The following is a 72,089-nucleotide window of genomic DNA, read 5'->3' on the forward strand; positions in this document are numbered from 1 at the left end:
AGTGTATGGTGGGCCCCATCTATCATTCTCCAGAGTATAGTGCTCCCCAAAAAATGCTGTCCCAACATTGAAAACAATCAAATAAGTCTCCTCGCTAGGGAATCCCTGTACTTGTCTGGACTCCTCGTCGTCCCCATCTTCCATCTCACTGCACAGTATTTCAACTTTGCAAGTGCTGTGATCCTGGGCAAGCAGGGGGGGCCCACTCGTTGGCGACGGCACTGGCACAGGGCCCCTGATAGTACGGTGGTGTGTCTGATGGCGGGTGGGCCGAACCTGCACTTTCATCTGCAGCTTCCTCTTTGTCACCGTGTAAGATGGAACTGTATATGGGAAGGGTAACCTGAGTTTCATCAGGGTCAGATTCAGGTCGTGTAGCGTGCGAGGGGAATGTAGTGGTCTGGGTCAATGTACCAGCAGATTCATCGAGCAGTGGCTGGGCATCAGTGCACTTGTGTCGCCCCCAGGAGTACGGTCGCCACAGTGGCATTACCTTCTTCCTAGGGAGTGTGATGTCATGCTTGGGAGCAACGAAGGATCTCTCTAGCAGGTTAACTGATTGGGCGGCGTTATTCCCACGAGTCATGACCCTCCAAACAGCGTTCATGAAGGCAAAGTGTTTGTTTTACGTGGGCAGTATGGTTGCAAAGCTGAACCTTAAAGGAATGTCCAGAAGGGCACCACCAGGAGTGGAGCCTACGGTTAAATTCGACTCCACCTGGGAAACCTCAACCATGCCAGCTACAGAACAGATGCACACATTGCAAGCTTAATTCCGTTAACGAACGAGACTCCGTCATGCCCCGCGGTCCGAGTCCGGCTTACTAGAGGGACACGTGAGGCTCTGGCACATGAGATTGGCCAATAACTGGTGTTTCATGCCCTTACATGTCCGTGGCTGCATGTGCGCTACACTGAAAAGGCCAGCGTTTGTCGCTTACAGGTGCAGATAACCCGCTGAACAAGGTTAGTGATGGGGATCACTGATTACAATTATTACCCGCGAACAATGATTTCCCAGTAAGTGCAGGTCAACCGCAGTTCCGGAATTAGGCCTAACCGTCATTCCTGAAAAAATGAAAAACTTACGTGTGCAAACCACAGGTGCTGTAGCTTGCTTAACAGCTCGCCAGCCGTTCTCACGCCCAGTATGGATTACACGTGATTGCACAAAGGTGAGAAAGGGTACCGTATCCCCAGATAACATGTATGGATAGCGTACACATTCAAAATATATGTCTATACATCAGGAGGCAGGCTCAGACGGTGTTAGGCCCAGTATGGAATGCACGTGATTGCACAAAGGTTAGAAAGGGTACCGTATCCCCAGATAACATGTATGGATAGCGTACACATTCAAAATATATGTCTATACATCAGGAGGCAGGCTCAGACGGTGTTAGGCCCAGTATGGATTGCACGTGATTGCACAAAGGTTAGAAAGGGTACCGTTTCCCCGGATAACATGTATGGATAGCGTACACATTCAAAATATATGTCTATACATCAGGAGGCAGGCTCAGACGGTGTCAGGCACAGTATGGATTTGACGGCCCAGATTACACAGCGGAGGAGCAGGGAGAGGTAAAGATTGCAAATGCTGGGGCCCTGCCCAAGCAAGGGGGGCCCACTCGTGGGCGTCGGTACTGGCACTGGGCCCCTCATAGTACAGCGGTGTGTCTGACGGCGGGTGTGCACCACCACCGTCAGAGACACTTGATTGCACTATGAGGGACCCTGTGCCAGTGCCCGCGCCCAAGAGTCGGCCTACCCACCTGTCCAGGGCAACGGCACTCGCACGGTGTCGTGCGCTAGGTGGTGACCCCGGCCATGGGGGGGGAGGCAGCACAGTTAGGGAGTTTTAGAAAGTGGCATATGTTGATGCTGGACATTCAGCTGATGCAAAATCCTTGGAAACCCATGCATGGTTCATTTTAATGAAGGTTAGATCATCCACATTTTGGGTTGACAGACGGGTCCTTTTTTCTGTCAGGATTGATCCAGCTGCACTGAAGACTCTTTCCGATAGCACACTTGCAGCTGGGCAAGCGAGCTCCTGTAAGGCATATTGGACCAATTCAGGCCAGGTGTCCAGTTTAGCGGCCCAATAGTCAAAGGGGAATGACCTGTGTGGGAGAACATCGATATGGGAGGAAAAGTAGTTTGTAACCATAGTTGACAACTGCTGTCTCCTGTCACTTTCCATCGATGCAGTATTACCAGTTGTGTGAGCGGTATTTGAAAAATCAGTCCACAACATTGTCATGAAACCCCTGTCTCCAACGCCACTTCTGCTGTGTGCACCACGAACACCTCTGCCAAGCTGCCCACGGCCCGTACGGCTCGTGTGAGAACCATCACCGCTGCTGTGTGCTGGGAATGCCTCAAGCAACCGATTTACCAGAGTTGCTTGTTTATTAGTCAATATTAGGTCAAGGTTCTCCTGTGGCATGATGTTTTGTAATTTGCCTTTATAGCGTGGATCCAGGATGCTGGCCAAACAGTAGTCGTCATCGTTCATCATTTTGGCAATGCGGGGGTCCCTTTTTAGGATCTGCAAGGCATAATCTGACATGTGGGCCAATGTTCCCGGTGTCAATGATGCACTGCGAGTGCTGGGTGGAGGAGCACTTTCTGGCAAATCCACATCCCTCCAGTCACGCACAAACCCTGTACCAGACCTTGCCATGCCAACATTTTCACTTGCCCCACGAGATGCATCCTCCTCCCCTAAGTAATCATCCCCATCATCATCCTCCTCCTCCTCTTCTTCCTCCACCTCGTCCAGGAGAGGTCCCTGAGCAGACAATGGCTGAATGTCATCAAGGATTCCCTCCTCCTCTTCCTCCTCATCAACATTGGCTGCAGACGCCTGCTCCTTAAGGTGCGTCAAAGTTTGCATGAGCAGACGCATAAGTGGGATGCTCATGCTTAGGATGGCGTCGTCTGCGCTTACCAGCCGTGTGCATTCCTCAAAACACTGAAGGACTTTACAGAGGTCTTTCAGCTTCGACCACTGCACACCTGTCAACTCCATGTCTGCTCTCAAAGTGCCTGGGCGTGTATCCTCCCACAAATGCATTATGGCCTGCCTCTGCTCGCACAGCCGCTCCACCATGTGCAGGGTGGAGTTCCACCTTGTTGCAATGTCGATAATGAGGCGGTGGTTGGGAAGGAGGAGCAATCACTGCAGCTTCTGCATACGAACGGAGTGTACAGGCGACCGGCGGATGTGCGCGCACAGTCTTCGCACCTTCTGGAGCAGGGCTGTTAACTCCGGATCATTTTTGAGGAAGCACTGCACCACCAGGTTCAAGGTGTGAGCCAAGCAAGGTATGTGGCTGAGTTTTGAAAGGGCTATGGCTGCCACAAAATTACGGCCGTTATCACTAACTACCTTGCCTGCCTCAAGATGTACACTGCCCAGCCATGACTCAGTTTGTCGCTTCAAGTACTCGGCCAGCACCTCGGCGGTGTGTCTGTCGCCCAAACACATCATCTGCAACACAGCCTGCTGATGCTTTCCACTAGCTGCTCGATAGGGGGACACCTCATGTGCAACAGTGGCAGCTGCAGATGGAGTGCTCGTACGACTGCGCTCTGTGGACGAGCTTTCGCTTCTGGAGGAGGAGGAGGGTCGAACGCCTACAGCCAACTGTTTCCTATACCGTGGGCTAGGCAGCACTGTCCCACCACCGCTGTCCCCTGTGGACCCTGCATCCACCACATTAACCCAGTGCGCAGTGATGCCATGCCGACTGGACCATGCATCAGTTGTGAGGTGCACCTTTCCGCTCACTGACTGCTTGAGTGCATGGACAATGCGGTCTTTCTCATGATGGTGGAGGGCTGGGATGGCTTTGCAAGAGAAGAAGTGGCGACTGGGTAGGTCATAGCGTGGTACTGCATAGGCCATGAGTTCGCGGAAAGCTGTGCTTTCCACCAACCGAAAGGGCATCATCTCAAACGAGATTAGTTTGGCAATGTGGGCGTTCAAACCCAGTGTACGCGGATGAGAGACTGAGTACTTTCTTGACCTACTCATAGTGTCTGGGAGTGTGAGCTGGACTTGAGAGCTGCATATGGTGGAAGTAGCGGTGGACAGGGCGGACTGAGAGAGGGTTGATGATGGTGATGGAGTTGGTGTTCTTTCTGATGGCCTAGAATCAGTCTTTCGTTGATATAACAGTGGGATTCCCTGACTGCTGTGGCCTTGCAACGACACCTCAACATTTGCTGCTGTGCTAACCGGTGGGCTTACAGTGGGGGAAACAATGTAGCGTTGCAGACTACCTTCGTTGTGATCAGTTGCACATGTGGCACTTGAGGTTTGGTGTTGTGTCCACGCTTGCAAGTGCATGCTGGTTAAATGTCTAAGCATGCAACTGGTATTCAAATTTTTCAGATTTTTCCCTCGGCTAAAGGTCTTTGCGCACTTCTTACAGATAACCTTGGCCTGATCATGAGGATTTTGTTCAAAAAAGTGCCTCACTGCACTCTTCCTACTTTGGCAGACATTTTGCGGCCTAGCACGCTGTGATCTTTTGACCCTCCGGACAAGCTGTCCAGCAACTCTTTTGATGTTTGGAACCTGTCTTTGGAGTGCTCCGGGCCTGCCAGATAACAGCTGTTGCGATGTCGATGTCTGCTGTGGATGCTCCTCATCTGAGCTATTGGAAGCAGCACCCTCTTCCCCCAATGGATGCCAATCTGGGTCAACAACTGGGTCATCCATCACCTCCTCTTCTATGTCATGTGTACCTTCCTCTGTGTCACCGTGTATGGTGGTATAGTGTGCGGGAAGGGGCACCTGAGTCTCATCAGGGTCAGAATTTGGCTCTGTACACTGCGAGGACAATGTAGTGCTCTGAGTCAATGTACCAGCAGAATCATCCATCAGCGGCTGTGCATCAGTGCACTCCATGTCAGATTCATCTTGGCCTGGGTAATTCACCATTTCACTTGATAATCCAGGCATGGTATGTGAAAACAGCTCCATGGAGTAATCAGTAGTATGGCCTGCGTCATCCTTCAATCTTGGTTGGGGTGAAGGACACAAGGAAAGGAGTGGTTCATGAACATGAGCCTCCAATGACGACTCAGTGCTTTTACTTTTTACAACTGAAGAAGAGGAGGCGATAGAGCTGGAGGCTGAGTCAGCAATGTAAGACAAAACTTTTTCCTGATGCTCTGCCTTTAAAAGCGGTTTGCCAACTCCTAGAAAACTAAGCGTTCGAGGCCTTATGTAGCCAGACGATGACGCAGGCTCAACACCTCCTGCATTCGGTCCTATTTTGCTCTTGCCACTACCATCAGATCCACCACCAACACCATCATTACCAGCTGCCAACCCCCGCCCAATTCCACGGCCTCTTCCACCAGCCTTCCTCATTTTTGGTAGAAATGTAGACAAAATCCAACAAACTATATAGTAATGTAAAACAAGGTACAAGGTGTCTATAGGACAGGGGAGATTTTGAATTTCTGCAGACACTTGTGAACACTGGACACTTTTGGATTGTGTGAGGCCCACTGATATCTGAGCGCTATGTCACAGGCTCGATGGCACAGCTGTGACCAAAGTGACTAGAGGATAAGGGAGATTTAGAATCTCTGCACACACTTTTGGACACTGGACACTTTTGGATTGTGTGAGGCCCAATGAATATCTGAGCGCTATGTGACAGGCTCGATGGCACAGCTGTGACCAAAGTGACTAGAGGATAAGGGAGATTTTGAATCTCTGCACACACTTTTGGACACTGGACACTTTTGGATTGTGTGAGGCCCAATGAATATCTGAGCGCTATGTGACAGGCTCGATGGCACAGCTGTGACCAAAGTGACTAGAGGATAAGGGAGATTTTGAATCTCTGCACACAGTTTTAGACACTGGACACTTTTGGATTGTGTGAGGCCCAATGAATATCTGAGCGCTATGTGACAGGCTCGATGGCACAGCTGTGACCAAAGTGACTAGAGGATAAGGGAGATTTTGAAACTCTGCACACACTTTTAGACACTGGACACTTTTGGATTGTGTGAGGCCCAATGAATATCTGAGCGCTATGTGACAGGCTCGATGGCACAGCTGTGACCAAAGTGACTAGAGGATAAGGGAGATTTTGAATCTCTGCACACACTTTTAGACACTGGACACTTTTGGATTGTGTGAGGCCCAATGAATATCTGAGCGCTATGTGACAGGCTCGATGGCACAGCTGTGACCAAAGTGACTAGAGGATAAGGGAGATTTTGAATCTCTGCACACACTTTTAGACACTGGACACTTTTGGATTGTGTGAGGCCCAATGAATATCTGAGCGCTATGTGACAGGCTCGATGGCACAGCTGTGACCAAAGTGACTAGAGGATAAGGGAGATTTTGAATCTCTGCACACACTTTTAGACACTGGACACTTTTGGATTGTGTGAGGCCCAATGAATATCTGAGCGCTATGTGACAGGCTCGATGGCACAGCTGTGACCAAAGTGACTAGAGGATAAGGGAGATTTTGAATCTCTGCACACACTTTTAGACACTGGACACTTTTGGATTGTGTGAGGCCCAATGAATATCTGAGCGCTATGTGACAAGCTCGATGGCACAGCTGTGACCAAAGTGACTAGATGATAAGGGAGATTTTGAATCTCTGCACACACTTTTGGACACTGGACACTTTTGGATTGTGTGAGGCCCAATGAATATCTGAGCGCTATGTGACAGGCTCAATGGCACAGCTGTGACCAAAGTGACTAGAGGATAAGGGAGATTTTGAATCTCTGCACACACTTTTAGACACTGGACACTTTTGGATTGTGTGAGGCCCAATGAATATCTGAGCGCTATGTGACAGGCTCGATGGCACAGCTGTGACCAAAGTGACTAGAGGATAAGGGAGATTTTGAATCTCTGCACACACTTTTAGACACTGGACACTTTTGGATTGTGTGAGGCCCAATGAATATCTGAGCACTATGTGACAGACTCGATGGCACAGCTGTGACCAAAGTGACTAGAGGATAAGGGAGATTTTGAATCTCTGCACACACTTTTAGACACTGGACACTTTTGGATTGTGTGAGGCCCAATGAATATCTGAGCGCTATGTGACAGGCTCGATGGCACAGCTGTGACCAAAGTGACTAGAGGATAAGGGAGATTTTGAATCTCTGCAAACACTTTTAGACACTGGACACTTTTGGATTGTGTGAGGCCCAATGAATATCTGAGCGCTATGTGACAGGCTCGATGGCACAGCTGTGACCAAAGTGACTAGAGGATAAGGGAGATTTTGAATCTCTGCACACACTTTTGGACACTGGACACTTTTGGATTGTGTGAGGCCCAATGAATATCTGAGCGCTATGTGACAGGCTCGATGGCACAGCTGTGACCAAAGTGACTAGAGGATAAGGGAGATTTTGAATCTCTGCACACACTTTTAGACACTGGACACTTTTGGATTGTGTGAGGCCCAATGAATATCTGAGCGCTATGTGACAGGCTCGATGGCACAGCTGTGACCAAAGTGACTAGAGGATAAGGGAGATTTTGAATCTCTGCACACACTTTTAGACACTGGACACTTTTGGATTGTGTGAGGCCCAATGAATATCTGAGCGCTATGTGACAGGCTCGATGGCACAGCTGTGACCAAAGTGACTAGAGGATAAGGGAGATTTTGAATCTCTGCACACACTTTTGGACACTGGACACTTTTGGATTGTGTGAGGCCCAATGAATATCTGAGCGCTATGTGACAGGCTCGATGGCACAGCTGTGACCAAAGTGACTAGAGGATAAGGGAGATTTTGAATCTCTGCACACACTTTTAGACACTGGACACTTTTGGATTGTGTGAGGCCCAATGAATATCTGAGCGCTATGTGACAGGCTCGATGGCACAGCTGTGACCAAAGTGACTAGAGGATGAGGGAGATTTTGAATCTCTGCACACACTTTTAGACACTGGACACTTTTGGATTGTGTGAGGCCCAATGAATATCTGAGCGCTATGTGACAGGCTCGATGGCACAGCTGTGACCAAAGTGACTAGAGGATAAGGGAGATTTTGAATCTCTGCACACACTTTTAGACACTGGACACTTTTGGATTGTGTGAGGCCCAATGAATATCTGAGCGCTATGTCACAGGCTCGATGGCCCAGCTGTGACCAAAGTGACTAGAGGATAAGGGAGATTTTGAATCTCTGCACACACTTTTGGACACTGGACACTTTTGGATTGTGTGAGGCCCAATGAATATCTGAGCGCTATGTGACAGGCTCGATGGCACAGCTGTGACCAAAGTGACTAGAGGATAAGGGAGATTTTGAATCTCTGCACACACTTTTGGACACTGGACACTTTTGGATTGTGTGAGGCCCAATGAATATCTGAGCGCTATGTGACAGGCTCGATGGCACAGCTGTGACCAAAGTGACTAGAGGATAAGGGAGATTTTGAATCTCTGCACACACTTTTAGACACTGGACACTTTTGGATTGTGTGAGGCCCAATGAATATCTGAGCGCTATGTCACAGGCTCGATGGCACAGCTGTGACCAAAGTGACTAGAGGATAAGGGAGATTTTGAATCTCTGCACACACTTTTAGACACTGGACACTTTTGGATTGTGTGAGGCCCAATGAATATCTGAGCGCTATGTGACAGGCTCGATGGCACAGCTGTGACCAAAGTGACTAGAGGATAAGGGAGATTTTGAATCTCTGCACACACTTTTGGACACTGGACACTTTTGGATTGTGTGAGGCCCAATGAATATCTGAGCGCTATGTGACAGGCTCGATGGCACAGCTGTGACCAAAGTGACTAGAGGATAAGGGAGATTTTGAATCTCTGCACACACTTTTGGACACTGGACACTTTTGGATTGTGTGAGGCCCAATGAATATCTGAGCGCTATGTGACAGGCTCGATGGCACAGCTGTGACAAAAGTGACTAGAGGATAAGGGAGATTGGATTGGTTTTAAAAAAGCAGTTTGCGGAGCAGTGGGTAAACAGCAATGCCAGCCTGTCAGGAAGCCTTGAAAGGCAGCCCAACAACCAACACCACTGATACACCACAATATAGCCTCCCCTTGCACTGCACACACAGTGACTGGTGTGTTGTGCAGGCCAAATTGCTAGCAGCAGAAGCATTTTTTTTTTCTTCTCAGCAGGACAAAAAAAAAAAATTGGGATTGCTTTTAAAAAAGCAGTTTGCGGAGCAGTGGGTAAACAGCAATGCAGGAGTGTCAGGAAGCCTTAGAAGGCATCCCAACAGCCAACACCACTGATACACCACTATATAGCCTCCCCTTGCACTGCACACACAGTGACTGGTGTGTTGTGCAGGCCAAATCGCTAGCAGCAGAAGCAGTTTTTTTGTCTTCTTCCCTGCCTAACGCTCTCCCTACAGAATCAGCAGCAACCTCTCCCTATACTGAGATCGGCAGAAGTAAGATGGCGGTCGGCGTGCACGCCCTTTTATACCCCCTGTGACGCCCACCAAAGCAAGCCAATCACTTGCATGCCCTTCTGAAAGATGGTGGTGACCCCTGCCTATGTCATCACATTGCCCACAGTGTCCGTGGATCCTGATTGGCTGAAAAAGAGCGCAAAACAAACTTTTGAAACGCGACTTTGGCGCGTAAGTCGCCAACCTCGTGGCCGACCTCATACTAGGGTCGGGTTTCGTTTCATGAAACCCGACTTTGCCAAAAGTCGGCGACTTTTGAAATTTTTCGACCCGTTTCGCTCAACTCTAGTCTCTATAATAAAGTGTCATATAAAGGCACACATAAGTGCAACCACAAGATCTCCATGTACCTTCAATACAGTCTCCATGCACACTGACCTAAAGTTTTAAGTTATGTACCTTTGAGAGCAAACAAAAGCAGATGTTAACTCCAGATTTCTTTGTGGTAGGGAACTCATAATTTTGATTCCGAGTCATATTAAAGGATCAACCTGTCAGTATAAACCTGTAGAAAGAACTAACAGAATATGTAACTTAAAGAGGTTGCCTATTACTTTAACATTGATGACCTATCGTACGGATAGGTCATCAGTGTCTGATCGGTGGGGGTACAACACCCGGCACCCCTGCCAATCAGCTGTTCTTGATGCCGGACAGAATTGGTCAGTTACTGAGCTGCTCCGTTTACTGATAGTGGCTGGGTAATGCACATCCGCTCCAAATTGAATCAATATCGGTAGAAAGAGTAGCCCCGTAACTGAGCAGTTTCGGCAGCCCCTGGCTAAATCATCAATGTTAAAGTAGTGGATAACCTCTTTAAAGTGTGTTTATTCTTTAGAATTATTCCCTATCCACAGGATAGTTGATAACTTGCTGATCAGTGGTCTGACCACTGGGACCCTCACCGATCTGAACAACTGGGCTCTGAAATGCTACATCTGAATGAAGCCATGACCAGATATGTGTGTCTCCACTCCTTTGATTCTCTATAAGACTGTCTGAAATAGAGGACAGGGCTTGGCTTGTTCTGGGAGCCCAATAGAGAATGAATATACATGATGGTGCACATGTCCGACCACCGATACTTTCAAAGCCCCTGAAGAACCCTGTTCTTGGGATGAGTGTAGGTCACTGCAGTCCAGATCAGCAAATTCTATCCTATGGATAGGTAACAACTTCTAAACATAGTGATAACCCTTTTATTTATCATTTTGCATCTTTTCTGCATTATTGCTTTTTTGCATAATTTTATGCATAAAGTCATTCCTCTGTTATTCTTTACCAGAAATTTATGAATAAATTGTTAGATATGTGGTTACCTGTTGGGGTCTGGCCCCACCTATTCTAACACCGTGACACTGTATAGCAGGGCCGGACTGGACATCTGGCAATTCTGGCAAATGCCAGAAGGGCCTGTCTGGTCGTGGGCCACCTTGTCTACTACATTGTTAACAGAATCATTGATCTCAAGACACCCATACAGTTAAGAGTTGTGATGGAGCACACAGTCGCTGACTCCGTCACTTACCTCAGCAGGCCACGGGAGTCATTAGAAATATTGATCTTGTAGTAAATCTTGCTTTCCACCATCCAAGGTAATATTATTAATATATCTCATCTGGTTCTTGGGGACTGGGACACCATGGGCCTGTGTGATTTCAAATACCAGAGCTGAATTCCAACCCCAGTCCGTGCCTGCTGTCTAGTAATTGATTAAAATGCGAGACTCTGCAAGGACACACCTCTGTGACAAGGGAAATTGTAGCATGCAATTAGAGGATATTTTGCAATTCAAATTCTCTGACTTAGCCAAATTTTCATAAAACATTTGTTTTGCAGCAAATAAATTTGTGCAAATCTCAATACTGTTAAGCTTGTAATTGCTTAGAAAATACACATGGGGAGAGAAGAGAGAGAAAGAACCCTATTTTACAGGAGAATGAGGACCTCACTGATTATGAGAGTTTAACACTCTACAGGGGAGAGGGAAAGAGGGGAAAAGAGGGAAAGAACCGCACTGGTCTTAAGAACTTACACATTACACGAAAAGAGAGAGACTTACCCAGTGACTCTGGAGATAGAAAACAACTCTGCCGTGCAAACTGTGCTTTACCGGGAACCACTGATCTGTGATGGCCCCGGTACTGATCACCACTGCACAAGTTATGATAATCCGCTAAATGTTATACCTGCAAAGCATTATGGGGAAACCTGTGCAGCAATGCAAAATTAAATTAGCCTGCTCTCTAATTTTTCAGCAGTGTTGGAATTGGTATCAGGCAATTTTTTTTTGCAAACAATGAATTAGATCTCAAAATACTCAAATTTGCATGAAACAGCAAATTTCAGGAAATTTAACTCAATCTTGAGCCTCTGTGGGTCAATCAGCTCGTCATCGCTACACCCAATATTCAATCTATTCATAAATATAAGGAACTGTATAATATAGAGTTTTAAGAACAGACGCTCTAAAAACATTTAATTTTTGCTTTTTCTGAGTTTTAGTATCTTTTTATTAACATTTTTGGGGTTTTCCTAATTGTAGGGTACAAATTGCTCCTTCTGAATAGATCATCAATGTCCCTTCTCAATCTTGTTGCAGCTTTGTGCAAAAATGCAGGACTTGGGGGTAATGCCCTAAATATTCATAAATTTGCAATGAAGCTTAGTATTAACTTGAGTACTAAAACATATTGAGATAAAAAAGGAGAGTCCTTCATTCAAAACCTCTAAGGGTCCGTGACCACGATCAGGAATAGCAGCATTATGGATACAGTGTATTTGCGCTGCTTTCAAAACACTGCATTGCACAGTAGAAGCACAGTGGATGGGATTTATAGAAATCCCATGCCCACTGTCAGGGCTGCCACTAGGAATTTCAGTGCCCCATACTGGCAAAATTTTTGGGGCCCCCTTGAGACTCCGCCCAGGCTCCACCCAGCCCCGACTCCACCCATCGAACTATCCACAGTCCCACCGCCCTCTCGTGGAAAAACTCCACTTCTCACCTATCACACATTAACAGTTCCCATCACCAGATCACACATATAGCCGGCAGCTTTTGCTTTCGCCAAAAGATTTTTTTAAGCCGCCACCATAACAGGGTAGACACTTTTGGCTAGGCCGTACTCTAACTCACCAGTGATGTCTCTAAGTGAAGTCCTTCATCCTTGCTTTTCATCTTTCATCCAGCACAGATTGCCATCACGTCTTCCAGCCATGGCTCGTCTCTGCAGGAAATAACACAGTTATCTACAGCTCCGCTTGCAGAACACATTACTTATTTTTTCCCAACTTCTACATCACACCGCATGAAGAAAAAAAGGCGACATAGTATTGCTCTGCACAGTAACAGGACCACCCCCCCATTGAACAGTATACTCAAAAAATTAAATACATCACTGCAGTAATAATATCCCTTAATTAGCCCCTATGGTAATAACATCCCCCATCCTGACCCCCGTGTGTCTCATTCCTGGCTTCAGCCATATGTTTTCCCATCCCACCCTCATGAGTATCCATTCTGCCCCATATGATCTCCCCATCCAGCCCCATCTGTCTCCATCATATCCATCCTGCCCCATGATCCTGTGTGATCTGTCTCCAACCCTGTCCCATCTGTCTCCAATCATGCCCCGTGTCTCGCATTCTGCCCCATGTCTCACATTCTGCCCCCTCCTGTGTCTTACTGTCACATTCTGCCCCCATGTCCTGCATTCTGCCCCAGTGTCCAGCATTCAGCTCCAGTGTCCAGCATTCTACTCCTGTGTCTGCATTCTGCCCCAGCATCCAGCATTCTGCCCCAGTGTCCAACATTCTGCCCCCTTGTCTGCATTCTGCCCCAGTGTCTTGCATTCTGCTCCAGTGTCCAGCATTCTACCCCAGTATCCAGCATTCTGCCCCATGTCCAGCATTCTGCCCCAGTGTTCAGCATTCTGCCTCAGCGTCCAGCATTCTGCACCGTCTCACAGTCTGCCCCAGGTCCCCCGGATCGCTGCTCTCAAAAAAATAAATAAATAAAAAGAACAAGTTCTTCTTACCTGGCCGCGTCCGCTCCGTCCCTCCATGCAGCAGAAGCACGCACTCAAATGCAACTGACAGTGACGTCAGATGCCGGCAGAGTGTGTGCTGTGGCTGACGTCAGCTGCCAGCCTCTGATTGGCTGGCGGCTGTTAACTATTGATGAGCCCGCATGTCAATAGCATTTAGCTGTGGCAAGGCACAGCTCTGGCCAAGGTTAAAAAACAATTTCATTTCTGCAGTTCTCAAGGTTCCTAAGAGCACAGTGGCCTCCATAATCCTTAAATGGAAGAAGTTTGGGTCCATCAGAAGTCTTCCTAGACGTGGCTGTCCAGCCAAACTGAGCATTCATGGGAGAAGAGCTTTGGTGACAGAGATAAAGAAGAACCCCAAGATCACTGTGGCTGAGCTCCACAGATGCAGTAGGGAGATGGGAGAAAGTTCCACAAAATTATCACTGCAGCCCTCCACCAGTTGGGCCTTTATGGCAGAGTGGCCCGACGGAAGCCTCTCCTCAGTGCCAGACATATGTAAGCCCACATATAGTTTGCTAAAAAACACATGAAGGACTCCCAGACTATGAGAAATAAGATTCTCTGGTCTGATGAGACGAAGATAGAACTTTTCGGTGATAATTCTAAGTGGTATGTATGGAGAAAATGAGGCACTGCTCATCACCTGCCCAGTACAATCCCAACAGTGAAACATGGTGGTGGCAGCATCATGGTATGGGGGTGTTTTTCAGCTGCAGGGACAGGACAACTGGTTGCAATTGAAGGCAACAAGAATGTGGCCAAGTGTCATGGTTAGGACTTAGGACATGGTTAATGTCCTTTTCTTACCGGGTTAACTTTTGCTGGCCTCTCTTTGGATTTGGGAGGGGTTTTTATACTCACTCCAGACTAGGATTCCCTGTCAGCTATACTGTTATTCTGGCTGCGTGTCTGACCCCCCTGGTGTGTGTGGTTACTGCATTGCTTGTTTGATTCCCGTGTATGACCCGGTCTGTTCCTTCACTCTGAACTCCGTCTCTCATTTTGGTACTATTGTCTTCTCCGGGTCTGACCTCCTGGCTTGGCTATTGTTACTCCGTTACAGTTTGTCCCTATTGTACCGTCCATTGCCCGTTCTGGTTTTCTGATCTATTGCTACGTCCTGACTATTCGCTCTGTCTAACCCTTTGGTACTGTCCTGCTATCTCATGCTTTGACCCTGGCTTGATCTGGTTTCTGTCTCTGTCTATGCCCCTTGGCAACATTGTCCTGTAGTTACCTTTCTAGGAGTTTTCCTCAGCTCCTAGCTCTCTGGAGTTTAGACCACGCCCTTAGCAGTCACATGCTTCAGGTTCTGTGAGCCTGGAGCATGCATCGTCACCACTGCTGCCCCATTCCACATGTATCTTGGTGCACTGTTTTGTACTCAGGACACGCATACTGGCTCAGTGAGCAGGTGCAGTGCGGTGTTCCTGACATTATAGCTGACCATTTCAGTTTTTTTTCTTCTGAAGGGAAAAAAACAAGTGTGTTAGCCTCATGGATCCCATACAAGCTTTGGCTGATTAGGTCAAGCACCTGACCCAAATGTTCCACAAACTTAATGTGGAACAGCGCACGATGGCCCATACTCAGCAACTGTTGGTGGATACTGTGCAGGGGGCTGTCGCTGCAGGGGCTCCTAGTGCTGGGGATAGAGACATGTCATTGGCATCCTCCAAATCTCCGGTCAAATTGCTAGACCCTTTCTCAGGGGATTAAAGGGAGTTCGGGTCATTCAGAGAAGGATGCAAGCTTTTTTTTTCTCTGAAGCCTCGCTCCTCCGGGGATGAGTTCCAGAGGGTGGGGGTCATCATTTCCCTACTTCGGGGGGCTCCACAGGCATGGGCTTTCTCTCTCTTCCTCTGCTCCTGAACATTTGTCTGTGAATTTGTTCTTTGAGGCTCTGGGGCACATTTATGATGAGCCTGATAGAGTGCGTCTGGCAGAGGATATGGTGATGACTGTGACACAGGGGAGGCACTCTGCTGAATGGTTCTGCTCAGAGTTTAGACGTTGGACGACTGAAGTATCAGGGAACGACGCCGCCCTGAGGGGGTTGTTCCACATGGGCCTGTCCGACCGTCTGCAGGATGCTCTGGCATTACAGTCTCCTCCTGATACCCTGGAGGACGCCATGATGCAGGTGGTCCGTATGGACCGGAGACTCCGCGCTAGAGGAATGATGCAACAAGAGTCTCCCTTGTACCCCAAATTGTGTAACACTGCACTTGTGTCTGAGCCCATGGAGGTTTGGTCAGTCTCGGTTAAAGAGAAAGAGATAAGGCACCATAGAGATAACCTACTATGCTTTTACTGTGGAGCATCTGGACATTGGAAAAGGAATTGCCCCTCCTGCCCTTCTTCAGAGAAACGACTGAGTCTGGGCAACAATCGAGGAGGTTGTCCAGACTCCCAGGTACATTTTTTCTCATGTACAAAAATGGTGCTCCAGGTTGAATTGGAACTTGCTGGCGGTCCTGTAATGACCACGACCTTTGTTGACTGTGGTTCCTCCATTAATCTGATTGATGCCCAAGTGGTGACTCTTAATAAGATAGGGACAGTCAGGTTAAAAGACCCTGTTAAAATTGTGGCTGTGGATTCATCCCCTCTTACCCGGGATGGAATTTGTTTTATTTCTGACGTTTTTTCTATGAAAGTGGGTTCCACTATATGGAAAAGTTAAGTTGTTTCATTATGAATAATCTGCCTGCAGGACTGGTATTGGGAATGCCCTTTTTGCAACGCCACAATCCTCTTATTGACTGGGTGTAGGGGGAGATCACCCGATGGGGATGTAATGATCATGGTCTGTGTTGTAACCTGGTTCCTTTTGTCAATCCGATAAAATCTGTATCTGTGTCATCTGTCGGTCTGGAGGGTATTCTGGAGTACCTGAGAGACTTTGAAGATGTGTTTTCCGAAAGCGAGGCTGAGGCGCTCCCACCACATAGACCATATGATTGTGCTATCGATTTAGTACTGGAGCCAAATTACCCAAGGCTCGTTTGTTTCATTTGTCCGGGCCTGAGCGCCAAGCTATGAAAGAGTACATCAAAGCAAGCCTTCGCAAGGGGCATATTCGGCCCTCGGTCTCACCAGTGGCAGCAAGGTTTTTCTTTGTAAAGAAAAAAGATGGTGGGTTGCGACCGTGCCTAGACTTTTAGGAACTGAACAAAATTACTGTTAAGAACACGTACCCTCTTCTGTTGATTCCTGATCTATGCAACCAACTCACGGGGGCCAAATGGTTTTCTAAGCTCGATCTACGAGCGGCTTATAACCTTATAAGGATCCGGGAGGGGGACGAATGGAAAACAGCGTTCCTGACAACTGAGGGACTGTTTGAAAACCTGGTCATGCCCTTCGGCCTCACTAACGCTCCTGCTGTTTTTCAGAACTTTATTAATGTTGTTTTTTCTGACTTGATTGGGCGTTATGTAGTCATTTACCTGGATTATATCTTGATTTACTCTGAAGACAGTCAGTCACACTTACACCATCTACGTACGGTTCTTATGAGACTCCGGGAGAACCATTTGTATGCTAAGCTGGAGAAGTGCTCATTTTTTATGCAAGAACTATCTTTTCTGGGTGTAATTGTATCCAGGGAGGGATTCCGCATGGATCCAGGGAAGGTTCAGGCCATTACAGATTGGGTGCAGCCTCATGACCTGAAAGGGTTGCAGCTATTTCTGGGCTTCGCTAATTATTATAGGAAGTTCATTAAAAGGTTCTCGCAGGTGGTGAAACCCTTGATGGACCTCACTCTTAAAGGGGCAGATGTAAAAAATTGGTCCGTGGCCGCAAAAAATCCCTTCCTTACATTAAAGAAGTGTTTTACTACAGCCCCTGTGTTAGTACAACCCGATTCGTCACGACCTTTTATCGTCGAGGTCGAAACTTCGGAGGTGGGGGTGGGGGCAGTATTGTCACAGGGCCCCCCTACCCTGACTAACCTCAAACCCTGTGCCTTTTTCTCTAAGAAGTTCTCTTCGGCCCTTTCGGTAACAGGTAATTGTTAGCAGTTAAACTGGCCTTCGAAGAATGGAGGCATTTTTTGGAGGGGCCGCTCATCCCATTACGGTCATCACTAATCATAAAAACCTGGCCTATATCGAGTCTGCTAAGAGGTTGACCCCCAGACAGGCTCGGTGGGCACTTTTTTTTTTCTCGATTTCATTTTACCATCACATTCCGACCAGGGTCTAAAAATGTAAAGGCGGATGCCTTATCCCGAAGTTTTGATTCTGTTTCCCCTCCAGAACCTCCTTCCTCCATTCTTCAACCAGGAGTGGTTGTAGCTGAAATCTCCTCTGAGCTACAGAGAGAGATTCTGGAAGTACAAGCACAAGCTCCCAGGAATAAACCCCCAGGTAAATTGTTTGTACCTGAACAATTCCATCTCACACTCCTTCAAGAATTTCATGATTCTGTGTTAAGTGCACACCCTGGTATTGCAGCTACCCGGGGGGCAGTAGCTAGGGGTTTTTGGTGGCCCTCTATGGGTACTGATATAAAAAGGTTTGTGAATACTTGTGGGGTGTGCGCTCGCTCTAAAAGCTCTCAGGTCCAGCCGGGGAATTGGTGCCTTTGCCATTTCCGGATAAACCATGGACACACCTGTCCATGGATTTTATCACTAATCTTCCATCTTCCAAGGGCAACTCAGTGGTATGGGTAGTGGTTGATAGATTTTCTAAGCAAGCCCACTTTGTGCCATTACCTGCATTACCATCTGCTGAAACCTTGGCCCGCTTGTTTATACAGCACATTGTTCGGCTGCACTGAGTGCCTGTGAACGTGGTTTCGGACAGGGGTGTGCAATTTGTGGCCTGGTTTTGGAGAGCGTTTTGTATGAAGTTGGGGGTCACGTTGTCATTCTCCTCTGCCAATCACCCGGAATCCAACGGGCAAACTGAACGCACCAACCAGTCATTGGAGCAGATTCTGAGATGCCTGGCCTCCTCCAGACAGGAAGACTGGTGTGAGGTATTACCCATGGCCGAATTTGCATTCAACTGTTGGATTAATCAGTCTACCGGAAAGTCTCCCTTTCAGGTCAATTATGGGTTTGTTCCGCAGTTTGGGGAATTTTCCCGTATGGATTCGGATTGTCCTGGTGCCGAGGGGATGGTACAACAGTTAAAAACCCTCTGGATGGAGGTGCAGGGTTGCCCATCTCCTTCAAAATCTCTAACGTCTTCCACAGGACCCTATTAAAACCTGTGGGGACAGTTAGAGAAGATCCCTCATCCGTGACTCCACCAATGTTGGTAGAGGGTCAACTGGAGTATGAGGTAGGGCACATTGTTGATTCACGGTGGGTGCGCCGGAGACTTCAGTACCTTTTTCATTGGAAGGGGTATTCCGTTGAGGATTGGTCATGGGTTCCGGCCAGTTTGGTGCACGCTGATCTACTGGTGCGGACTTTTCATGCAAGATACCCTGAGAAACCTGGGGGTCCAGTGGCCCCCCATTAAGAGGGGGGTACTGTCATGGTTAGGACATGGTTAATGTCCTGTTCTCACAGGGTTAACTTTTGCCGGCCTCTCTTTGGATCTGGGAGGGGTATTTATACTCACTCCAGACTAGGATTCCCTGTCAGCTATACTGTTATTCTGGCTGTGTGTCTGACCCCCCTGGTGTGCGTGGATACTGCATTGCTTGTTTGATTCCCGTGTATGACCCGGTCTGTTCCCTCACTCTGAACTCCATCTCTCGTTTTGGTATTATTGTCTTCTCCGGTTCTGACCTCCTGGCTTGGCTATTGCTACTCCGTGACAGCTTGTCCCTATTGTACCATCCATTGCCCTTTCTGGTTTTCTGAAATATTGCTACTTCCTGACTATTCACTCTGTCTAACCCTTTAGTACTGTCCTGCTATCTCGTGCTTTGACCCTGGCTTTATCTGGTTTCTGTCTCTGTCTATGCCCCTTGGCAACATTGTCCTGTAGTTACCTTTCTAGGAGTTTTCCTCAGCTCCTAGCTCTCTGGAGTTTAGACCACGCCCTTAGCAGTCACATGCTTCAGGTCCTGTGAGCCTGGAGCATGCATCGTCACCACTGCTGCCCCATTCCACAGGTATCTTTGTGCACAGTTTTGTACTCAGGACACACGTACTGGCTCAGTGAGCAGGTACAGAATGGGGTTCCTCACACGAAGTACAGGGATATCCTGGGTGAAAACCTCTTCCAGGATACCTTCACCAAGTCTGGACCTCAGACATGGTTGATGGTTCACCTTTCAACAAGACAATGACCCTAAGCACGCAGCTAAAATAACAAAGGAGTGGCTTCAGAACAACTCTGTGACCATTCTTGACTGGACCAGCCAGAGCCCTGACCTAAACCCAATTAGGCATCTCTGGAGAGATCTGAAAATGTCTGTCCACCAACATTCACCATCAAACCTGACGGAACTGGAGAGGATCTGCAAGGAAGAATAGCAGAGAATCCCCAAATCAAGGTGTGAAAAACTTGTTGCATCATTCCCAAGAAGACTCATGGCTGTACTAGCTCAAAAGGGTGCTTATACTCAATACTGAGCAAAGGGTCTGAATACTTATGACCATGTGATATTTCAGTTATTCTTTTTTAATAAATATGCAAAAATTTCTAAATTTCTGTTTTTTTCAGTCAAGAAAATGAACTTTTTTGAATTTACCAAATGGCTGCAATGAAACAAAGAGTGAAAATTTTAAAGGGGTCTGAATACTTTCCGTACCTACTGTATTGGAGGCAGTAAATATGCATTGTACAGTGAACACATGCAGATTTACCTGCATGATTAGAACGCAGTGCTTTGGACGCAGCAAAAACACTCTTCGTCCAAAGCGCTGCTACTTGCTGATTGTGGTAACGTAGCCTAACGGTTAGTTATAGTGGAGAGCAGTCCCCTTAACCTCTTCCCGACCAGTGACACAACATATGCGTCATGAAAGTCGGTGCCAATCCGACCAATGACGCATACGCTGTGCCATGACTTTAAAGCCCCCCTGCGTGTCGTGTGACCGGGGTCAATGAAAGGTCACCAAACCTGCAGAAACAGGGGGCTTTGTACTTCACCACAGGGGGCGTGGCTTTGCCCCCACGTGGCTACGATCGCTCTGATTGGCTGTTAAAAGTGAAACAGCCAATCAGAGCGATAGTAGTATTTCATCAATGAAAATTAATGAAATATTACAAACCAGCCATAGCCGATGCTGCAGTAGCATCCGACATGGCTGGAGACTGTTATCTGACCCCACACATGCCGGCTGGCGGGGGCGATCGGCCCCCGCCACTGAATGACAGCGGCGATGTGCCACCGCTGCCATCATCTGCTCCCCCCACCTTCCCTCCGCTTCCCCTCCAGCTTCCGATTACCCCCCGCCACCCCCCCGGTACCTGCCGAGTGCTGCTGTCACTCCCGGTGTCCCGCAGTCCCGGATCATGAGCGCCGCCATCTTGGAAAATGGCGGGCACATGCGCAGTGCGCCCGCCGCTGGAGATTCCATTCATTCATTTTGATCACTGTGATAAACTCTCACAGTGATCAAAATGAAATAAAAAGTAAATAAACCCCTCCTCTATCACCCCCCATAGGTAGGCACAAATAATAAAATAAAGAAAATATTTTTATTTTTCCATTAGGGTTAGGGCTAGGGTTAGGGTTGGGGCTAGGGCTAGGGTTGGGGCTAGGGCTAGGGCTAGGGTTAGGGTTAGGATTAGGGCTAGGGTTAGAATTAGGGTTAGGGTTGGAATTAGGGTTTGGGTGAAATTAGGGTTAGGGTTGGAATTAGGGTTAGGGTGGAACAGGGTTAGGGTGGAATTAGGGTTAGGGTTGGAATTAGGGTTAGGGTTAGGGTGGAAATAGGGTTAGGGTTAGAATTAGGGTTAGGGTTGGAATTAGGGTTAGGCTTGTGGTTAGGGTTATGGTTAGGGATGGGATAAGGGTTAGAGGTGTGTTGGCGTTAGGGTTGTGGTTAGGGGTGTGTTGAGATTAGGGTTGGAGTTAGAATTGGGGGTTTCCACTCTTTAGGCACATCAGGGGGTCTCCAAATGTGACATGGTGCCACCATTGATTCCAGCCAATTTTGCGTTCAAAAAGTCAAACGGTGCTCCCACCCTTCCAATCCCCACCGTGTGCCCAAACAGTGGTTTACCCCAACATATGGGGTATCAGGGTACTTAGGACAAATTGCACAACAACTTTGTGGGTCTAATTTCTCCTGTTACTCCTGTTATAACGACTCTGCGTTATAAACTTCTGTGAAGCACTTGGGGGTTCAAAGTGCTCACCAGACATCTAGATAAGTTCTGGAATAAAAAAGTAAAAAAATATAGCTTCTACATTATTTTGATCAAAATTATGTTAACTAAATACCCTTATTATTACTATTCTTACTACCTTCATGCAATTTTTGCAATATATATATATTTTTTTTTACTTTTTTATTCCAGGATATTTGTTTTGTGTTTTGTTTTTGTTTTTCTCTGTGTAAAGGTCATGTGTTCATATGCAATTACATTTTGCATGCACATTAATTTACTTTTTCTGCTCAGACCCAGTTTCTCAATTGTTTCATTGTGCATTCTGTGCATATAAGGGTGTGACCGCCCTGTTTCTGAGTTGGAAAATCCATCCTGTCTGGCCTATACTATTACTGGTGGCTCAGTCCCTCTGTCCTTGTTCACATTTACGTCACTTGACAAGTGGAAAGGTTTTAAATACAAGAGTTAGGACTGTCCCACAAGGGTTGCCGTGACATGGCGGGATGGCTTCTACATTATTTTGATCAAAATTATGTTAACTAAATACCCTTATTATTACTATTCTTACTACCTTCATGCAATTTTTGCAATATATATATATATTTTTTTTTTTACTTTTTTATTCCAGGATATTTGTTTTGTGTTTTGTTTTTGTTTTTCTCTGTGTAAAGGTCATGTGTTCATATGCAATTACATTTTGCATGCACATTAATTTACTTTTTCTGCTCAGACCCAGTTTCTCATCTAGATAAGTTCCTTGGAAGGTCTAATTTCCAAAATGGGGTAACTTGTGGTGGGTTTCTTCTGTTTAGGCACATCAGGGGCTCTGCAAACTTAAAGACGACTGCAGACCATTCCATCAAAGTCTGCATTTCAAAATGTCACTACTTCCATTCCGAGCCCTGACCTGTGCCCAAACAGTGGTTTCCCCCCACATATGGGGTACCATTGTACTCAGGACAAACTGGAAAACAACTTTTGGGGTCCAATTTATCCTGTTACCCTTGTGGAAAAAAATTGCAGGCTAAAAATCATTTTTTGGAGGAAAAAAATAATTTTTTATTTTCACGGCTCTGCGTTATAAACTTCTGTGAAGCACTTGGGGGCTCAAGGTGCTCACCACACATCTAGATAAGTTCCTTGGGGGGTCTACTTTCCAAAATGAGGTCACTTGTGGGGGTTTTCCACAGTTTAGTCACATCAGGGGCTCTGCAAAGGCAACAGGACGACGGCAGACCATTCCATCAAGTCGGCATTTCAAAACCTCACTACTTCCCTTCCAAGCCCCGACGTGTGCCCAAACAGTGGTCCTCCCCCACATATGGAGTACCAGCGTACTCAGGACAAACTGGACAACAACTTTTAGGGTCCAATTTATCCTGTTACCCTTGTGGAAAAAAAAATCTTCTACAGATGACGTCCTCATTCTTACTTCTGTTGCGCCTCTTGCACAGGCATACTTTCTCTGCCCTGTTGAGGGCAGAGTAAAGTACTGCAGTGCACAGGCGCTGGACCTCTCTGACCTTTCCCGGCGCCTACACACTGCAGTACTTTACTCTGCCCTCAACAGGGCAGAGAAAGTATGCCTGCGCAGGAGCCACGGCAGAAGTAAGAAGGAGAACGTCATCTCTAGAAGATGTGAAGCGCCGGACCAGACCGCGACACGCACCGCACCCGCCCCCCGGTGAGTATAGTCTAACTTGTTTTTCTTCTCTTTCAGGCCGAAAATGGGGTGACAGATTTCCTTTAAATGGAACGTCTCAGCTGGTCTAAACTACTTGAACCGTAAACCATGATTCAGTCTATCTGTGTAATTACAGCCTTGTAAGTTTTACTCTTAAACACTGAGGAACAGGACTTGAACTTTAGTGGCACCTATTGGGGATAGTAATCCTAAAAGTCAATATCAACCCTTTAACGAGACTTGCCACATGACTTAGGATCTGGTAGATCTGAAGACGCCACCAGGTACAAGTCTTGGACTAGTTTTCCAAGATTCATTGCCCTTGGTAGGCTTTTCAAAGTATTTTTTTCTAAAATTATGCAGTGTTTCAGAGTAAAACATAAATAGCTACAATAATGCAGTTGATGTCTGATTCATGCTGCCGGTGCTTTGGGTAGCATGATTGTTGACAAGTTCTTTTTTACTTGGCATGGTTCTTTCAAAGTTTTTGAATTTTATCATAAGAAGATAAATATGCAAATTTTCTCTTAAGAGAGGAAGAGGACTAGAATTCTAGTGCCACAGATTGGAAGTAGTGTTCATAAAAGTCAATATCGACCCTTTAATGAGCCTTGCCACATGAATTTGGATAAAAGCCAAACCATAATCTAAATTTGTAGACACGGTGTTTCGGGGTGCTTCCCCTCGTCAGTGTATAATGTGAGATCTGAGTTGGCTGGATGAGAGGTATCTGACCGTGATCCAAGGGGTAACATTTCTCCTTACTGAGAGCGACATGTCAAGGATATCAGTTTGACATACGTTCCCAGTATTTACAGTAGATAAGAAAACGCATTCCAGAATCAGTTAATTAGTCGAAACCTGCTCTACAATTATAGTGTTGAATAAAAATATGTCAAAGGAACTTCAGAGCCTTTTAAATAGACCATTGAATTTTAACCATGGCGGTAACAAGCGTGACAAAGGTTTTTATGTAACCGAATTGCAACATCTTTAGTATTTAATTAAAATAATTTTGCGGCGCAGTAAAATCATTCTACTGCTCATCGAATTTAATTAAAGATACAATTTTGGAATCCTTTATGCCGCGAAGGCCTGAAACTTCTTGTGCGTTACGTCAGGGCCCGCGAATCTAAACAAGACCGAGGTGAAGAGGAAAATCCCCTTTATGCCAATTTAATATGGCTCCCCTCATGTGACCACTTAACTCCTTGTCTCCATCCGTGCCCCCTATCCCTCTATTCAATATTTTGTTTCAAATTCTTCAAAAGAGCAGAATAAACAGAATTATTTATGCTCATCAAAATGTTGCTTCATTACCCATGCAGCGATGTTTGCTTGTATTCTGAGCTCCTTCTACCACCCACCGGCAGACGTTAAACAGCTGTTAAAAGCTAGCTTTAGTCTTTCCTGTTTGAAATTAGCACACTTGAGCTTTGAAAAAACTTTGTTTCCAATTTACATATGCATAGAGACTGATATTTAGAATCACCATATGATATGTCCCTCAAGAGCTTTTCTTATTGCCTACATCCTCAGGTCTCAGCCCAGAGACTGTAAATCTAGCAGGTGATTAATTCTATACCCTTGAGAAAGTAGCAATTAGCACTAGATACCAGTAAAAAAAAAAAAAGCCATTTCCTTGCCTGTTTATAATCCGTATGTATTGTCTGTGAGCTCAGAGCTAACACTACGAAAATGAATCTAGCAATAGATGCGTATTACAAGCCTTAAACAAATTGGTATAGGAATAATACATTTATCTCATCATTATTTTTAATAATTTGATCATATACTTTTTTAGTTATTTTTTTTACTAGCATTACAATTTTTTTTTCCATCATTAAATTTATTGCTATGATTGTTTTATTTTTCTCTTTTTTTCTTTGACTTTTTTTAGTCTTTTTTTATTGTCATTACAATATCCTTTATCATTATATTTTTTGCCGTGATTGTTTTCTCTATCTCTTTTTTATCTTTGCCTTCTTGGGTATTTATATATATATATATATATATATAGTCATTACAATATTTTTTATCATTATACTTTTTGCCGTGAATGTTTTCTTTTTCTCTTTTATTTTCTTTGCCTTCTTGGGTTGAGATATATATATATATATATATATATTGTCATTACAATTTTTTTATGATACTTCTTGCTGTGCTGTCTTTTTCTCATTTTTTATGACTTTTTTCTTTAATTTTAAAATTTTTTTAGCGTTATTGTCCCTGCAATTTTTTCTTTTATCATTATATTCATCGCTTCCTGTGATTGTTTTCTTTTTCTCTTCTTTTCTTAGACTTTTTTTTGTAGGGTTAGGGTGGAATTTTTTTTTTGTTATATTTTTTAGTTATTTTTATTGTCATTGCAAATTTTTATAATATTTATTGTTGCCATTGTTTTCTGTTTATCATTTTTTTTTACTTCTCTAACTTATTAGACTCTTTTAGTCATTCATCATTACTTAGTTTATTAAGTTTAATCGCTTCATTAAACGTTCCAAAAATATTTAATAATTGGACTTTTCTGATAATAGTCAAAAGCGCAAACGGCATGAAAATTGTGCCTCCTATTTAATGCTACCAAAAAACAGCAATCAGTTTCTTCTCTTCAACATGACTTTGTAGGGTTTACCTGTTCGCTGCCCAATTCTTATCTCTGATAGCTGAAATTACTGTACTTCCAGATGTTTTAATGCATTATTGAGGTCTGTGGAAGGAGATACTGGGAGAGGTAAGATAAGGTTTTATTTCTTTGTAGTGGTCACAACGCTGAGATCAAAAAACTACAAACTGCAGTGCTTAGCGACGAACAATATTTTAAACCGAACACTCATTTTCAAGTACTGTGAAAAAAAAACGTTCCTGAGCTCTCGTCTTGCTCATATCCAGTAAACTCTTCTACCATTTTTTTTTTTTTTTTTAAACCTCGTAACAAATAACAAGAGCAAAATCAAATTAACAGCCGAAGAGATTTTATTATTCTGCAAATAAAAGAGATTACACAGGACTGACTGCGATGCTGCAAAGAAATTGGCACTGTATTATAATCCAAAACCGTGGATGAAATATTTTAACATTGACAGCATAACGATGAATAATATTAATAAAGAAAAAAATATATAGATATATTAATGTCAATAGGTCAAAGTACAAACAAATTCCTAAGACAATTTTTGGTAAATAATTTTTCTTACGATTACTTCTTTTATTTTTTTTTATTTTTTTATATATTATTATCTCTAAATATACACTTTTAATCAAAGTAAAATGTTTTCTTATGCCAATGTAAAGATAAAATTAAGACAGGCTAAATGTTTTTTCAATTTTTCCATTTTATGTTTAGGTATGACCTTTTATTATCTGTCCATATATTTATAAATGTTTTTGTATTATTTAATGTTAAATTAATCCGTAAAGAAAATGAAAAAAAAAAAACGCTATTCCATTTCGTGTCTGATACCAGCAAGTAGAGTATTTTTCAGTCGTTAACTAGCCTTTGTATAATAAATCTTCAGATTACAGTACTTTGTACTAATTACATCATCAGAATGTAATACTGCTAAAATCAGATGCGCTCGTACACAGATAAAAAACCAACTCCTAATTATTGTTGTACTTTCTTTTTTGCTTCTGACATCTTGGTGATAGATCATTATTTCTTCAGCAATTTGTTCGCATTTATATGGAATATAATTGGATCTGATTAATTATTATGATTAATGGCTGCAGAATTTTCCTTCCAAAGCTATTAATATTGGTGGTATCAAATAAAAGGCATGGAGAAAATAATAGCGATGGATTCCTGTTGCTCATTCACTTCTATATCGGGGTCTACTTGTTTCCTGCTCGTGGGCTGTAGGGAAGATACATGAGATTTTTCTATTTGTCTTTTGATTAATAGGCATTAGTTTCCATTTCCATTATTGTCAAGAAGGCCTGGCGAGGCTACACTAAAAATATACCGTTTCTAAATGATCCCCAAAAAACTAAGCATTCTTTTATAAAATGTGACATAAATAGTGCGGATGAACACAGCGTTATCCTGCCTGTGGTAAATTTAATGATAAATCTATTGTGTCGCTGTCAACTGTTTCTTTAATGAAAAATTAGTGATGAGCGAGTATATTCCTTTCTATTCGCTATTTGCATGGATAGTATTTATTTGGGTTACTCGTTACATTGCGAGTCCTTGTGTACTCACCTCGCTATATTCGGATGTCCCACCCTGCAGTTTTTGTGCCTCCTTTGCAGCCACTAAACATGCTGGTCTTCTTAACCCATCACAGAAATGCCGCAGACATCTTGGTTGTGGCATTACTGTGATTGGCTGGCTACCCAGCGTCATGGGGGTCTATTTAAGCCCTGCTGCCGCCATTTTGCGCACATTTCATCTACAAGCATACAAAGAGATCGCTAAGCTGCTAGGGAGAGTCTTTAGGCCTCTTGATAACACAAAGGGAAGCAGGGTAACCAAAGCGCAAAGGAAAGCCCTTTTCAGGGCTCCATGCTATGTATACTAGATCAGTGTAGAGTAGAGTTGAGCGAAACGGGTCGGTCAAGTTCAAAAGTCGCCGACTTTAGCTAAAGTCAGGTTTCGCCGATCAAAACCCGACCATAGCATGTGGTCGGCCATGAATACAAGCTATCTGTGTGTGACTCTGGAAAAACAGAGGAGATTTTCCATTTTTCCAGACCTACACCATATAGAGCTGTGTTGTGAGTTCATTCTCTGGCTCACCAGTTGTGAGTTCCCCTTCCAGACTCCCTCTGGTGGTGACAGGAGGTGGTGAGGCTCGTTTGATCGGTGGATGTCTGCCACCTGAGAATGAGGATGACGATTGGTCCTCAGGATTCTCAGATTGGATTTAAGACAGCCGACGCCCTATTCAGTTGCTGGTGATTCTTTCTGGCTTGTCAGCTCTTGGTTTTCAGCTCTGTTCCAGTCATCTAAAGCTAAGTTTTTCTGCTAATGTTCACACTTGATTTTGTTGGTCTGTTCAAGTTTTTTGTGTGGTCAGCCAGCCCCGGCTGGGGGCTGTACTGAATTTCCACTCTTATTTATCAGTATTTTGCCAATTGGCTTTTTGTCCCTTACTAATTCGGTCTCTTTTTGCTCTGTCTCACAATATTTCAGAGTGCTGATATAGTGGGAGAAGCCTAGTGACTTCAGGGTTAATTTTGCTATCAGAAGTGTTGGCCCCATCATTTGCTCAGCCTATTTTCCTGCCTGTGTTTGTGCCTTCGTCTTGTTTCACCATCGATATATGTGTGGGGGCTATCTATTCCTTTGGGGTCTGCTCTGGGGCAGTTAGTTTTCCCTTTTCTTGCTTTAGGCTTATTTAGTCCTCCGGCCGTGACGAGGCGTCTAGGAACATCGTAGGCACGCTCCACAGCTACTGCTAGTTGTGTGGTAAGATCAGGGATCTGCAATCTGCATAGTTACCAACTTCTCTGGTTTTCTGTGACTTAGCTTGTTTTGCTTTTTTCTCCTCGGTGACCCATTCATAACAGAGCTGTCCGCTTTTCAAACAGTTTCGTATATCTGCTGTTTGATTACGGTGAAAACTATACAGAGACAGCGTGTGTTACTCCATATAAAAATAGACAGAGATTTACAATTTTCCATACAGACACCGTATAGCGGTGTACGCTCCTCACACACTACTGTGTACCAGCTGGTATCACGGACAAATACAAGCTATCTGTGTGTGACTCTGGAAAAACAAAAAGAGGAGATTTTCCATTTTTCCAGACCTACACCGTATAGAGCTGTCCGCTTTTCAAACCGTTTCGCACATCTGCTCTTTGATTATGGTCAAAACTATACAGAGACAGCGTGTGCCACTCCGTATAAAAATAGATGGAGATTTAAAATTTTCCATACAGACACCGTATACAGCTGTCCAATTCTCAAACAGTATTGTATATCTGCCATTCGCATTACGGTCACATCTATACACAGTCAGCGTGTGTGTGTGACACTCCATAAATACATATACGGACATTTCCATTTCTCCATACACCATATTGAGCTGTCCGATCCTCAAACAGTATTGCATAGCTGCTGTTCGCATTAAAGTCACATCTAGACAGAGTCAGCGTGTGTGTGTGACACTCTGTAAATACATACACGGAGATTGTTAGTTACACAAAAAACATATACATCTGTACACTTCTAAACCAGTACCATATATCTGCTTGTTGGATTACGGTCCACTCTGGGAGAGTGTCTGTGACTAACAAAATATATACGTAGATTTAATTTTTTTAATACACCTTACACAGCTGGACGCTCCTCATACAGTACCATCTCTCTGCTGGTATTTTTGGTACATTTTCCCAAACATGAGGAAGTATGGTGGAAGAGGCCGTGGACGTGGGCAGGGGGGCGCGGCTGGTACTGATGGTGGTGGTGCATCGGCTGGTTCTGGCAAAAGCACAATAGCAACTAAGGCAGGAGATGTTGAGCCTGCGTCATCGTCTGGCCCAAGAAGGCCTGTAAGGTGCCCTTTTCTTGGAGTAGGAAAACCGCTTTTAAAGCCGGAGCATCAGGAACAGGTTTTGGCGTACATTGCCGAAACAGCCACCAGCTCTATTGCCTCCTCTTCTGAATGTTCAAAACCTGCAAGCACGGAGTCATCAGTGCAGGGTTCTGGTCAGGAAAAAACACCTTTCCTTGTGTCCTTCACCCCCACCAAAAGTTAAGGATGCGGCAGCCCACACTTCAGATTACTCTATGGAGCTCTTTTCACATACCATGCCTGGGTTATCCAGTCAAATCCTGAATTCCCCAGTCCAAGATGAATCTGACATGGAGTGCACTGATGCACAGCCACTGCTAGATGATTCTGCTGGTACATTGACCCAGAGCACTACATTGCCCTCGCAGTCTACTGAGCCAGAATCTGACCCTGATGAAACTCAGGTACCCCTTCCCGCATACTATACCACCTTACACGGTGACACAGAGGAAGGTAAAGAGGAAGGTGCAGATGACTTTGAAGAGGAGGTGATGGATGACCCAGTTCTGGACCCGGATTGGCATTCATTGGGGGAGGAGGGTGGCGCTGGCAATAGTTCAGATAAGGAGAAGGATCCGCAGCGGGCATTGACATCGCAGCAGCGGTTATCTAGCAGGCCCGTAGCTGTCCAAAAGCGTGGGCCAAAAACTAAAAGAGTTGCGGGACAGCTTGGCCAGACGGTCAACTTAGCACAGCGTGCAAGGCCAGAAAATGTATACCATAGTAGGAAGAGTGCAGTGTGGCACTTCTTTGCACAAAATCCTACTGATGAAACAAAAGTTACCTGTAAGAAGTGCGTAAGGACCTTTAGTCGAGGTAAACAATTCAGAAATTTGAATACCAGTTGCATACTTAGACATTTAAACAACATGCACTTGCACGCGTGGACGGGCCACAAAACCACAGGTAGCACATGTGCACCTGCTCCGACTGAAGGTAGCCAGCAACGCTCCAACACTTCCCACACTGTAAGACCACCGCCACCGTTAAGCACACCACCAGCACTAAATGTTGAGGTGTCGTCGCAAGGCCAAAGCACTCAGGGAATCACAATGGTTTTGCAACACAACACTGAATCTAGGCCATCACCACCAATACCATCACCAACCCCCTTTCACTCCATCCCGTCCACCGCTACTTCCCCCATATGAAGCTCTCCAGTCCAGCTAACAATACCAGACACTCTGAGTAGGACAAGAAAGTACTCATCCTCTCATCTGCGTACACTGTGTTTGAACGCCTACATTGCCAAACTAATCTCATTAGAGATGATGCCCTACCGTTTGGTTGAAAGCAAAGCATTCTGCAAGCTCATGGCCTATGCAGTCCCACGCTATGACCTACCCAGTCGGCACTTCTTTTCTCCAGAAGCCATCCCAGCCCTCCACCTGCATGTGAAAGACCGCATTGTCCATGCAATCAAGCAATCAGTGAGTGGATAGGTGCACCTCACAACAGATGCATGGTCCAGTAGGCATGGCCAGGGCCATTACATGTCCATCACTGCGCACTGGGTTAATGTGGTGGATGCAGGCTCCACAGGGGACAGCGGCAGTGGAACAGTGCTGCCTAGCCCACGGTATAGGAAACAGTTGGCTGTAGGCTTTTGACCCTCCTCCTCCTCCTCCATAAGCGAAAGCTCATCCACAGAGCTCAGTCGCACGAGCACTCCATCCGCAGCTGGCAGTGTTGCACATGAGGTGTCCCACTATCGAACAGCTAGTGGTAAGCTTCAGCAGGCTGTGTTAAAGATGGTGTCTTTGGGCGACAACAGACACACCATGGAGGTACTGGCCGACTACTTGCAGCGACAAACTGAGTCATGGCTGGGCAGTCTACATCTTGAGCCAGGCAAGGTAGTCAGTGATAACGGCCATAATTTTGTGGCAGCCATAGCCCTTGCAAAACTCACACACATACTTTGCCTGGCTCACACTTTGAACCTGGTGGTGCAGTGCTTCCTTAATAATTATCCAGAGTTAACATCCCTGCTCCATAAGGTGCGAAGACTGTGCTCGCACATCCATCGCTCGGCCGTACACTCCAGTCGTATGCAGAAGCTGCAGCGATTGCTCCACCTCCCCAAGCACCACCTAATCATAGACATTGCAACAAGGTGGAACTCCACCCTGCACATGGTTGAGAGGCTGTGCGAACTGAGGCAGGCTGTAATGCATTTGTGGGAGGATACATGGGAAGGCAGTTTGAGGGAAGACATGGAATTGTCAGGTGTGCTGTGGTCAAGGCTGAAAGACCTCTGTAAAGTCCTTCAGTGTTTCGAGGAATGCACATGGCTGGTAAGTGCAGATGACGCCTTCATAAGCATGAGCTTCCCACTTATGCGTCTGCTCATGCAAAGTTTGACGTGCATTAAGGATCTGGCATCTGCAGCAGAGGAGGAGGAACAGGAGGAGGAGGAGGGAAGCCTTGCTGACAGCCATTGTCTGGTCAGGGAACTGTCCTGGACAAGGTGGAGGAAGAAGAGGAAGAGGAGGAGAACGAGGGGGATGATTATTTTGGGCAGGAGGATGCTTCTCAGGGGCAAGAGAAAATGTTGGCGTTCCAAGGTCAGGGACAGGGTTTGTGCGTGACTGTAGGGATGTGGATTTGCCAGAAAGTGCTCCTCCACCCAGCAGTGGCAGTGCATTATTGACACCTGGAACATTGGCCCACATGTGCGATTATGCCGTGTGGATCCTAAAAAGGGACCCCCGCATTGCCAAAATGATGAAGGATGATGACTACTGGCTGGCCAGCATCCTCGATCCACGCTACATAGGCAAATTACACAACATCATGCCACAGGAGAGCCTAGAGATAATACTGGCTAACAAACAAGCAATTCTGGTAAACCGTTTGTTTGAGGCTTTCCCAGCACACAGCAGCGGTGCTAGTTCTCCCACGAGCCGTAGTGGGCACAATGGAAGAGGTGTTTGTGATGCACACAGCCGAAGTGGCGTTGGAGACAGGGGTTTCATGACCATGTTGTGGACTGATTTCTCAAGTACCGCTCATAAGACTGCTAATACTGCATCGATTAAAAGTGACAGGAGACAGCAGTTGTCAACTATGGTTACAAACTACTTCTCCTCCCATATCGATGTTCTCCCTCACAGGTCATTCCCCTTTGACTATTGGGCCTCTAAAATTGACACCTGGCCTGAATTGGCACAATATACCTTACAGGAGCTTGCTTGCCCTGCTGCTAGTGTGTTATCTGAAAGAGTCTTCTGTGCTGCTGGATCAATCCTGACAGAAAAAGGACCCGTCTGTCGACCCAAAATGTTGATGATCTAACCTTCATTAAAATGAACCATGCATGGGTTTCAAAGGATTTTGTCCCACCTTCCCCTGATGACACATAGGTTGCCAGAAAACTGCCTCTCTTTTGTCCTCCTCTTCCTCAGACTTGCCCAATTCCGCCATTTGCAGCTGCTGAATGTCCAGCCTACACATCAACATATGCTATTTTTAAACCTCCCTACCTGGGCTGCCCACCCTGCCCCCCAAGGGCTGGGGTCAACACCTGGCGCACCCGGGCAGGTGCCGTTGCTCTGAACAGGTGGGTGACTCACTAATGGCCAACGGCACTGGCACAGGGCCCCTCATAGTACAATACAGTGTCTCTGATGGTGGGGGGGCCCACTCGCCGTCAGACACACCAGCGTACTATGAGGGGCCCTGTGCCAGTACCATTGCCCACAAGTATGCCCTCCCTGCTTGGTCATGGCCACAGCACTTGCAAGTTGCAATACTTACCTCTCCGTGCTCCACCGCTGTGTAGTCTGGGCAGTTAAACCCTTCACAGGGATGGCCACTAGAAATTTGGTGTATTGATCAATGATGGTTAAGATGTAGCTATGGCCCGTCCTGCTGGCCTCTACCGTCAGATGATCAATGGCTACCATTTGTAATGGACGTCAACTTACAAGCGGATGCAGTGGTGGTTTATGATCACCTTTCACAGTTGTGATAGTCGCAGATGTGTAACATTCCTGCCACCATTTTCCAATGTCTCCTCTCATGCCAATCCAATAGAATCGCCTACGGCCTGTGGCTTCTGTCTTTTGCACTCCAAAATGACCAGACACATCATGATAGGCAGTGGGGACCATGTCTACATCTCTCCCTGTGATCACAATTTGATGGAGACGAGTAACGGTGATGTGATCCACGCTACTGCGATAAAGCAATCCTATCTTCACAAAGGACCATTTTCGCTGTCTCCACAGACACAGTAATTGAGGGTCTGCATTGCCTCTGCAACATCTACCGGGAGGTTTTCCCGCGATGAGTAATTCCCAAATTTCTGCAAACACTCGACTTTCCGTCTGTACTTGTATCCATATAGTTTCCAGTAGCGGAGAGTCTGGACTGGCTTACTGAGATTGAAATATATACGAAGATTTAAAAGTACCACAACACTGTATACTGGTGTACGCTTCGAATACCTTTCCCTTTTTCTACTTTTTGCTGTGGAGAAAGAGAAAAAGCAGGATGGCACTCACTGTTCATGTGAATTAAATTACTTTATTTCACATACACAAGGCATCGGCATAGGCACGGGAGCAATGTGCTGGAAGACGGACAACAGCCATTTCGTGCTCAATACGCTTCAATAGGTCTACTATTTAAATTCTGGTGTAATACATACTGAGCCTGTGAGTGTCTGTGTCTGACTCCGGAAGTATAGATGGAAATTTACAATTACCCCTAGACTGGATACACCTGGTATGTGCTGATACAGTACCTTTGTTCAAAATTTTTTATTACGGTATCATCCATAGTGAGTGAGCGTGTATGGTTTATGCCTTCTATATATACGGTGAATCGGAGATACCAATTTTTACCCTATACTCGATACAGCTTGTATCTTGTTATACAGTATCTTTGTTCGACATTTAGTAATACGGTCAAATCCATACTGGGTAAGCGTCTGAGAGTGACTACGGGACTATGTATATGGAGATTTCAATTGTACCCTATAATATATATACTTGCTATCTTGTTATCCAGTACCTTTTTTACAACATTTTTTATTATGGTCAAACCCAGACTGGGTGAGCGTTTGAGGGTGACTCCGGAAATATATACCGAGATTTCAAATTTGGCCAACACTGTATACAGCTGTACGCTTCTGATACAGTAACCTTTTTTGCTATTTAGATTCTGGTGTAATCCATAATGAACCTGTGAAAGTCTGTCTGTTACTCTGGAAATATATTTGGAGCTTTAAGATTACCCCAACACTGTATACAGCTGTACGCTTGTGTTACATTACCCATTTGCAGCTTTTCATATTCTTGTGTAATCCATACTGGGCCTGAGAGCGTTTGTGTCTGCCTCATGAAATATATACGGAGATTCATAATGTTTACAATATACTATATATACCTTGTATCTGGTGATACTGTACCCTTTTTCAACTTTTTATTTTATTGTGTAATCCATACTGAGCCTGTGAGCGTCTGTGTATGACTCATGAAATATATACGGAGATTTACTGTTATCCCTAGACTGTATAGAGCTGTATGCTTCTGATACAGTACCATATATCAGGGTATTTTGGGTCCATTTTCCAAAACATGAGGAAGTATGGTGGAAGAGGACGTGGACGTGGGTGTGGGGGGGCCATCTGTTACTGGTGGTGGTGCATCTGCTGGTAGTGCCAAAAACACAATAGCAGCTAAGGCAGGAGGTGTTTGAGCCTGCATCATGGTGTAGCTCCGAAAGGCCTGTAAGGCTCCCTTTTCTGGGAGTAGGTAGATTGCTTTTAAAGCCGGAGCATCAGGAACTGTTTTTGGCTTACATTGCTGAAACAGCCTCCAGGTCTATCGCCTCCTCTTCTGAAGTTTCAAAAAATGCAAGAACTGAGTCGTCAGTGCAGGCTTCTGGTCAGGAGCAACCCATTTCCTTGTGTTCTTCACCCACACCAAAAGTGAAGGATGCAGCAGCACACTCTTCAGATTACTCCAGTAAGCTCTTTTTACATACCATGCCTGAGTTCATTAAAAATGGGGCCCATCATATACTGGAGCATTCCAAATGGGGGACATCAGACACTGGAGCAGCATTTACGGGGCCCATTATACACTGGAGCATTAGAAATGGGGCCTATTATATATGGAGCATTATTAGGGCCCATCATACACTGGAGCATCATCAATGAGGCCCATCATATACTGGAGCATTCCAAATGGGGGACATCAGACACTGGAGCAGCATTTACGCATAATACACTGCATATACACTGGAGAATTAGAAATGGAGCCCATTATATATGGAGCATTAATAGGGTCCATCATACACCAGAGACATCATCCATGAGGCCCATCATATACTGGAGCATTCCCAAGTTTTGGGACATCAGACACTGGAGCAGCATCTAAGGGGCACATTATACACTGGAGCATTAGAAATGGAGCCCATTATATATGGAGCATTATTAGGGCCCATAATACACTGGAGCATCATCCATGAGGCCCATCATATACTGGAGCATTCCAAATGGGGCAGATCAGACACTGGAGCAGCATTTACGGGACCCATTATACACTTGAGCATTAGAAATGGAGCCCATTATATATGGAGCATTATTTGGGCCCATAAGACACTGGAGTATCATCCATGGGGCCCATCATATACTGGAGCTTTCTAAATGGGGCAGATCAGACACTGGAGCAGCATCTATGGGGCACATTATACACTGGAGCATTAGAAATGGGGCCCATTATATATGGAGCTTTATTTGGGCCCATAACACACTGGAGCATCGTCCATAGGGACCATCATATACTGTAGCGTTATGTGGAGCTTATCATATACTGTATGGAACATTATATGTGACCAATTATTCTGTATGGAGAAATATATGGGGCTCATTTTTCTGTATGGCACAAAATGTGGTGGCCATAATACTGTATGGAGTAATATACTGTCCTCTTTTTGAGCTATTGTACAATTTAAAATAGATCAGTCATGTCATGTAAGCAGTGAAGTATTTGTCATTGTACTATACTTATATTTCTGTGCTGTATCGGAGCATCATGAGTTGTGGTATGTGTTAAAGGGGCGCACTGACACTCTTTGGCCCAGGGCACACGAAAACCTGGAGCCAGCCCTACCCCCCCACAACTTTAGCCAAATAACCCCCAGTTTTCAATGCGTAACTATTATTATGAAGTAAATTAAGGTTGACAAGCTTCAGTAATAAGAATTGATGTTTTTGGCATTGAAATGGGCACTGTAGGTGTGTTTACTGTCCTCCACTCCCTGCCGACTTTGCTTTCCCATTGACTTGCATTGGGTTTCGTGTTTCAGTCGGCCTCCGACTTTTCCCTGTAGTCGGCCGATTTCGTTCGACCCGACTTTTGCGAAAGTCGGGTTTCATGAAACCCGACTCGACCCTAAAACAGGCAAAGTCGCTCATCTCTAGTATAGAGCAGGGACAGTTTAAAGGAGCCGGTCCCTAGCTCCATAATACCACCAAAAATAGAAGACACACAACAAAGTCAGAGTACAGGGAGGGAGAGATTGTGTATTAGATAGGGAGAGGTTAAAGTGTTCTTCCAGTGTTCATCTTCAAACAGCTCTTGTTAGAGGCAAAACAATATTCTTCCAGCACACAGAGTACTAGCAGTTTGTGCTGCCTTTTTTTTAAACCACCGGTCTATTTTCCCCCGCTGTTTTGGGGTTAGTGCCCTGCGCAAAGCAGTAGTCCAAACATTTCCTACTGCCTGCTACCAAGCACGCACCAGGCCATTTTCCCCGCTGTTTTTGTGGTCACAGCCTGCCTCTGCTGTCCACATTAGTCCACTGAAAAAGTCAGTTAGTTCCCTACGCAAAGCAGTAGTCCAAACATTATCAGAGCTGTGAAAAGCTTTAAAACAACTGACCAATCAGTGGCTCTCCCCGCTGCACCTCCAACCCGGTCTGGTCATCTGGGATAAAGGGCGTAACCTGGTGGCGACTTTAAAGGTCAACAAGCTGGTACACATGCCATGCATGGCTTACGTGCTGAACCCAGTTGTTCAGAAATTTCTGAAAAGTTACCCTGCCTTGCCGTACCTACTTGAGAAGGTACGCCGTATTAGTGCCCATTTCCGCCATTCCTCTACCACTTTTGCTGGTCTTACAGCGCTGCAAAAGCGCTTGAATTTGCCAAGTCACCGACTTATTTGTGACCTACTCACGCGGTGGAACCCAAACTATCATATGTTGGTGAGTATTAGTGAGCAGCAGAGGGCAGTAGCTGAATACCAGCTTCAACATGCCCGTCAGACTGAGAGTCAGCCACCCATAACAACTGTCGAGTGGGTATGGATCGCTGATATTTGTGAGGTTCTTGAGAACTTTGAGTACTGCACCAGCGTCGTGAGCGGTGATCAGGCTATTATCAGTGTAACCATCCCACTGCTGAGTCTCTTGAAGCAATCACTGCATAATCTCAAAGAGGAAGCTATGAGTGCCCAACATGTTTGTATGGAGCCAGATTTCACAATGGGTGATACTACCCAGCCCAGGCAATATTCTGAGGCAACATTGGGTGATGAGGAGGAAGATGAGAAGGGAGAGGACTTGTTTTTCTGTGCTACCAAGGGAACTCCTAATACTACAGAGGGGACACCCAACCCAAGTTTCATGTTTGTGCAGCCTGATTGGCTGGAGAGGAGGAGATAGAGGAGGAGGAGGAGGAGGCAAGTCAGCATGAGGAGAAGATCGGTACTGTTCCTACTGTTGGGGACACAAGACATTTGCCTTTTTGCAGATTGGCTCACATGGTAGAGTTCATGTGTAAGTGTCTGTGGCAAGACCCTCGCGTGATACAAATTTTATCCACAACTAATACTGGTTGTCCACCTTTCTCGATCCGCGGTACAAGGAGAAATTTCCTTCTCTCTTTTTGGAGTGACCAAAGAGTGTTACAATGGAATCATTCAAGAGGGCCATTGTAGATCAGTTGCTGAAAACATCACCCTCAGACAATGCTGGTGGCAGAGGTAGCGGTTGTTTTCAACACCAAGGGATAATGGGGAGAGACACGAACACCAGGTCCAACAGAGGTGGGGGGAAAATGTGCACAAATTGGGCAATTTTCAATAAACCAGCACAACAGTAATGCCTATCTGTGCCTGTGACAATGCCAAGGAGGGAGAAGTTGCAGAACAAGGTCAATGGGTACTTAAGTGATCATACGTGCTTCCTTTCTGATGCTTCAGTTCCCTTTAATTATTGCGTGTTCAAGCTGAACACCTGGCCTGACCTCTCCTTATACGCCTTGAAGGTGCTGGCCTGCCCAGCTACTAGTGTGATGTCAGAGCATGTTTTCAGTTCCGCTGGGACAATCATCAATGATAGGTGCACACGCCTCTCCATGGAAAATGCAGACTTACTCTGATTAAATTCAACTAGGACTGGATATCTCCACAGTTTGCAATCCCTCTAGATGACAGCAAGCCAATGTAAATTCACCAAAAATGCTGATTCATGCTACTGCTGTTAACGTCAACCCCTTCCCATAAAAACCCGTTTCCTTCCTTTGTCAACCATGACTCAGCCCATAGGGCTAATTTTTACCAACCCTATGCACATTGTGCAGTGGACAAACCAGGACAGTATTCCTACTCCAGCCTAACTACTATTTGTGATTGGAGGCCCTTGGGATGGTGGCTTCTTGCGTCAACCATGGATCAGCCCATAGAGCTAATTTTTACAAACCCTATGCACATTATGCCGTGAACAAACCAGGACAGTATTCCTACTCCAGCTTAACTACTCTATGGTGCTATTCACATGTCCATCTTCTTCAGGCAGCATGGTTAAATACTCGTAGAACCAGTACAATTCTCTGGGTCCGTGAATAACATCCATGTGCCATCCATGTGACGTCTGTATTTAACAATACAAAATATAGGATAAACGACTTATTGCTTTCTTTAGCCATCTGTTAAAAACATGGATGACACACCGTTGGTAAAGTGGCAACACTGATGACACACTGACGGTAATACGGACACACGGATGACACACTGATGGTAAAACGGACACAAATGACACACTGATGGTAATACGGACACACAGATGACACAATGATGGTAATACGGACACGCGGATGACACAATGATGGTAATACGGACACACAGATGACACAATGATGGTAATACGGACACACAGATGACACAATGATGGTAATACGGACACGCGGATGACACACTGATATAATACCGACACACGGCTGACACACTGATGGTAATATGGCACACGGATAACAAACTGATGGTAATACGGAAACACCGATGACACACTGATGTAATACAGGCACACGGTTGACACACTGATGGCAATACGGACACACAGAAGACACACTGACGGTAATATGGACACACGGATGACACTGATGGAAATATGGCACATGAATGACACACTGATGGTACAACAGACACACGAATGATGCACTGATGGTAATATAGACACATAGATGACACACTGATGGCAATATGGACACATGGATGACACACTGATGGTAATATGGCACAGAGATAACAAACTGATGGTGATACGGACACACGGATGACACACTGATTGTAAAACAGACACACGGAAGACACACTGATGGCAATATGGACACAAATGACACACTAATGGTAATATGGATACACGGATGACACTGAAGGGAATATGGTACACGAATGACACACTGATGGACATATGGTACACGAATGACACACTGATGGTAATACAGACACACGGTTGACACACTGATGGTAATATGGCAAACGGATAACAAACTGATGGTAATACGGACACACGGATGACACTGATAGAAATATGGCACATGAATGACATACTGATGGTAAAACAGACACACGAATGATGCACTGATGGTGATACAGACACACGAATGACACACTGATGGTAATACAGACACATGGATGACACAGTGATGGCAATATGGACACACGGATGACACACTGATGGCAATATGGACACATGGATGGCACACTGATGGTAAAACGGACACACTGATTACACAATGATGACAATATAGACACACGGATGACACACTGATGGTAAAACGGACACAGTGATGACACACTGATGGTAAAATGAACACACGGATGATACACTGATGGTAATACGGACACACGGTTGACACACTGATGGCAATATGGACACATGGATGACACACTGATGGTAAAACGGACAGACTGATGACACAATGACAGCAATATGGACACACGGATGACACATTGATGGTAAAACGGACACAGTGATGACACACTGAAGGTAAAATGAACACACGGATGATACACTGATGGTAACACATACACACGGATGACACGCTGATGGTAAAACGGACACAGTGATGACACACTGATGGTAAAATGAACACACGGATGATACACTGATGGTAATACGGACACACGGTTGACACACTGATGGCAATATGGACACATGGATGACACACTGATGGTAAAACGGACACACTGATGACACACTGATGGCTATATGGACACACAGATGACACACTGATGGTAAAACGGACACAGTGATGACTAGAGTTGAGCGATACCGTCCGATACTTCAAAGTATCGTATCGGATGGTATCGGCCGATCTTTAAAAAAAGTATCGGTATCGCCGATTCCGATACCGGAAGTCCCATTCAAGTCTATGGGACTTCCGGTATCGGAATAAGAAAAACCCTTTCCTGCCCTTGTACAGCCTCTCTGGGGTCTGTACGGGCCTTTCGGGGGGCTGTGCCGGCCTGCCAGGGGGTCTGTGCAGGCTCCGGTGGTCTGTGCCGGCCTGCCGGTGGTCTGTGCAGGCTCCGGGGGGCTGTGCCGGCCTGCCGGGGGGCTGTGCAGGCTCCGGGGGGCTGTGCCAGCCTGCCGGGGGGCTGTGCCGGCCTGCCGGTGGGCTGTGCAGGCTCCGGGGGTCTGTGCAGGCATCGTCCGATGGGACTACAAGTCCCATCGGGCGATGCCTGCTACCATGACAGTGATTGACACATTAGCCAATGATGGGACAGTAGTAGTCCCATCATCCGGCTAATGTGTTAAATGTAAAAAAAAAAAAATTACATGCTACATACATACAACATGCATACTACATACATGCTACATTCATACTACATACTACATACATGCTACATTCATACTACATAAATACTACATGCAACATACATACTACATATATACTACATGCATGCTACATACATACTGCATGCTACATACATACCACATATATACTACATACATACTACATGCATGCTACATGCATGCTACATGCTACATACATAACACATATATACTACATGCATGCTACATACATACTACATGCTACATACTACATATATACTACATGCATGCTACATACTACATGCTACATACATACTACATATATACTACATGCATGCTACATACATACTGCATGCTACATGCATGCTACATACATACTACATACATGCTACATACATACTACATATATACTACATACATACTACATACATACTACATACATGCTACATACATACTACATATATGCTACATACATACTACATATATACTACATACATACTACATACTACATACATACTACATGCATGCTACATGCATGCTACATACATACCACATATATACTACATGCATGCTACATACATACTACATGCTACATACATACTACATGCTACATACATACTACATATATACTACATGCATGCTACATACATACTACATGCTACATACATACTACATATATACTACATGCATGCTACATACATGCTACATACATACTACATATATACTACATGCATGCTACATACTACATGCTACATACATACTACATATATACTACATGCATGCTACATACATACTACATGCATGCTACATACATACTACATGCTACATACATACCACATATATACTACATACATACAATACATTCATACAATACATACATAGACATACAGTACATATAACATAGAGTAACATACTTACCAATACTTGTCACATTGTTCCCCGAAGCCATTGTCTTTTTCGGGATAAATATTAACATAACAAACCACAAAAATACTCACCCACGATCCGAAGCAGTCCACGAGTGTGTCCCACGACGATCTTGGGTAGAGAACTGCAGCATCAGATGATGCTGCCGTTCTCTACGGGCTGCAGGAATCCAATGACGGAAGGTAGGTATCCTTCCGCACTGTATTCCTCCGCCACTTAAAAAAAAAAAAGTCCCTAGTCTCACTTTATGCCATTGCTGTGTGGGAAATTCCCACACAGCAATGGCATAAAGTGAGACTAGGGACTTTTTTTTTTTTAAGTGGCGGAGGAATACAGTGCGGAAGGATACCTACCTTCCGTCATTGGATTCCTGCAGCCCGTAGAGAACGGCAGCATCATCTGATGCTGCAGTTCTCTACCCAAGATCGTCGTGGGACACACTCGTGGACTGCTTCGGATCGTGGGTGAGTATTTTTGTGGTTTGTTATGTTAATATTTATCCCGGAAAAGACAATGGCTTCGGGGAACAATGTGACAAGTATTGGTAAGTATGTTACTCTATGTTATATGTACTGTATGTCTATGTATGTATTGTATGAATGTATTGTATGTATGTAGTATATATGTGGTATGTATGTAGCATGTAGTATGTATGTAGCATGCATGTAGTATATATGTAGTATGTATGTAGCATGCATGTAGTATGTATGTAGTATGTATGTAGTATGTATGTAGCATGCAGTATGTATGTAGTATGTATGTAGTATGTATGTAGTATGTATGTAGCATGCATGTAGTATGTATGTAGTATGTATGTAGCATGCAGTATGTATGTAGCATGTATGTAGTATGTATGTAGTATATATGTAGTATGTATGTAGCATGCATGTAGTATGTATGTAGTATGTATGTAGCATGCAGTATGTAGCATGTATGTAGTATGTATGTAGTATATATGTAGTATGTATGTAGCATGCATGTAGTATGTATGTAGCATGCATGTAGTATGTATGTAGTATTTTTTTTTTTTTTTTTTTTAACATTTAACACATTAGCCGGATGATGGGACTACTACTGTCCCATCATTGGCTAATGTGTCAATCACTGTCATGGTAGCAGGCATCGCCCGATGGGACTTGTAGTCCCATCGGACGATGCTTGCACAGACCCCCGGACATCAGCACAGCCCCCCGGCAGGCCGGCACAGCCCCCCGGCAGGCCGGTACAGACCCCCACAGGGTGCACAGACCACCGGCAGGCCGGCACAGCCCCCCGGCAGGCCGGTACAGACCCCGGGCAGTCCACACAGCCCCCCGGCAGGCCGGCACAGCCCCCCGGCAGGCCGGTACAGACCCCCACAGGGTGCACAGACCACCGGTAGGCCGGCACAGCCCCCCGGCAGGCCGGTACAGACCCCGGGCAGTCCACACAGCCCCCCGGCAGGCCGGCACAGCCCCCCGGCAGGCCGGCAGAGACCCCCGGAAGGCCCGAAATGACGGCGCATCATGATGCGCACACACCGCGCATCATGATGACGTCAGGCCGTCAATCAACTGAACTTCCGATTCCGATGCCGAATTCCGATATTGAAAAAATATCGGAAGTCGGTATCGGAATTCCGATACAGCAAGTATCGGCCGATACCCGATACTTGCGGTATCGGAATGCTCAACACTAGTGATGACACACTGATGGTAAAATGAGCACACGGATGATACACTGATGGTAATACATACACACGGATGACACACTGATGGTAATATGGACACAAGGTTGACACACTGATGGCAATATGGACACACGGATGACACACTGATGGTAAAACGGACACACAGATGACACACTGATGGTAAAACGGACACACGGATGACACACAGATGGTAATACGACACATGGTTGACACACTGATGGCAATATGGACACACGGATGACACACTGATGGTAATACGGACACACGGATGACAAACTGACGGTAATACGGACACACGGATTACACACTGATGGTAATATGGACACATGGACGACACACTGATGGTAATATGGACACATGGATGACACTGATGGAAATACGGTACATGAATGACACACTGTTGGTAAAACAGACACACGAATGATGCACTGATGGTAATACAGACACATGGATGACACACTGATGGGAAAATGGTAGCATGGATGACACACTGATGGCAATACGGACACTTGGATGACACACTGATGGTAAAACAGACACACTAATGACACTGACAGCAATATGGACACACGGATGACACACTGATGGTAAAATGAACACACGGATGATGCACTGATGGTAATACATACACACGGATGACACACTGAAGGTAATACGGACACACGGTTGACACACTGATGGCAATATTGACACATGGATGACACACTGATGGTAAAACGGGCACAGTGATGACACACTGATGGTAAAATGAACACACGGATGACACACTGATGGTAATATGGACACACAGATGATACACTGATGGTAAAACAGACACACAAATGACACACTGATGGTAATGCGAACACACTGATGATAGACTGATGGTAAAACGAACATGCGGATGACAAAGTAAAAATACATTTAAACAATGTAAAAACTAATCTACACAAATGTATATCTATCATTTCTCTATAACAGTAACAATGATTAAAACACTATAGTGTCCTAAAGGTAATACATTGGCACTTCCACCACAATTATATACACTCATGGGCAACAAGATATAACTGATTTACCCAAAATGAAGCGAACCAAAAAATATATATGCAATAAAATCACACAATTTTATTGGGTACTGTGAGAATCATGTGGGAATAGTGGATGAGGGCAGGTATATCTCGCCCAGATTCCTTTCCTATGTGGCCTAGTCTGGTCAGTATCTCACCTGCTTACTAATGGATAATGGGAGGTGGATATAAAAGGATGCCAGGTGGTTGTGTGAGTGTCTCAGCCTGGGAACACAGAGAGCTTGTCTGTGTGAGAGACACACACGTGAGTGAAAGCAGTGCCCACTGCAACTGTGGTTTGGCTGGACGGGAGAAGCCCGCCAGTTGGTAGTTAGGTTGTCCATTGTTTAGTTAGTGCCGGACAGGCAAGGATTTGTTTTATGTTTTATTTCCTTTTGCATTGCTTTCACTATTAATAAACCTGACCCAGGGTCAGTTACACCCGAATCCCAGCTCTGCGCCTGAGTTTCATGCGGAACGCACGTGACCTTTGACCCCAGCAAAGCCGATCCCGGAGTGTTTTATCACATTGTGGTGGAGAACGCGGGCATCACGTTGCAAGCATGAGCATGGAGGACGTGGTGAAAGCGCTGGTACAGTCCACCGCCGTCCAGCAAGAAGCTAATCGGGTGATGATGGCCCAGCTGAAGGAGTTGGTGAACATGACAGCTACCGATAGTTCGCTTCTCCAGCAGGTGGCGCAGCGCCTGGCAAGCCTACAGGAGGTTAACCTGGAAGCCGAGTCGAGAGTGATTCACGTGAGTTGGTACTGGCAGAAGATGACGACCGAAGATGACGTCGAGGCATACCTGACCACGTTTGAACGGACGGCGGTGCGAGAAAAATGGCCGAAGGCACGATGGGCCGGCCTGATTGCCCCGTTTCTTTCCGGTGAGGCCCAAAAGGCGTATTATGACTTGGAACCTGAAGCTGCGCAGGACTTTGACAAATTGAAATCCGAGATCTTGGCCCGGCTGGGAGTGACGACCGCTGTCTGTGCACAGAGAGTGCATCAATGGACTTATCAGCCGGATAAACCACCGCGGTCACAGATGTTCGACCTGATCCACGTGACGAAGAAGTGGCTACAACCCGAGGTGCTGACAGCGCCAGAGATAATCCAGAGAGTCGTCATGGACAAGTACCTGAGAGCTCTACCGCCAGCCCTGAGGAAGTGGGTAAGCCATGGAAATCCTACGACGGCAGATCAACTGGTGGATCTGGTTGAACGTTACTCCGTGGCGGAAGGACTCCGAGACAACGCTACCCCACCTCGTTCTTCATCATCTCCACGGGGAACCGGTAAGACTGTTCCAGGGAGTAGGGGAGATGGAAAAATCCCTAAGACAGTGGGGGAGGAAAACGGGACTGCCCGCACTGCGAGGCCGAGAGTAACGAACTATGGTCTAAGCAAGGGGCCCGTTAGGTGGTTCCGCTGCCAAGAGATGGGACATATTGCTGCGAACTGTCCGTTCACTACTGAACCCATGCAGTGCGACGTCACAGACTCTAAAAACCGCATGTCTATGGTTGCACGGGTAGTGAGTGTGAATGCCAGTCAAAAAGATGTGGAAAAACATTTGTGTGATTTAACTGTTGATGGCAAAAATGTGGTGGCATTGTTAGACTCGGGAAGTGTGGTGACTCTGGTGAAGGCCAGTCTGGTGTCTGCCCCGACTGGACCATCAGACAAATTTTCTGTAACGTGTGTGCATGGAGACACCTGTTCGTACCTCACCGCGGTCATATGCATTACTACTTCCTATGGGTCTGTGCAACATAAAGTGCGACTCGTCCCGGCGTTATTGCATGATGTTATCCTGGGCCGGGATTTTCCCCACTTCTGGCAATTGTGGGAGAATCAGTTGATGCCCTCGGGTAATAGTGTACATGATTCTTCTCCCAGGGCGCGTGTGGGTCCCGAACCCCTGGAAGAGGTCTCCCCGGAAGACTCGGGGGAAGAGTCTGCTGGAAATGACCTACAGTTCCCGTTTTCAGTCATGGGGGGTGATACGGAGGAGACCGGGGAAGAGGAGGAGGCCGACAGCCGTCCACCTCCCCGTTTGCCGGATTTAGAAGTTCAGAAAGATGACTTCCAAAGCGAGCAAATAAAGGATCCTACCCTTTCTCAGGCTAGGACAAATGTAAAAGTGATAAATGGGGTACCCGTAGAACCTGGCTCTAGGCTGGCATATCCTTACATGGTTCTGGAGAATGATTTACTCTATCAGATAGAGAAAAAGGGGGAAGATACGGTGCAACTATTAGTCGTGCCAAAACCCTACCGGCGGCAGGTGCTGGACCTGGCCCACGGACATGTGATGGGAGGTCACCTGGGAGTCCAGAAAACCACCGAAAGGATATTACACTGTTTTGTTTGGCCAGGCATGCATCACGATATTCGTGTATATTGTGAGTCTTGTCCTGACTGCCAAGCCTCTGCACCTAAGCCCCGGTTCTGTAGCCCTTTGGTACCCCTACCTATTATTGAAGTCCCGTTTGAGAGGATTGGGATGGATTTAGTTGGGCCCCTTCCACGGTCTGCATGTGGACACCAACATATCCTGGTCATCTTGGATTATGCCACTCGTTACCCAGAGGCCATCCCTTTGCGCAACACGGCCACCAAGACGATTGCCAAGGAACTGGTGCATGTGTTTAGTCGGGTCGGTATACCGAAACAGATACTCACCAACCAGGGGACCCCCTTTATGTCCAGGGTAATGAAGGAGCTCTGCCGGTTGTTACAAATCGAACCGTTACGCACATCCGTGTATCACCTTCAAACAGACGGGTTGGTCGAACGGTTCAATAAAACTCTGAAGCAGATGCTGAGAAAGGTGATAGACAAGGATGGGAAGAACTGGGACTATTTACTTCCGTATTTGCTTTTTGCCATCAGGGAAGTACCCCAGTCTTCCACGGGATTCTCGCCTTTCGAGTTATTGTACGCCCGACGTCCTCGTGGACTATTAGACGTTGCAAAAGAAACCTGGGAGGGTCAGGTCACTCCGTTTAAAACAGTGATAGATCACGTCACACAAATGCAGGAGCGTATTGCGGCTGTTATGCCTATCATCAAAGAACACATGATACAGGCCCAAGGAGCCCAAAAAAGAATCTATGATAGGGGCGCCAAGATCCGTACGTTTGCACCCGGAGATAGGGTGTTGATCCTGGTCCCCACGGTGGACAGTAAGTTCCTGGCAAAGTGGCAGGGCCCCTTTGAGATCAAGGAAAGAGTTGGTGAAGTAAATTACAAAGTATACCAGGCAGGTAAACGGAAACCTGAACAGATTTATCATGTAAATCTGATAAAGCTCTGGAAGGATCAGTCTGCCTTGTCAGCGGAGCTGGCCCGTCCCGTCTGCTCACATACCGTACCGGAGGTACGGGTTGCAGAGACTCTCTCGGAGCGGCAAAAGACTGAGGTCAGGCAGTTTTTACTTCACAACCAAAAGTTTTTCTCAGAAAAACCCGGGCAGACTACACTAATGAAACATGACATCGTAACGGAACCTGGTGTCACAGTTCACGTAAAGCCCTACCGAATCCCGGAAGCGCGCCGTGAAGCCGTTTCCCGAGAAGTGAAGGCAATGTTAGAGTTAGGAGTCATTGAGGAATCGCACAGTGCTTGGTCCAGCCTGATTGTGCTAATTCCTAAACCGGACGGCACCATCCGGTTCTGCAATGACTTCAGGAAACTGAATGCGGTCTCAAAATTTGATGCCTACCCTATGCCCCGGGTCGACGAGTTAATAGATCGGTTAGGAAAAGCCCAGTATATTACGACCCTAGACCTAACAAAGGGGTATTGGCAGATCCCTCTGGCGGAGGCTGCCAGAGAAAAGACGGCATTTGCTACCCCAGAAGGTCTATTTCAGTATGTGTATATGCCGTTTGGATTGCACGGAGCACCGGCGACCTTCCAGAGACTGATGGATCGAGTCCTGAGGCCACATAGGCAGTACGCTTCGGCCTATTTGGACGACATTGTCATTTACAGCTTGGACTGGGAGACTCATCTCCAGAAAGTACAAGCTGTGATTGACGACCTGTGGGAGGCAGGTCTAATCGCGAACCCCAAGAAATGTCACGTCGGGCTAGAAGAAGCCCGGTATTTGGGGTATGTAATTGGGAGGGGTGTTGTTAAACCACAGGTTGATAAGATTCAGGCGGTTCAGGACTGGCCACAACCTGTCAACAAGAAGCAGGTGCAAGCCTTCCTGGGGATCGCCGGCTATTATCGCCGGTTCATACCCAATTTTGCAGCCATCGCTACCCCCCTGACGGATCTTACCAAAGGGAAATACTCCGTCATGATTAAATGGAGTTTAGCGGCTGAAGAAGCCTTCCATGGCCTAAAACGGGCACTTTGCTCTCAGCCCGTACTAGTGACTCCGGACTTCCGCAGCGAGTTTGTGGTACAAACGGATGCCTCTGATACCGGTATCGGGGCCGTACTCTCACAAGTGAGGGACGGAGTGGAACACCCAGTCCTCTATCTCAGCAGGAAGCTGAATAAACACGAGCAAAGGTATGCAGTCGTGGAAAAAGAGTGCCTAGCCATTAAGTGGGCTCTAGAGGCCCTCAAATATTACCTGGTGGGCCGAAAGTTCAGGCTGATCACTGACCATGCCCCTCTCAAGTGGATGCACTTGAACAAGGAACGGAATAGCCGGGTGACCCGGTGGTTCCTTGCCCTGCAGGCCTACACTTTTACGGTGGAGCACCGCTCAGGGGTACAGATGGGGAATGCAGATGCCCTGTCCCGAGTGCACTGTTTGGCGGGTGTCATTGCTCGACCGGAGTGGTCTGAGCAGAGGGGGGGATATGTGAGAATCATGTGGGAATAGTGGATGAGGGCAGGTATATCTCGCCCAGATTCCTTTCCTATGTGGCCTAGTCTGGTCAGTATCGCACCTGCTTACTAATGGATAATGGGAGGTGGATATAAAAGGATGCCAGGTGGTTGTGTGAGTGTCTCAGCCTGGGAACACAGAGAGCTTGTCTGTGTGAGAGACACACATGTGAGTGAAAGCAGTGCCCACTGCAACTGTGGTTTGGCTGGACGGGAGAAGCCCGCCAGTTGGTAGTTAGGTTGTCCATTGTTTAGTTAGTGCCGGAGAGGCAAGGATTTGTTTTAGGTTTTATTTCCTTTTGCATTGCTTTCACTATTAATAAACCTGACCCAGGGTCAGTTACACCCGAATCCCAGCTCTGCGCCTGAGTTTCATGCGGAACGCACGTGACCTTTGACCCCAGCAAAGCCGATCCCGGAGTGTTTTATCACAGTACAAAAAGAAATAAAAAGACTACATATCATTAAATTCAAAACATACCCCAAAGGGGAAATGCATAGACCAAGAAAAAGAGAGGGAATAGATGATATTCCTATTGTAGTACACCAGTTAATCATTAAAGTAGATTTACATTTGATAATACAATATGTTTTGGTATACTAATGAAATTCCCCAACACCAACGCGGGAACACAGCTACTACATCAACATCGCTTGGGGGCAATACTGTCAAGGGTTAAGAATTCAAGGTTATATTAGGTGCCAGTGCCTGAATGACCTACAGAGGTCTATTTCTCACTACCCACAAAAACAGTTACTGCCAAAAAATAACAGCAGTGTAGCTAATAATTACCTTTGCCAGAGTATAGTGGTGATCGTGGTCCTGTGCAGAGACCCCCGTGCCCCTGACCACCCCCCACCTTCCTCCAGTCTTGTGGCAAATGTCCTGAATGGCAACTGTAGATATAAAAAGTATTTGGCTACCTCTGCAAAGAGATCTTCTTCAGGAACAGCCGAAGGAACCATGTCTCCATCTGGTGGAATGCAAGTCTGCCTCTCTGCACTTCACTGAACCCACAAAGATGATTGTAGAACCCCGTTTGAGACTGTACTATATGTGGTTGCCGGCTGGAGCTTGATATACGTGCTGCGGTCGTGATATCTAACGTCTGGATGTGAGGAACTATCTTAAGGACTGTTTTTGCCGGCTGGAGCTTGACACATGTGCTCCGGTCGTGATATCTATTGTCTGGATGTGAAGAACTATCTTAATGGCTGATTGACAGCTGGAGCTTGATACACGTGCTCCAGCTGTGATATCTATTGTCTGGATGTGAAGAACTATCTTAATGGCTGATTGACAGCTGGAGCTTGATACACATGCTCCAGCTGTGATATTTATTGTCTGGATCTGAGGAACTATCTTAAGGACTGTTGTTGCCAGTTGGAGCGGGAAACATTTGCTACGTTCAAAGTATGGAGCATAGACTGTGACTATACACTATACTGGCAGGAGATACAAAAACTGTGGGCCAAACAAAAGTTGGGAGACAATGGGTATCGCCTGGTATTGGGGCAGTGGAACGATAAGCTCCAGGATGGGATATTGTGAACTGGGGACACTGCATTGTGACCATCTACCTGGAATAAAAAATAGTTGTATTGTTAACCTGCATAGGTGATTATTGCAACCCATATCCGCAGATCTTCACAGTCATATTTTACAGAAATTGTAATGAATTATCTTGGCTGTACTGAAGGAGTCCAAGGGCTTCATGGAGTGCACTAATTTAAAGGGGCTTTCCCTGGAACAAAAGTAATTTTAATCAATAGTTTATTCAACAGATCTTTGAATAACAGAAAGTTCCACAATTAGATGTGTTTAAATAACCATTCCTGTGCTGAGATAATCTTCTAAATGTGCCCCTGCTCTGTACTGTGCAATGGCTGTGTCTTACCTTAAAGGAACATGATCTGCACATACCACATATCCTGGCCAGGGGAGGATGCAAACGAGTTTGCAGATAGAATCATCTTTGATACCCATGCTGTTCTTTCTTAGAGGTCAATTACTTCTTAAAAAAAGGCAGTGAAATGTTTTGCCTCACAAAATGAATCATTTGCAATCCCATGCTGTAATGTCTGTATACTCTTTTGCTTCCTCCCTGCCCAGGAGATGTGGTATGATCAGACCATGTTCCTGCAGTCAGACACAGCCATAACACAGTACACAGCAGGGGCACATTTATAAGATTATCTCAGCACAGGAACATTTTTTTAAACACATCCAACTGTAGAAATTATTTTTATTCCAAGATCTATTAATTAAAATGTTAATTTTTCGTGGGAAAACCCTTTTGAGTTAACTTGAGCATTGGGGAGAAAACTTTGAAACTAATTTTATCATCATTAACCACTGTCAACATATCTAGGTTATATGGTCCCACCCAGGATTAATCCCACATCTGCTTTGCTTTAAAAATTTCTGATGCAGAGCACTCTGAAGTCTGAGAGGCTGCCTGTCACAAGTGTGTCACTCCAACCTGGGAGATCTGGGGGTAGAAGATCACTGCGCATTGTGTATCGCAGACCTTCCATTTAGCCTGTGTATTTCAATCCCATATTAAATTAATTTGGTTTCCTTGGGTGTTGAAGAGGTTAACTACCCTTTCTATGCTGGTCAGAAACATACAGCTCTATTTCAGCTGCTTCTTATCTGGTCGTTAACTCTTCCTATGAAACCTGGCCAGACCCTCTCTATCTTGCCGGTGAAAGCTCTGCTTCCTTGCTCTTAGGAGACACTGTGCTGAATAGGAGTTTGTTCTCGATCATGGAGATTGGTCTTCCTGTGCTGTGTGCTAAATCTAAGTAGTTATCGTTTGGAGTTGCAGTTGTGGTGTTCTGTAGTTTGCTGTTTTACGTGCGAGTTTATCTCCTGTTCCCGTTTGTCATTTAGTTTATTCCTCCCTGTCCCTATCCTCCTCCCTATTGTTGGTTAGTACTTTTGTATGATAGAGGTTTTCTGTTATCCCTGTTTTGTCTTTGTGTCTGGTTTACCTTTCATTTCTGTCCCATGCCTCATGGGTTGAGGGCGGGGACAGATTAGAGTTTTTACAGGAGCATAGTAAGGTTGGAGACTCAGGCCTTTCTACCTTTTAAGAGTACCCCTGGGACAGCGATAGTTAGAGTACCAGCTCCAGGGACAGTTTGAGGCCCCTTTTCCTTACTGAAGACCATCACAGAGTGACAGAGGCCCCTCACTTCCCCTCCACTGCCCTCTGATAGGCCCAGAACTCTGGTCATGGTCTTATCATAGGGCAGTAGAAGATGATGGGGCATGTTTCAGACACCACCCATTTTCTAACAATTCTTGGGTCCTCCACCGGTCTCTATGATTTTTGTTCCAATTGGGAAAGGCATGTGAACATTATAATTAATGCTTCACAGCTGGAACCAGTGATTGGCTGCAGTGGTTACATATCCTAATAGCCAGAACAGGATGTACAGACATGTGACCACTTTAGTCAATCAGTGGCTGCAACGACAAAGCATCGATTGCCACTTAATCCAATGATCGGTTTAACCTGGGAGAGTATCCATGTAGACCTTGAAAGCATTTGGCGAGTAGCCACTCTCCACCTACCCATTCCTGGAGGGGGCGACTGCTTAGTATACATTTGCGCAATGAAGGCCCACATAGGGCGCTGTTCAAATAAGGGTACTGCACAGTGCCTGCTTCATAGCCTATTAGTCACGTCAGTACTATTTGATTAGGCGGGCTGGCCAGCACACCCTCAGTTCATCACCTCTCATAAGAGACCAGACGTGTTTGGGCTTGGCTGCACCCCGAAAAATACAATGCACAAAATGCACAAAAATAGTGAGGTATTGGTTAATTTTTTTGCCAAACTACGTAAGCTCGCAATCCGCGTCAAGGATCCCCACACTTGCGAGTCCCTACTCTAAACTAATAGCAAAGTAATGTATTGCATTTGTTCTAAGATCAGGGCAGGTAAGCAGTGCTGCTTTTTTTTCTGCTGTGTAATGGGTAAAATCTGCACCAAATCTGCAACTCACAATAAGCAACGTGTGCATGAGACTTCAGGGTTCTCGTTCACTTTGGTAGCATCAGTGAAATCCTTCAGGTTTTGTGTCAAATATGAGCCAAAAAAAAACCAAAAAGCACAACAAATATTAAAAAATGAAATCCCCTCAATTCTCTCTTTGAAGGCTGTTAATAAGGGAAAATAGATCAAATAAATTCACAATTAAGAAAAAATATATACCATACTTACATTGCCTACATTGCCTACTGTTAATCTCAATAGTGCCAATGCAACTCTAAGGCTGGAGTCACACACAACCATTAAAAATTCGGTCCGATTTTTACGGTACGAAGTCGCACAAAGATTTCTTGTCCAGGGATCCGTCTGTCATCCTATTTTCCAGCGATGAACCAATTTTATTTGCATCTAAGCATCAAATTGACATCCAATGCCAATGCCTGATGCTCTTTCCTGTTGACCTGGAGAAGTCTTGCGATTTTATTGCAAGTCACACTTGTGGTCCATTTGTAATGTGATTTTTAATTGCACCCATAGACTTGCATTGGCGAGTCCGATCCGAAAATCGGTGACAATCACAGCATGCTGCGATTGTCTCGGTCCGAGGAAACGTACCGAAAAAAAACGGATGATGGGAGCTGCCCCATAGAATAACATTGGGACACATGCAATGCGATTTTTTATCGCATTGCATTCGTCCGATTTTATCGCTAGTGTGACTCCAGCCTAAGACCCAAATTTTCCATTAACCATAAAATCAATTAATTAATCTAACCTGCAGGTTCCGGCAAATAGTTTTTGTCATCCATTTATATTTTGCTCATCCCTTGCACTTAATAGATAAACTGCCGCTTACCTCGGACAATGCAATTTGATGAAGCTTTGTAAGGTTTAGTAACATGAGCGCAGGTTTAATGGACGACAAGCTCTGTCCACACGGAGTCTGTGCTGCTAAATGCCAGAAAAAGAAATCCATTATTTTTCTGACCTAAGAAAAGTAAAATATGACCTTATTTTGTATCCTAATATATGATAAGAAAACCTTAGAAAAACACAGCGGTGTGTTTAATTACCATCTCCTGAAAAGCTCGGCAGCACTCTCTGGGGCTTGTACAACTAAAGATGATTAGAGTTCAGTAAGTGGCTCCATTTATTTTCTTCCAATTTAAGTGTTGGATAATGTATTGCGGTTCTTAAGTAAAAAATTATATTCAGATAGACTTTGGTCTTCCCTGAACACGTATTACCCGCTAATCTGGTTGGAACTGAAAAATATTATCTGTTGGGAGCTGCCTGGGAATAAGAAGTATTAGCCGGAAATTAGCTTGTCAGATATTTTAGCATTAAATAGATGTTACTTTGTGTTTGTTTTCCAAATGCAATAAAATACCTGGCATTCCTAATTATGTTAGGATAAACTATGCATTACGGCGTCTCATTAAACCGGGCAGGTAGATCTACTTAGGCATATATTATATTATATTTCTTGCGTATTATAATTGACGGTCTATGATAAAAGACTCCATTGCATCTATTAACCCTAAGTTGTGTGACTGTTTGATGAGCTTTCGGGGAAGAAACAGAGTGGAAACTCAAAATTTTTAAGCAGTTATGCGATGTTATACGAGGATTTGGAAAGTTTCTGTTCGGTTTCTGTAACGTTTCATCTCCAAAACTGCTTGAAAATCTCTGTGTGAGCCTACCCTTTGGTTACGTGCACACAGAGCTTTCCAAGAAGTTTTTGGAGCAGAAACTGGCTATGTGAACATTAGTGATGAGCGAGTATACTCGTTGTTTGGGTTTTCCCAAGCATGCTCAGGTGTCCTCCAAGTATTCTGGCGTGCTCGGAGATTTAGTTTGTGTCTACGCAGCTGCATGATTTGTAGCTGCTGGGCAGGCTGAATACATGTGAGGAATGCCTGTTTGTTAGGGAATCCCCACATGTATTCAGGCTGTCTAGCAGCCGTAAATCATGCAGCTGCGTCGACACAAACTTAATCTCCGAGTACGCCAGAATACTTGGAGGACACCCAAGCATGCACGGGGAAACCCGAGCAACAAGTATACTCGCTCATCACTAGTGAACATATCTTTTTCAAGTGAATTCTGCACAGAATCCGCCTAAAAAGTGATGCAAAACCGCCTGAAAAAATGCGCGTAATGCGCATAATGTCAAAACAACATTGCTGTGCGCCTCTTCAGTATTTTGCCACTTCTTTGTATGTTTGTTCTTTTTCATTTTCCCTGTTCATATTACCTTGTTAGTTTGGTTGATGTATTTCTGTGCACTACTACTCCCTCTTTCCTGCGCATGGGAAGAGGACAGACTGAGGGAGGATTCTGGAGCAAAGGCAAGATACGTGGCCACAGCATTTTCACCATCAGAAGTAATCCGGGGAACAGGGCGAGCCTGGGCACACTCAGCGTTAGGGACAGGGAAGGAACTCCTGGTCCTGGGACACCTGACAACAGAATTGTGAGAATTTCTTCTCCAAAAACTCTACAAAAAGACTCTGTGTGCACACACTCTTAAGCCATGTGCACACAGCATCTGTTAAACGCTGGTGCAGCAGCTGAACTTTCCCCAAAACTGATACTTAGATGATATTGTGGCGCCCCTGAGGCTCAGTCGCCACAGAGGTACTGCACCTTCTCCTAAGGTGTGGTGCCCCACCATCCAGGTAAGTTGGAGGCTTCTGACCACGCTCCAACACTCGCACTCCACACAATAGAGTAGTTCAGCAAAACCACATTGCGGCTCCTTGCTTAGAGAGAATCAGAGCACCTTTGGTGGTTCTCTGCTTGGAACACTAAACGTGCTGGGAGGTGGGTGGAGTTGAGAATACACATAAAAGAGCTGGAAGGTTTTAGGATTGAGGTCAGTCAGACGGGGAGTCTGAGAGAGGAAGCCACTCGGAGAGGAGTGGGGATCCCTGGAAGAGGGATGGAGGAAGGAGTGCTGCAGCTGCCTCAGTGATCTGAGCCAGCTGGCACGGAAAAGGAAAGAAGAAGAAAGACATTGAACCGAAGCCTGAGCTTCCATAGGAGGGAAAGACAAGTACGGAACGTAGGAGTGAAAGGGAACACAAAGGACATGGGTTAGAGGAAGAACCCTGCCTAGAAGTTCTAAGCGCAAGGCTGGGGCCCGGTCCCCAAGGTTGTATGGACACTAATGGTTCTGCAGCAGACACCGGTGGAGTAGTGGGCTGTAAATGCACTACTCCCATCTAAGGCTTGGGGGCACAACAGCAACTTGGATAGAGAGCCGGGACTCAGGGGTAGAGAGTCCCCGAAGCAGGCTACAGCTGTCTGCCATACAAGTAGAGTTCTTGGGAATATCTGTCAGGAGGAACTCCAGTGTAACTCAGTACTAGGAGATCTTCACACTTAAAGGCGCTATAGAGGAGACGTTCAGAAAAGGCACATAAGTAGGTGGAGTGTTGGAAGGGAGCTTTCCATCTTGCCTGGAGGTGGACAGAGTCCCTGACCCGGAGGACATGGCACAGAAGCGGGCACTACAGACTGTGAGTAAAGCTTTGGAACTACATGCCCTGGTGTCCTCCATTCCTTCCTGCGTCCGTCCGCCTGGCACTGCTACATCCCCTGCGCAAAACACTACACCATGTAAGTCTCTCTTCACCTATCCTGCCCTGGGACAACAGCCCTGCCTGTGGAGGGCTATAACATCATTGTTGCACCACACCATCTGTCCCAGAGGATCTGTCTGCAGCGTCGGCTTAACACCTCCCTTGCCGAACACCACAGGTGGCGTCACAAACTATTCCATTAACTGCATTCCACCATTTCCATTTCCCCGCCATTTGCTTGGGTGCCCGGGGTTACGGACTGGGTCGCCGCTGCTGTGACACATCCCGCTGATGCCGGCCCGGTACCGAGTACCCCACGGCCCTGGGAGGGCGACCCAACTTGGCGTCACGAACAGGATGACGAGACCCGATGCCATCGGGTTCTGTGTGCCTAAGATTTGTTGGACTTAAAACTTTTGAGAATGTGCAGAAGACCCCATTTAATAGACTGTAAAATGAACATTAAAAATGGCCATTGGCGTGGAGAAGAAGGGCGTGACGAGATGGGAGGTCCTAGGAAAAGACCACGAACAGTCTTGGGCCTCCCCTGCCTGAATTACTATGTGACAGCAACATGGCCCACCCCCCGGGGGGTTCGCATACTGGCTTAGTATGGAGGCGCTGGAAGAAGACGCCACCCCAAGAAGGAGGGGCAGAAGCCAGTGGCAGGAAAGGGGCCGAGAGAGGAGGAAGAAGAACGCCAGAACACCATGATGGAAAGAGAAAAGAGGACAGAAGAACGGGGGGAGGAGAAGCCACTCGCCCCCAGGCTGCCTCTGCGGAGGCTACGACCGCTGATACACCCTTTGCAGCGGTCGCCACCACCTTACAACCGATATTGCCATTGGATGAGTCCCGTCCAGAGGAGATATATGAGGGCTCTGGAGCAGAACGGAGTGCTGGGACCACGTCCCCGTCTGGACCGGGCACGGTTGCACCGGCCTCCACCGACGACCCCGGCCGAAACCGGCCTTGCCCCTGCCCGAATCCAACTGCAGTCCACTGTTATGAGTTCATTTTCTCCTTCACCTCTGATGTCTGATGGACTCCCTCTGCTGGTGAAAGGAGGTAGTGAAATTGATCTGGATAGGAAGAACCTGTCATTTGAACAGATGGAGTGTGATTGGACATCCGGAATTTCTGAGTGGATATAAGGCAGCCGACGCCCTGCAGGGTTTGCTGGTGATCCTTTCTGCTCTGAGCTCTGGCATCCAGTTTAGTTCCTGTCTACTAAAAGCTAAGTTTTTGCTCTGCTATTTTTCCATGAGATTTTGTCTGTTTACTTAGTGTTTGTGTTCAGCCTGCCCTGGTTGGGATGGGCTGAACTCCATTTTTGTCTCTGATCAGTTGATCTCTTTGCTCTGTCTTCAGAATATACCTGAGTGCTGATATAGTGATTTTGAAGTCTAGTGACTTCAGGGCCTTTTCTATCAGACGTGTTGGACATTATCTTTGGCAGGGTTTTTTGCGTGATTGCAGCCAGCATCTTTTCTGTCCTTTCCTATCTAGTTAGTTGTGCCCCATCATTTGCTCAGCCTGTCTTTCTGTCTGAGTTTGTGTTTCATCTGTTTTTCACTGACAATACATGTTGGGCGCTGTCTATTGCTTTGGGGTCTGCTCTGGGGCAGTTTAGATTCCCCTTTATTTCTTTAGGCTTATTTAGCGCTCCGGCTGTGACGATGGGTCTAGGGCACCGTAGGAACCCCCCCATGGCTACTGTTAGTTGTGGTGAATAGGATCAGGGGTCTGCAATCCGCTAGCTACCAACCACTCCGGTTTTCTGGACTTAGCTTGTGTTTTTGTTTTTTCCTCCTCCGGTGACTCATTCATAACAGTCCACCCCATCAACAACTCCGGGAGTTGCGGTTGCCGTTGTCCACTACCCGGTGCCGGGACTGGAGCCTCGCCTGGAGACACAAGGTACGACCACCGCCCCCGACCTGACCCTAGTCTTGGGAAAGGAACCCACGAATAGAAATGGCCCAATTGACCTCCGCCGGCAGCCCCAGGCTTCAGTACTGCCGGCCGAGGTCCCCATGGACACTGAAGAATCGGATTCCGAGGAACCAGCGACAGCGCCGGCTGAGTCACCAACACCAGCAGAAGTGCCATCGGTGGTAGTGGATATGCCGTCCCTGCAGGCAGTAGATGTTTCCATGGCCCTTTCAATTACCCCGACCAGTCCCTATCTCTCCCTGTGGGAGGCGGAGTACATGCCCTTAGCAAGCAACCAGCAACAGGATGAAGACACCTGGTAGCAGTTCCCAATCATCAGCTTCCAGAACCCCAGAAGGGGCCCGCCAACATTAAAGGAAGTACCTACAATATAACTCTCGTTACCCAGGAGGGTATTTGTACAGTCGTGCCATTGTTTCCTATTTTTACACCAGTTTTCCTATTTTTGGTTATCATGCCCTAGTTTATTTTTCCAGTGTTGCCCTGTTTTGTTGGCTGCCTTTCCATTGAACTAAGGAGATCATGAACGCTGAATGGTCCAGAACTGCAGTTGTAAATAGTTGCACCTCTTTAGGTGCCCTCTCTTGGTTTTACATAGACACTTTGCGAAGATAACATCTACCTCATTTGGAGCATGACTCCAATCAAAGGACACTGCAAGAGATCCCTGCTGGGAGCAGTGTCCAGCACTTACAAGAATTATTGAAAAGTTTAATGTGAAGTATTTGATAATGATGTGTCTTATGAGAGTAAATGGCTTTTATATATAGAATGTTTAAATAAAGAGATTAGAGATTTGGATAGAGAATAATAAAGAATTGAAAATGTAGATGATGAACCAGGCACCATGGTTGTCACTCAGAGTTAAGAGAAAAGAAATGTGTTGATGAAGAATACTGAAGTGGTAGTGAGTAACAGACAATAGCACTTTGAATTAAGTATTGTATAGAAAATTGCACTTTTAACTTAAGATTGTAGATAGTTAATTAAGAATTGTTTGCAACGTTCAAGAATGAGTGCCTCTCACATTGGGAAGTTTAGTATAAGAAATGTTTATTCAGCTTTACAAAAATCTGTAAGTTCCTGTGTTGTCAGCTTTGTTTGCCTTGCAGCCCGCGGACGTGCTGTGTTTAACGGGGGGTATGTGGTGCCCCTGAGGCTCAGTCGCAACAGAGGTACTGCACCTACTCCTAAGGTGTGGTGCCCCACCATCCAGGTAAGTTGGAGGCTCCTGACCATGCTCCAACACTCGCACCCCACACAATAGAGTAGTTCAGCAAAACCACATTGCGGTTCCTTGCTTAGAGAGAAGCAGAGCACCTTTGGTGGTTCCCTGCTTGGAACACTAAACGTGCTGGGAGGTGGGTGGAGTTAAGAAAACACATAAAAGAGCTGGAAGGTTTTAGGATTGAGGTCAGTCAGACGGGGAGTCTGAGAGAAGAAGCCACTCGGAGAGGAGTGGGGATCCCTGGAAGAGGGATGGAGGAAGGAGTGCTGCAGCTGCCTCAGTGATCTGAGCCAGCTTGCACGGGAAAGGAAAGAAGGAGAAAGACATTGAACCGAAACCTGAGCTTCCATAGGAGGGAAAGACAAGTACAGAATGTAGGAGTGAAAGGGAACACAGAGGACGTGGGTTAGAGAAAGAACCCTGCCTAGAAGATTTAAGTGCAAGGCCGGGGCCCGATCCCCGAGGTTGTATGGACACTAATGGTTCTGCAGCAGACACCGGTGGAGTAGTGGGCTGTAAATGCACTACTCCCATCTAAGGCTTGGAGGCACAACAGCAACTTGGATAGAGAGCCGGGACTCAGGGGTAGAGAGTTCCCGAAGCAGGCTACAGCTGTCTGCCATACAAGTAGAGTTCTTGGGAATATCTGTCAGGAGGAACTCCAGTGTAACTCAGTACTAGGAGATCTTCACACTTAAAGGCGCTATAGAGGAGACGTTCAGAAAAGGCACATAAGTTGGCGGAGGGTTGGAAGGGAGCTTTCCATCTTGCCTGGAGGTTGACTGAGTCCCTGACCCGGAGGACACGGCACAGAAGCGGGCACTACAGACTGTGAGTAAAGCTTTGGAACTACATGCCCTGGTGTCCTCCATTCCTTCCTGCGTCCATCCGCCAGCACTGCTACATCCCCTGCGCCAAACAATACACCATCTAAGTGTCTCTTCACCTATCCTGCCCTGGGACAACAGCCCTGCCTGTGGAGGGCTATAACAGCATTGCTGCACCACACCATCTGTCCCGGAGGATCTGTCTGCAGCGTCGGCTTAACACCTCCCTTGCCGAACACCACAGGTGGCGTCACAAACTATTCCATTAACTGCATTCCACCATTTCCATTTCCCCGCCATTTGCTTGCGCACCCGGGGCCACGGACCGGGTCACCGCTGCTGTGACATATCCCGCTGAGGCCGGCCCAGTACCGAGTACCCCACGGCCCTGGGAGGGCGACCCAATATCACTATCGTTCCAACAAAAGTGAATTTCACTTTCTTTGACAGTTGCAGAAATCTCAATAATTCTTACATATTTTTAGGTACATTTTTAGTTAACAAAAATAGTTGTTTTTTTATTTCTTGATGGATTATTCCTATACCATAAATGTCAAACCCTTGAACAATGCAGGACTATCTAGACAACTTTATAGAAAACAACTCAAGGTAATAATTACCCACTTGGGAAACATCTAATTTATTTCTATATGTTTCTAAATTTCAGTATAAGAAAGGGGGGTTCATTTCTAAGCGCAAACTTTTTATTGAATTTCTTAACTTTATAATTTACTTGCATTGCCAAAAGTGTATAATAAGTCACGTTTTCAGCTTTAACCCTTCCCTACTGAGCAAGTTTCCATTTTTGTTTTTTTTTTACCCTTTTAACAAGAGCCATTACTTTTTCATTTTGTATGATGAAACAAGAGGGTATTATAGGGAGAAAAATGGGAGGCGCAAGCTTCTAAGTGTAGTGATTAGTTTCCAAAGGTATATACTCAGTGTGAATACACTCACCTATTTGGTGTCTTGAGATTCTGCGTGTAGATCCAATCCCTGGATCACTCCATTCCTCTTTCCATTCAGTTTGCTGCAAAGATCTGCGAACTAGTGAGAGTACTGAACAGCGCTTTCATAGGCTATAACACTTGGTAACTGTTTTTCCCAGCTATATGCGCTCCTGAAGGATGATGATGGAACTTGATATTCAGATTCAAGGATGATTATCTGGGCATGTTCGGAAGAATTGAAGGAACAAGGTTGTAGAGGAGGTCAAGCAACCCAATGTCTTGATGCTATCAAAATAACGACGGAGAAGACCCTGGTGGACGTATCTAGGCTTGAACAAAATCAATCTTAATACAGAGCGTTCATCCATTAAGTTACCTTGGCTCAAGATTGAGTGAAAGGCTGTTAAAATAAAATAAATAAATGACCAAACACCATAGGCTTGTCTTCATTGGAGTACTATCATGGCAGTCACATGGTCTTCATCAGAGATCCATCTGCCATAACAAACCAATGGATGGAGAGAAATTGGCATGCACTAAGTTGAGTAGTTCAATTTGCTGGTGAACTAGTATGTATAATCCCCAAATTCTACAGATAGAGATTCACCGCACATTCCTTTGAATATGTAAATAATTTATTTCACGTGTGAACAAATAAATCAGACATATGCACAAACATGAAAAGTTGCAGGAATATGTGACAATTTGTTATAGTATTTTGACCCTTCCTTGGTCTTCTTCATGATGCCGCTTAGTGCACGTGACAAAGGCGTGAGAGCACCTGTTTACTTCCTGCCCTAAGCAACGTTATGAATAAGACCCAGGAAGGGTTGAAATGTTATAACAATTTGTCGCATATTCCTGCACCTTTTCGTGTCTGTGCATATGTCTTTTTTCTTCACACGTGAAATAAATTGTTTGCATATCCAAAGGCGTTTTCAGTGAATATCAACCTATAGCAAACCAACCGCACGCCACAATAGTGCTCAGCTCAACTCACTACTGTTTGAGAAACATGACGGAAGAGATACAGAACTGGTTGGAATTCCAGGGAACAGGAATTTGGGAAATTTCTTTGTGGCTCTAGCAATTTTCCGGATTAGAAGTGCAACAAAAAAATGAGCATACAGGCCACAAAGAAAGAAGACACATTTTTAAATAATCATTAGCATTGTATACATAGAGTATGTGGAGTTGTCCAAGAGTAAACATTTATAAGGTTCCAGAAAATTCTTGTATTATACATCAGCCTTTCATAGAAAAAGTCTGTAGACTTGTAGAAGAAGTCATACATTTATTCGGTATTTCAATTAAAATTTAAAGCTGTCAGTAGGATTCAGAGTGGGAGAAATGACTGTAGACACGGTGCACTCCGACGGATCTTTAAAGCATGGTTCACAGACCCCCCAACATCCTATTCTAGATTTGTAAATGTGAAATCCTGTCTTCTCATCATGGAGACCAAAGACTACGGCAAACTTTTGGCTGTTAACTGAACCCAAGCAACCCCAACTTTAACATCAAGAATATTACACTTACTGTATTCCAAGTAGCGGAATATAAAAGAGGATGATTTCCTTTCTTTCCAAGCACCGTTATTAACCTTGGAATGAGAGCATTGAAGGGATCTAGAGAAGCATATAAAAAAAAATCCAATAATACTGTATATACAACTCATGTAAGTTATCTTGAGCAAGTTTTAGGGTATTTTTCACTTAGCATTCCTATGTATTTTCTTCTGAAAAGTACAAGAAAACATTTTATGCAATTTAAAAATAGATATACATAAAAAGAAATATATAGTACAAACAAAAGTAAAAAAAAGTATATACAAAAATTCTTTGAGAAAATGCTACCTCTACTTTGGTAGACCACATTATTTTGTGTTTTCTCTAAGATGAAAAAAAATATTTTTGGATCAAAGCATCTCATGTGAACATTAATATGGATTAAATAAATATTTTTTTCATTCAGCATATAAATAGTCATTATAAAGATGACTATCTCCAAACCACGTCACAACAAATGCAATTTACTAGAGGCAGGAACAAATCCTCTTTTTATTTTCTTAACAGATTATAGATATTGGTTTTGCAGATGAGAAACTAGACAAGTAAAAGAGAAAAACAGTAAAGTAGTAGATAAAACATCTAATGTGCAAACATGGACACAGAAAGCGTAACATAATATTATCTTCCAGGTACTAGTAGGAGGAAAATTTTGTGTAAAGGAATTGGAGGTAAGCGGATCAGGCAAAATTTGAATTCGCCTGTTTGCATGTTTTTTTCTGGGAAATTCGGTTGGCAGAGAAGTTATTCTCTGGGAATTTAATGTCCCTCCAGACCCGGAGCATAAGAACTGTAATATGTAAAAAATAATAAAAAAATCCTTATATTCCTCTTAACCCTCACATCCCTGGCCCCTTTGCTCCTCACCATCACCTGTCTGGTCCTCATCATATCTACTGGTCTCCGCTGCTCGTTCTGAAATCTCCTGACCTTACACTTCTGGCTATGATGAAGCATGGGAGTGTTCTGCTCAAATGGTTACAACGTCATGATGACATCTTAACATGCCCCATGACCTTGCACGCACATGCCAGAACTACTCTTGGCCTCATCAGAGCCGGATGTTTCGGCTCATGGTTAGGGGACCGGGGATCAGAAGATGCCGCAAGGACCAGATGAGTGACAGTGAGAAGCAGAGAGGCCGGTTAGATGAGTGGTAAAGTGAGTAAAAAACATTTTTTTAATCCTTTAGATGGTCCTTTATGGTTAATAAAACTGGTGGCCAACAGCCACCTTTTTGCTAAATTCATACGTAAGCAAATTACTAAAATTCCGCATTTTGGCGAGTGGTGATTTTGGTAACAATTGAGTAGAATTCAATTTCTCTCAAATTTGCTTGCTAAACTCTAAAAGTAACGTGTAAGACTAAGAAAGCTTGTATTTGTATTTGTATTTTATATAACAGTGGGTCCAAAGGAAGAGCATGTCTTTGATTTTAGTTTTCATTCATGGTTTTAGAGTGCAAAATACTAACCCAAATCACACAAGGGTAAATGTGGACTTAATCTGTACGAAAGTGGTGTTAAATTGACACATTTTCCAAATTTGCTCACAGATGATGTTAGGGAACGTACCATAAGTATTGGGCAGTTGAAATTCAATTCCCCAATTCTTTTGTTTGCCTAGCTGGGAAATAAGCCGCTGGTAGATGATTCTGGCAGTGGTGGTCTAATAGAGAACACAAGAATGCTTGGCCGGGAGAGAAGCAGGAGATAAGGGAGAGATAGCTGGCAGCAAAATGAAAGTTTGGCCAACAGCTTTTTAACATGCATGGCTGGCTCAGTGATGTTTAGAGTAATAGAAAGTCCCAGAAACAACCAGGTGCTGGTTGAAGGGGAAGTAGCATGGTGATGCCAATGCAATTTGCCTTTTTGCTAGTAAGCATGGGCTTGCAGAGTCCATAAGATGAGGAAGATTGGTGCCATTGGACACAGTGTGTCATTTACTGTGCAAGGTGCTTGACCTGGATACATCAGCCTAGGAGAGTACTGAGCTAAAAACGTGGTCACTCTGTGGTGGAGAGTGGAACTAGTTTTTTTTGTCTCTCTTTTTGAATTATTATAACTCATGTAACCTACTGTGCTCTGTCACCATACACTGCATACATCAGGGATTTTAGAAGTTCTGTCTAGAATCTAATATTAGTGAGTGAGATTTAGGACATTGTTAGGGCTCTAAGTTGATATTATTTACCGTATAGCAATCTATATGTGCAGAAGAGAACCGAGTGCTGTTAGTGTATTTTTGTGTCCGCGAACGGACACAACTGTAGTAAACTCTGAGTTGTTGTTTAGTGCTACAACAAGATCTCCAGTTTTTAGTGAACAATGGGGTCAGCTTCTACACTCTCAGTGATCAAAATTTTGGATTTGTCACAATCTTTTGAGCTCATGTTTGCACGTTGAGTTTTTTTTCTCATTCCAAAATTAGGTTAATTTTATTATGTTTTATACTTTTTGATACCTAGAATTAAAGAGGACCTTTTACCAGTTTGAGCAAGGTTATGTTACAGAAGAGTGGCTGCAGAGCTGAGTAAAGCATATTTTTTACATTTTAATTTCTTTTCTCTCCTGCAGAGATATTAACTTGTAAAATTTAGGTTACAGTTTATGTTATAGTTTTTCCCTGTATGAGGTTGCCCAATCTCACAGTGCTATCAGCTATCACGCTCTCCCCGCACTGACTGCCGTGAGACATAACACTGTTCTGCTGTATCTATACACAGTAGCTGAAGAGATCAGTGAGAATAGGAGGGTGTGTTTTTTTTCTCCCATGTCTGATGCTGCTTGCTTATGATTGGTCAACTTTATGCAGGAAAAGAAGTGCACGCCCCCAGGAAACAAATCTCTGGTAACACCCAGCTGAATTTTCCATAAATTATAACCTAAACTTTACAAGCTAATATCTTTGAGCTATGGAGAGGGGAAGTTAAAAAATAAAAAAAACATATTTTACTCAGCTTTGAAGACCCTGTTCCTGGATATGGCCATTTTAACTGGCTCAAACTGGAGAAAGGTCCTATTTTATCTTCTACATATAATAACTTCTATTTGTAATGAGCCAATTTAATGAAAAACAAGCAAAAGAAAACAATGTAAAAATAATAATACAAATGCTAATATGCTAATAAAATAATATCCTTACATACATAGAAAATATAACAATGTAATGATACATAAGATAATGCCAAATGCAATGATTTAAAAATGAATACAGGGATAATAAACCAGATTAGGGTATGTGCACACATTAAGTATTTGCAGCAAAAGTTTTCACACAAAAAAAAATCTCTTAACATGAAAAACGCTGCATTTATATCTCATTTTTGCGTACGTTTTGGATCCATTTAATCCCTTTCATTTGAATGGGTGAAAAACGCTGCAAAAACATTTTTTTTAAAAATTCAACATGTGACCTATCCCTTATGGATAATAATATTCCTAAGGAAAAAATGTAATAATTAATACAATGTGGATTCAAATAAAATAATAATATCAATCAATAATAGCATAACTAATATTAATCCTTAAAAAATAAGGTAAAGTTAAATATTGACAAATTGTTTCACATAAGAATACTAAAAAAAATACTTCTGTATGAAGGTACGTCTGTTAGGAGCAATACACAGATGTGTTCTTAGCTTGGGTGATAGACATTCGGCCAAACGATTATACACAGAAAGCTAGTATATTGGAAACTGGATGGAGAAAGCAATATTAAAAAAGATTAAAAACAAGTTGGCTAATCCCATTGAACGTCATGAGGTGTATTTATACACAAATGATTTGCACAGACGTGTATAAGCAACCATCAAATGAAAACTTTATCTTTCAGATGTTACCTCAATTATTATGGAGATGAAAGACAAATGATGTTTCCTTTGTTTGCCACCTGATGTAAATGAATACAAAGATGTGCTAAAATACTTGCAAGTTATTAGCATCTAGTTTTGTATTATTAATATGCATAGGTACAATAGATTAAACATAAATTATTCTTAAGGATGCAGTGATTTAATAATTTACACAGAGATGCCCAAAATCACAGCACTTGACAATCGCTCAGGATCCCTATCCCCTTAAATGCCCTCCATGATTACCAGCAGAAACTGTACTGATAATAGCAGTCCTCTATTATCAGTGCAGTTTCCAATGCAAAAATAGGAGCAGGATCTTTGGTGATATCATGGTCATGTGACCATTATGTCACCAAAGGTCCTATACCCTGCGGGAATCTAGAAAGAATGAACATAAGGTCACACACTGGTAAGTCCTTGATAGTGTATGTATGTATGTCCTCTGTGCATACATATGTTTATGTGCTCTCTGTGTACATATGTGTGTGTTTGTATGAGCTCTGTATATATATATATATATATACTGTATGTATATATATATATATATTTATATATATGTGCTTGTACATGCTCTGTGTATACAGTAATAAAAATGCCTTAAAACATTCTCTCTCTCTCATTATTCTGGAATTTGTCAAATATTAATAATTATGGTAATCGTATTTGACCTAAAACGGGAAAGGTTTATTCTGATTTCATTTGAGATACTGAGAAAAACATGCAGATGTGTATTTTTAAACATCTGTGTGCATATATCTATCTATATATATATATATATATCTATATATAGCTGTTGGTAAAGAGCTCACTGGTAACAGTCCGGTCTTGTAATAGGAGCCACCGGTGTAGTAAGTATATTTATGATATTTTTTCCCTTCTATATATTCCTCCATCTCCTGTGCGATATTATCGAGAAGTGGGAGAAACCGAAGCAATTCTGTAACGTAACAGAGCTGGGAGCTGAGTGTTGAGGAGCAGAAGGCAGAAAAGTCACCAACCCTCTGCTGAATACATAACTGCAGAGTACAGATCTCCTCTGGCATTAAAATGAGTGCCAAAACAGTTCCCCCGCCGGGAACTTCATGGCCCAGCAGCTGCATGCAGTCCCACATCACAAAACACCATGTTGAGTATTGGATAAAGTGGTGTAAAGCCGCCATTACTGGACTCTGGAGCAGCAGAAACATGTTCTGTGGAGTGATGGATCACACTTCTATATCTGGCTTCTGATGGGCAAGTCTGGGCTTGGTCACTCCAGGAGAACGTTACCCGTCTTACTGCATTGTGCTTGCTGTAAAGTTTGGTGGCAAAGGAATAATCCTATGGGTTTGTTTTTCAAGTGTCAGCCTCATCCTTTTAGTTCCCATGAAGGGAAATATTAACACTTTAATATACAAGACACATACAATTGTAGTTTCCAGCTTTTGTAGGAAAAGGTTTAGAGAAGGCCCTTTTCTGTTACCCATGACTGTGTCCAGTGTATAAATTCCATAAAGACATGGTAGGGGGAGTTTCGTGCGGAAAGACCTTATTTTAGGATAAACTCAGGGGTGGACATACCATTGGCGCAACCTCGTCTGACACACAGGACCTCAAGAGATAAGAGGGCCACACAACCTTCAAAGCAGCTTCTTTAACAGACACATTATTGGACTGCAAAGACCCCATATTCTGTTCTTTGACATTGGTCACTTCCATGTCTTTGTACACCCTGACATGAACTGGTATTGAGATAATGAGCCTTGCCCTCTCGTACAACATCGGTGTCTGACCTCACAAATGTTCTTGTTGATGAAGGGGCAAAATTTTCAAAATCTTGTACAAAGCCTTTTCAGAATAGGTGAAGTTGTTATATCTGCAAGGTGGGGACCAACTCTGTATCTATGGATTTAGAATGGAATGTTATAAAAGATCCTTTTGACCATATTGTGTGTGTAGGTGGTTATTATGGGTTTGTATGTATTTGTATGTTTGTGTGCGATATTTGCAGTATGAGCAACAAACTCATTTTCACAGCTGGTTAAAATAGCAGTGAGGATCCTCATTATGTCTCCATCTCAGGAGTTTTCCTTAATATATTAATAAATAATAACATCCAACCCAACAAGAAATTAATGAATAGTATCATTAATAATGAGTTGGAGCCTTGTAGTGATGGGACTGATATTAAATTGAACCACAGTGGAGCTTTCTCTAGAGACCGGCGATTTTTTTTCTCAGCAGCAAACAAGGCTCGTGAATGAACCAAGCGTCATTCTGTGCCAACAGCTTCTACAACAGGTTGGGAGTAATAAAAGGGGATTTTCTGCACGATAAAGTTAAGCCCTGGAAAATCTGCTGGTGTAGATCGGTGTGAAAAGTACTGCCAAATGAGATCCTTAATTAAACTTTAATCAAGACTAAGCTTTTTTTTTCTCTCCTCACAAGGAATAGCAATAGCGGTACAATCATTATTTCCTGACGCTTTTTTTTTTGCTGAATTTTAAACTACATGAATCCTAATTCCATGTAAATGTAAATATAATGAATTAACCACAAGAGCAGAAATTGAAATCTCAGTTTTGGTGTTTTGTGTAACGGTGAATTGGAGGATTTTACATTTTAATATGAGAAAAGAGAGATCGGGTCATTGAATAAATGAGAATTAACATGCGTGGATTTTTTTTTCCTCATCAAGTTATTACCTGTAATTAGAGATGAGTGAATCTTTTAAAATATGAATTCTTATGCTTCGACAAATGTTTCCCGAAAATTTGATTTGCAGCAAATCGATTTGCCGATAAGAAAAACAACTGCAAAGCCACAAATTGCCCCGAAAAAAAGAGTCTGAGGTCCCCCAGGACTGTATTCAAATCATTTCAAGTGACATACACATTTATATGGCTGTGAGTATATGGATGATAGCTTTTTTCAATGCTGTGCTGTCACACACTGTCAGTAATATTTATTGTGTTTTATTGCCTTTTCTATGTATTGCTAAGGTCTGAGCTGTTCCATCCTCTCACTATACAGATACATTGTAAAATGTCTGATGAATTCCCTGCGTCAGCTTTTATACAGGCTGTAGTCTCTCCTGATTGGCTGTGCTATACCATGTGATGTGACAGCTGTAAGGAACTGCATGTAGCTGCGCGTGAGGTCATGTATGCCTTCTCTAGTTGATTCAAATCTTCTCCTTTGTGTAAAATGGCAGGGGGGGCTTTCTAGGCAATTTAAACTAATCAAATTGTAAATTGTTTTAAATTTCTGAGTCCAGCGAATTTCCTAAAATTCGACATGCAATCGATCTTCATGGAATCGATTCACTCATTCTCTACCTATAATACATCCAATTTGTGAATTGTTTTAGTTACATTGTAGTAAGTAGGTTTAGTTGCTATCTAACTTAGTGTGAGTGGACAGTCATGTGTTATACAGTGGGGAAAAAAAGTATTTAGTCAGTCAGCAATAGTGCAAGTTCCACCACTTAAAAAGATGAGAGGCGTCTGTAATTTACATCATAGG

This window comes from Dendrobates tinctorius, unplaced genomic scaffold (genome assembly GCF_039654945.1).
Source record: "Dendrobates tinctorius isolate UK_male_01 unplaced genomic scaffold, ASM3965494v1 ptg000143l, whole genome shotgun sequence".
In the NCBI taxonomy this organism is placed as follows: Eukaryota; Metazoa; Chordata; class Amphibia; order Anura; family Dendrobatidae; genus Dendrobates; species Dendrobates tinctorius.